Source organism: Cavia porcellus, unplaced genomic scaffold (assembly GCF_034190915.1).
Source record: "Cavia porcellus strain 051 isolate PalLab524CR breed Dunkin Hartley unplaced genomic scaffold, mCavPor4.1 scaffold_12, whole genome shotgun sequence".
NCBI lineage: Eukaryota > Metazoa > Chordata > Mammalia > Rodentia > Caviidae > Cavia > Cavia porcellus.
Genome location: NW_026947495.1, coordinates 51,670,961 through 51,743,049, shown reverse-complemented (window position 1 = coordinate 51,743,049; position 72,089 = coordinate 51,670,961). Strand labels below are relative to the sequence as shown.

Sequence of the window (72,089 nt, the reverse complement as noted above, 5' to 3'; positions counted from 1 at the left end):
CCATCATCCTTCAGTTATCAAACCAATGTGTTCTTGTTGCAAATAAAGCATTACTTATAAAGGTCTCTGATTTAGTGAAAGTATCTGAAGGACAACGAAACATCCTTACAAAATATTGCAACTTAGCTGGCACTTAGCTGTCTTATTTAAGTCATCTTAATATTTGTAGAGATCAACTGTTTCTGGATAGTGAAGTTTATAATATGACCAGTGGTTCCACTATTATGGGTCCAATCTCATATAGTCTTTGCAGTAAAATGAGTCTTTCTGTTGGATGCTATATTGTATGGAAATTAATGCCTGAGACTTAGGCATTACCTAAGCCCATGGATAGTTATGCTAGCCAAGGTTATGAAAGAAAACCATCTCTGTCACTTCCAGAACAGAAAGTTCTCAGTGTAGTTACTTTATACCAAGAGTTCATTTGTTTTCTTTAAGTAATAGTATCATAATAATGGCTCAGTGTTTGCTTGTCATTGATATGCTGGACATTGAGGTACACTGATATGTCATTGATGTGTTGGACATTGAGGTACACCAGGAGCTATATGGGCACTGGGAAACAGATTAGTAATCCACATGTGTTCATTTGTGTATCATGTCAGTTCTAGGATGATCAGTGATGAATCACACCTAATGTCTAGTCATTTGGTGTTCATCATTGTCCTGTGCCTATTATTTAGTAGGTGCTGCTGGTGATGTATGATAGAAAATTATTCATATTGTTCCCACTATTAAATATCCATTTATATGCTTCTACTACAGACTTCATCATTTCAAATCATCTACGCTTATTCTTCCCTGGATGCTAAGATAGCAAGGGCATTAGTCTCACACTAACTTAGGAAACTGCCTTCTATATAAAATGGATGATCAGGTAACTCTTTCCAGTTATAGTTATAAAATATTTTCCTACACTTACACTTTTTGAAGCTGTATAATTTTTGTCACTCTGAGACTCATAGTAAGGGTCTTGTGTGTGGTATGCAAGCATTCTACCACTGAGCTATACCTTCAGGTTCTAGAAATTATACTTGAATGTGGCCAATCATTATTATCAATTATTTATCATCAGTTATTTTAAGCTTGATGATTTATTAGTAAACCAAGATCAAACTCCCTCTTACTTTTTCAACTTGCTCTTTAATACTCATCTCTCTACCTCCAAACAGCCATGGGCATACAGTAAATGTGAGTGCTCATGTGCTTGGTGTATGTTATGGGTGACTGGTCTGTATGCTCATTAACATCCTGGCCCTCCTCAAAATCAGTACCATATGTATCATTTCAATTATGTGGACTGCTCCTGGGTCTTCAGAACATGAGAGATTCAGAATTCATACAGTTTTAGACATATGGCCATCTACTACATGAAATCATGCACTCTATGATCATGCACTATATGATCAACAAACCAGATGGTGTTTCTGAAAAATGTAGCATTATTCCATGGTGAATGGTATAGTTTGTCTATAAAGATCATCAATTTCAAATCAGTTGTACTTCCAGTACATTAATTTCCTTAACTGGAATACAAACATACAAATCAATGAACAATTATTCGTGTCTATTTTACTGAATAATTGTTGAATTAATATATAAAAAATCAATATGGATAAATACGAATTATTATTCTGGCTAAGGTTTTTGTAATCTAACTTTATTTATACTTATCACTTCCAGCTTCTCCCCTCATTGCAGCATTTATTTTATGCCTGCAAGTAGTAAATGATATTTTAGGTAAATACATACGAAGATTCATTATTTACTGAGCTTGTTTTAGATTGTCAGTGATTTCAAATGTTTTCCTTTTTAGGATGCATACTGACAAAGTAAACCAAACCAAAATAAACCAAAATATGTACCATATTTAAAATGTTTTCTTGTCATGGGAAGTATAAAATGTTTTGTATTTCATAGCAAAACAAAACAAAACAAAACAAAACAAACTTCACCAATTTCTTTGGCATGTTTTGGTACCGTAAAATGTATACTTCCCCATGTCAAATATATATATATATATATATATATATATATATATATTCACAAGTACTCAATTTTATTCTTGAAAGTTGATGAGAATGTATTGTTTAGTAAAAATGAGTTTATGTTGTTTATTTTCCAATTTGAATGCAGTAAAGTCATTGTAGATACAGAATGTGAATCCTCCTCAAATGTTATGAAATACTCTGTAGAATCATTGTTTTGATCAAGGATTCTTTGTCACTGTAAGTTCAAACTACCTCTCATTTTGTTGTCTTTAAACTAAGCATCTGTCTACAAGGTTCTTTACTACTTATTATTTCATCATATATAATTTCACTCATCTATGAAAATCTGTTTTTCTTTTGCTGCATTTTTTCTTGAAATAAATTTTCTCTTTTTTCCACAAAATTGTAAATATAATTGAACAGATGCTCTATTGAAGACATATAGGTGGTAATGTATATCAAACTTTCTTCATTGTTATAGAAATTTAATTATTAATGCTATATATTATATATATTCATAATTGAATATATATTGACATTATTATTTATAAAATATTTCATGTACCACAGTATTTTAACTATCTCTGAATATTTGCTTAATAATTTAAACTATTTCATTTTACAGAGAAAGACACTTGCTTAAGAAACAATTTAGACTCCTTAATAAATCTAGTACTGTTGAATTTAAATTCAAGTAACATGGCTAGAGACTTATTACTATATTTTGTGTTGGAGGGAAGATTAGATTTCATTTAGAATTGAGAGCAAATATAATTTTTGAGGGAAGTTTATATATAGTTTTCCATTGCTTTATTTCCCATTTACTCTCCATCCCAACCCATGCTTAACTTTGCCTTTATAATTTAGTTTTATTTTTGTCAATGTCACAAATGTTTTGAAAACTATGGACATTTGCTAGCTTTTATTTTACTCATTGGATTTAGGTTGTCATAACATCATTGAACACTCATTCCTCTTTTATAAATTATGTTGCTATCTTGGCCCTCATGGTGCTACATACATTCTTCTTTTATGTCTCCCTAAACACTGAAATTTGATTTATATTTCTGTTTCATCTAAATATACTGGGAAAAAATAAATATTCTGGAATTTTAAATGAGGCTCAACTTATTTTCGCCTTTCCTGACAATTATATGATCGGCTTTTGCTGCAAAATAAACTACTACGAATATTCAGAACTAAAAGAGTAAGCATATTTTCTATATATCCATTGGGTGGCTGCTGTAACCTCACTGATTTTGGCTGGGCTTCTTTAGGGGGTGAAGAGTCAGCAGCACTTAGCAGACTCAACTGGGCAGTTTGGCTTCAATATGATGGTCTGTCAGTAAGCCATACGGCTCTGTTTCATGTATCTCTCATTCTTCTTGGACTAGTGAGTTGAGCAAGGCATAGCATGGATTTCTCATGAAGACGGCACATATCAAAAAGAACTAGCCAAGGACACACAATGTTTGTAAGGACTATTCAGAATCAGCCTCCTGAGATTTGCATTCATATTCTATTGGTCAGAGAATATTATGTATTTGGGTTCAAAGTGAGAAAGTGTGGAGCTATACTCTTCTTTAGTGCATGAAAATGTTTTATGAAATGACAAATGATGTGAGAGGAAAATGAAGAATTGAGATCAGTACTGAATCGTACATATTGACTGCACCAACTTAACTGGTTGTTTTCAATTCTAAAGATAGTTCTTATAAATTTTTTTCATATATCAAAATTTTTGATATTATAGTCTCTGTTTCTAGAGTATACTGCTTCTGATATTTGTCAGTCTTTAAATGAAGTATATTAACTAGTGATTTCTTACTGTTTATTTTTTTGAAACTCTGTATTATTTGTACCCTTTTACTGTTTTTTTTCTTTCTTTAAATAAAATTAAAAAATAAATAAATAAATGAAGTATATTCTCTATAGTCCTATTCTCTTCTGACAGTATAATCTTCTTATATTGTTTTGTTTGCCTGATGTTTATCTCTTCAGGATTCAAACTGCGTGTAAGTGTAGTGTATGTTTGCTATGTTCACCACATCACCAGCAACTAATGAAAGGTCCTTTGTCTGATTTTAATTAAAATATTTGTTGAATTAATAAAATGAAAAAGATATGAGTGAGCTATTTTTTCTCCCAGAAATTATAGCAAACAAACTAAGATCAGAAGTTTTATGTCTAACTCTTTATTTCCTAGAAATGTACTATTATTTAAAGAGGAAGACGATGACAATTTTTAAGAAAGAAGATGTATTATTGTTTTTATAGCTTAATTGTAATTAAAAAGCATGGTATTGCTAGAGTTTTTCCAGTCTACTGTGATACAGCATCACACAGAGAAAGAATACAGTTATGTTACTTCAATGATGTGGATGAGCTCATGACTCCAAAGGCCTGTTAAAAATAGAAACTAACCAAACTCACTTAATAACTTAGATAATTTACACTGAATAATACTCTGTTCAAGCATATAAAATCATTTTCTGTGAATGAAGTATTAATATCTGCTTCTTTTATGCCTAAGAAACTATCGATCAAAGAAGTTGGAAAACTTCTACAGTGTACAAAATTATCAAAATGTGAAACTATTATGCTATGCACATCCATAGATTCTTGGTGTAGTTGTAAAATTCAAAACTTCTCAAAAAAGAATATTTTCATAACCCATTTTCTGGACATAAAAAGTTGGCATTAGCCTAGAGATAGAAGTCAGTGCTAAAACATTTTGCTAGGATGTTCAAACTCAATGGTTTCATCCAGCATCCCAAAACAAAACAAACACAAGCAAAAACAAACAACTCAGCCACTTTAATATACTTTAATATTAAACTATCCTTTAATATTAAATTATAGAGTTGATCTAGTCCAGGACTCTAAGATCATTAAAGGGATCAGTTTTGTATAGACAAACACAGTTGTAGGCAGCAAGGAAAAAAGAAAATAAAACATAATATTTTATTGCATATATTTATGTATTTATGTTAGCTCCACAACTTAATATGTGACTTAAATTGGATATTCGAATTTGACTATTAATTTAAATCTCATTCTGTGTGTATCTTTCCAAACAACAAAGGCAAACAAATTTCCTTTTACTATTTAAATAAAATTTGAAAAAACTTTTAAATCTTTTATCTCCCTATGTACCTATCTAGCACAATTCCTCACATATTGTTTCCACCACTATTTATTGACTTTCTGGGAAGTGTTCCTGTGTGTGTTTGTGTGTGTGTGTGTGTGTGTGTGTGTGTGTGTGCACGTGCACGTGTATGCAGGTTTTTGTGTGTGTACACGTTGCTAGTTGTTTATCATTATCTACTTTGTCCCAGATTCTGTTTTTGAATGGAATATTTTATAAATTGTTGTTACTGACATTAAAACCCTGTACAAGCAGAAAAGATATTTAAAGATAATTGCCACAAAAAGGTAAACAAGGTGGTAAATTATCTTTGCATTTATTTTTATTTTAAAGAGAAAGAATAAATAACAATAAAATGGAGCTTCAAAACAGGTTGATAGGAGAGTTAAAATAATTCATTGTGTATTGTTGTCTCCTTAGTAGTTATTTAGAGTACAATATATAGGCATGATATCTTGTCCAAAGAATATTAGCACATACCTTTCTTTCCAATGAACTAAGAGAAACTAGCTGCATCAGTATCTTAAATATCTTGTGTGTGATTTTTTTCTTTTACCCTTCCTTCCTTTCCACTTTACCTATCAGTTTGTCTTTTCTTTTGAACACTTTCTTCTCAATTCACAACATCTGTTATACATGTTGGATCTTATTTACTCATTCAGTTTCTCACTTTAGTGAGACAATGAGATGTGTACACATAAGGATCTGATTTATTTCAATTATGAGTATGATGTCAAGTTGCATTCATTTATCTATAAAAGTCTCCAGTTTATCCTTCTTCATGGCTGAGTGGTTCTTGATTATATGTATGTACATATCAATATATATGAAAAAAAAACATTTTTGTCCAGTCATTAATTGATGGATATTTGCATTAATTGATGGGTACTTGGGTTGTTTCCAAGATTTAACTATTGCAAATTGTTCTTTAGTAAACATCAGTTCACATATATCTCTGTGGTATTATGTTTTTAATTCTTATGGGAAGATGCCCAGAAGGGAATTGATGGGCTAAATGGGACTTATAGCTTTTTAATCCTAGCTTTATAAGGAATACCCATGGTAATTTTCACAACAGTTGCACCAGTCTACACTCCTACCAATGGGGAGGGTTTCTTTTCCCCACAATCCCCCCCAACATTTGTTATTGAACAGAGAAAACTGAGTAGGAGTGGTGAAAATGAACATAACTGATCTTTTTCACCACTGCTACTCAAAGTAAATCTGGCAATATTAGCTAGAGCAATTAAACAAGAGAAAAATATAAAAAATAAATATAGGAAAGGAAGAAGTTAAATTATCATTATTTGTAGATGACATGAAAGTCTACATAGAAGACCACAAAAACTCTACCAAGTAACATTTAGAGTTAATATGCAAATATAGTAGTATAGCAAGATACAAAGTCAACTCCCAAAGATCAATAGCACAAGTAACAAATTCACAGAGACAGAATTTAGTACCTTCACAATAGCATCTTAAAAATGAAATACTTAGGAATTAATACAACAAAGGATGTAAAAGAGCTCTACAGTGAAAATTACAGTATCCTAAAAGAGGAGACTGAGAGGATATCAGAAAATGGAAAGAAAGAATCCTTGCTTTGGAATAGGAAGAACCAACATAGTGAAAATGATCACACTCGCCGAATTACTATACAGATTTAATGCATTCTCAATAAAAATACCACTACCATTCCTAGAGAAAACATTCCTAAAATTTATCTGAAACCAGAAAAGACTGAGAATAGCAAAAGCAATTCTAGGCAACAAAGACAAGTAGGAGGACACCACAATCCCAAACATGAAAATATGCTACAAAGCTACTGTAATAAAATCAACTTGATATTTGCAAAACAAAAACGAACAAATATACCAAAAAATACAGACCTGAGGATCAGTAGAGAAGAATAGAAGATGCAGAAGCAACCTCAAACTTTCAGCCACATGATTCTTGACAAAGAAACCAAATATGTTCTCTGGAAAAATGACAGTCTTTTGAATAAATGATGTTGGTAAAGCTGGCTCTCCACATGCCAAAAACTGAAACTAGACCCATGTCTCTCAATCTGCACTAAACTAAGTCAAAATGAATCAAATATCTAAATATGAAAAGAGAAACACTAAATTTACTGGAAGAGAAAACAGGTGGAAATCACAAAGACATATATGTAGGCAGAGACTACATGAACAAAACCCAGGCTGCAAGGGAAATACTACAAAAAATCAGCAAATGCGATCTCACCTTATTTAAATAGCTTTTACACGACAAAAGAAATCAACAACAGAGTGAAAAATCCAAAAAAAAAGTATAGCCAGTTGTGCAAACAGACAAAAGACTAATATGTAGACCATGTAAAGAACTGGAAAAAAAAAAAAAAAAAAAAAACAAAAAACAGAACACCCAAATTCAAATACCCAACCCCAAACTGAGAATCTGAGATGAATACACATCTCATGAAGAAATACAAATTGAAAACAAGTACATGAAAAGATGTTCAACATCACTGATCATTTGAGATATGAAAATTAAAATACTGTGAGATTCCATCTCTCCCCAGAAAGAATAGCTATTGTCTTGGCATTTCTAATCTTCAGAAAAAAGTAAAAGATGTATGAGTTTAGCTTACACAAAATGAATACAGAATGCTTCCTATACTGAAACAGATGTCAGGGAATTGACTCAACTCAGGAATAGCTATGAAATATTCACAAAGTTATTGTGCTGAGAAACCAGAAATAATGTGCCCATGCATATCATATTGTAAAATGATGCTTCGTACACAAATCAGCCAGTGACTCTTTATACTAAAAAGGTCATGTAATTTGAAATGGAAGCCCAAAACTCAGAATTGCTGTTGAGAACTGAAAGTGAAGAAAGCTAAAAATTAAGACTAGAAAGGATTTGCTTTTCATTTGATTTGATAAAAGCAAGCTATGTGAATTTAACTGAACAAAACAAACTTAATGGGAAAGAACTCTTAACCATTCTAAAATGTCTTATAACATTCAAAAACAGTGCTACAAAAACCCCAAACAAACAAATAAAAACAATGCCTCACCACAAGAAGTGGGACACATCTGTAATCCCTGTTGTTCAAAAGGAAAGGCAGGAAGATCTTGAATTCAAAATCAGTCTGAACATCATAGCAAGATATTGTCTGTAAATCAAAACAAAATAAAACTTTAGAAAACAAAGATGAAAAATTTGTGTTCTTAAATCACTCTCCAGTTTGCCTTCAATAATGTTAGTTACAGGTTGAGGTAGTGAAGCCAGTGGTTGATATCGAAATTTCTTTGAGTTATGCTATTTCAGGACAGTGTGTATTAGTAGTGATATTAATGTGACAGGTATTTTAATAGGCAATCATGTATCTAAATTAGTTTTAGTAAAATGACTAATATTTTAGCAAAATTAATCTCCTAAAAAATTCTAAGTTGTTTGCAATATGAAACAAAATATACTAAATTTTTGTCTTGATTCTTAAAGTGGTAAATATGATACATTTAAACTGTTGATGTGCTAAATCTTGCCTGATCTTTCCATAAAACACAGGTATTTATCATATAACTGATGTCATTGTACACACCTATCAAAGACTACCTAGTGTCCATAAAAGCTTTCCAAGATAAAGTTTTCTAGCTTTTTTTTATTGAATAATTTACTTTCTCATGATTTTAATTCAAGGAACAAAATGTAAAGCTATTCACCAAAAACCACAGTGTATTTTTATAAGAAGAAACTATCAGTTCATATAATTTCAGAAAAAGAGAGTAGTGTCTCAGTTAACCTTGCTAAGTATGACCACAGTGATGATCTGTAGCTGCAGTCTTGGCATGAACTGTGTGAAGCAAAGGAGAAATAAGGATGTAACACTGAATTGCAATTTCAGGTTTTGTGCTTTCTACCAGAGAAACTATGGCATTAAGAATTCTGTAATAATGAGTCTAACAGATCTTTCTGATCCCTCATGAATATACCATGCAGATAGACTGTGCTCTAATCAGAATATGTCAGACAAAAACTTGAGAGGTATCTAATTTGTGCCAGATCATGGTTAGAAGCAACAAATCTGTAGATTAGATAACTGTAAGGAGTAAACATGAAGGAGGATGGAATTGCCTTAACTCTAGTAGGTGTAACTTGGAGTATTGACATAGCATTCCCCCCAGCCTGAGTTGCAGAAGCCAGGAAGTTATGAGTTTTGCTTTATCCAGTTCTTCATTCTGTATAACCTACACTGACGACGACCCTGGGAGAAATCCTTGTAAGGAACTAGGTAACTAACTCTTCCTTCTCATTGAGGAGAACATCTGCTCCATCATTTGCATCTTTATCTCATATATCACAGGCACATTTTTTTAGTCTGGCAAGAAACCAAAGTGAAATTAATTTATGCCATGTATAATTCATTTTAACAGATGCTCTGAATGAAATAGTCTTTGTGCTTTACTTTGGCTCACATTTTATTAGGTGTACCTTAATATGTAAAGAATGTGGATTTTAAGTGTGAGGAATTTAATATTTGATATTTGATGTGCCTTTTAAAATCAAAGACTTTCTTTTGCTGCCTACACAGAAAAATCTGTGAAAATTTTTTTTCAACTGAATTGACTAGCTTCAATTGACCATAAAATCAATTACACAGTATGGGAATGCAGATCCAAGCCCCAAATGTACATATGACTCCTCAGCTCTACCTTTTAATTCTGTATTTCTTCCAAAGGTACCCAGATAATTAAGATACCACTTAAAATCAAGCTCTTCTGGTTCATATTCTTTATGTTTAGAAAATATCTTTTATTTAAGGAATATAGACTTTATATCTGGATGTTAATTTTCAAAAATTCTAGCCATTGAACACTTGATCTTAATATGAAAGTATTTAAAAGTAAAAAGAAAATGGATATGTCACATGGAAATAGCATGATGTCTTGGTTATCTTTCTCTCATTGATGAGACAAAAATACCTGCTGCCTGCAATTAATGGAGGAAAGGATTATTTATCACACAGATTATAGAACTTCAGTCCATAGTTTATTGACTCCAAGGCAGGGTGGCACAGCATTAGAGGCAACAGTTCAAAGTAGAGAAAGACAACAAAAACAAGAAGTGCAAAAAGAAGAAAGCAAATCTCTTTCCTCCCTTATATTGGATACAAGCTATCCACATGCACCATCTCCATCCTTTCTTTCACAAAACCAGGGTGTTTACAAAGTGAGAACCCTGGGCCCCTGCTGAGTTACATAGCTAAACCTCTAAATCTCTCAAGTTGACACAATGAATCAACTATTACAATCCACCCTTTGTCAACTTGTCAGTCAGACATATTTTTTTATACTGGTTTTCAGATACAAAGACATGTTTATTTTTGTCATTTCCCAAGTTGGACATTTAACATTGGTTTAATAATCCTTAAGAACTTGTATTAAGTCTATCAACATTGTATTACATTAGAACCATAACATTCCATCTTGAGCCCCTAAAGACTCATGCATATCCCTTTATGCAAGAGACATTTAGTTCATCTCTTAAGAATTGCCAGTTATAACAGTTTCAGTATTGCTGACAAATCCAAACCCCAAAACTCTGAGATTTAAGGTAAACTCTTAGTTGTAAGCCTCTGTACAAATGAAAACAGTGTTAAACGCTTAAAACATTCAATGGCTCAAGATGAACATTTTCATACCAAAAGTCACAAAGAAGGGAATACAAAAGACTTGGACCAAAACAAGTCCAAAATCCAGCAGGGCAAACATTAAGACCCATGTTCTATGTCTAGCATCTGAAGCAGTCTATCACAAATTTTGAGTTACAAAGGCTTGAATGACAGCCTACCCATGGTACTTCTGGTGGTTATATCTTCCACAGATTTTCTCTTAAGCCTCCTTTGCTCCCTTCTGCAGCATTCCTGAGACAATCCACATCCTGACCTTTTTCAAACTTCTGAGGTCTTCACCTTCAGCTTCACACTCACAGCTTTACATACTGCCCCTCATGGGCACACTATCTGATCTCCCAGCCCTTCTGAAGTCAAGGTGTAAGTCTTATTAATCCCTTACCTCTTGCATTTTCCATGCACTTAAAACTAGTGCCAAGGTCTGCTACCAGCTGGAGCAGTAGCCAGGGTTTCCCCTCTCTCACTTGGCTGTGTAGAAGGTGAGTGCCTGAATCACTGGGCACTGTAAATTGAATTCTAAGGAGCAAAGTTTCTATGCTGTCACCTATGTGGAACACAGAGCTCTGAGGTTTTCTTCTCAAAGTCGTCTTTCATTTTTGTAGTTTTGAAGCTACAATGAGTGGAGACTTGCTGCTTCTTGTGGTGCCTTCCGGCTATCTTTTATATTTTCCTGTTCCTTCTCAGCAACCAAGATTTCTTCATCTCTATTTTTGCAGTCCACAGCTTTATTGGAGCTTTCTTTCTGGCCAAACTCACAATATTTTAAATTATTCTGCTGGCCTCTCTGCTCTTGATTTTCAACAGGTATGTGACTAAAAGCCCCCAATAATAGCCATGCCACTGCCTCAACATTAAACTGCCTTGAATTTTTTTTCTACCAGATTAATTAGACTTCCACCATTAATTTCAGTTTCAGGTAAAATTTCTGGACATGAGTGAAATGCAGACATACTTTTTGCTAAGCCATAACACACACTCTCTGGAATCCAGCAGCCTCTGTAGTCCTTTTTCCTAGCAGAAACCTCCTGATCCCAGCAGGAATTATATCAACCTTCTGGTTTTGCAAGCTCTGACAGGAATCTCCCATACAGAATATCCTAATATGTTTGAGCTCTACTCATTCATGCAACATCTTGAAACTTTTTCAAACTTTTCCCACAAGCCATTCTCAAAGGCTTTGGAAATACATGGCTAGGGATAGTCACAGCAAGGATCTCACTTCTCTAGTACCAAATTCTAACTTAATTTTCTCTCATTGCTGAGACAAAATATCTGATGCCCAAATTTAAAGAAGAAAAAGTTTATTTAGCTAACAGTTTGTAGAGGTTTCAGTCCATAATCAGCCTGCTGCAAAGTAGGATGACATATTTCAGGGGCAATAGTTCAAGATGGAAGAGGATAGCAAAAGCAACAAGAGTAGAAAAGGGAGAAACACGCCTCTCTTCCTCCCTTTTATTGTATTCAAGCTATCTACCAACACTATCTCCAAGCCCTCCACAAGCTCAAGACCTTTAGGAAGTGAGAACCCTGGCTCCCTGCTGAGTTACTTCATTAAGCTTCTAAAGTTCTCAAGTTGCCACAGTGTATTACCCATTACACATGGTGAGGGGGAAAACATCCCAATACCTCATTTATTATCATCACAACTAGAAGAGAAGAGTTACATCTTTTGATTAAGGTAACAAAAAGCCATTAACCATTTCTAGATTACAAACAAAAGTTCTTACAAAGTAGTCCATACAATACATCTCTTTGTTTAGTATAAATACATTTACAAATGCTACGTAAAGCCTTTTGATTATCCAGAATAACAGACAAATTTCACAAAGACAAGGAATACTACATATAAAATGCAATCATGACTAAGGCTAGTCACATTCCTTTTATCAAGATAAATTATAACTTACCTAGACTGAGCTATTATTTATAAGAATCATTTTTAGTGGTTTGGGTAAGTTATTTCCAAAGTATTTAAAGTAGAGGAATACATGAACAGTCAAACCTAGTCTTAGTACCTAATCAGATTTCTCAAGAACCCAAGCCTTAAAAATTAAATTCAATTACTTCTTGAACTTTTAACTAAGATCATGGGTAAAAATTAAATTCAGATATTTAGAAAGTCTAATTTCATTTTTAAAGAATTGATACAACATTTACAGTTAACTTTATGCCAAATTTGGAATACCTATTTTTCCAAAGGCATAATTCTTTTTTTATATATTTTTAAAATTTTTTTATTTTAAATATATTAGGACAAAAGAGGACATAACAAAGCAGATCAGAACAAAACAATGTAAGCAGTCCAGTATTTCACTACAAGACAACCTGTAATTAATAGTAACTATCATAATGTCTCTTTCTTTGAAATAGTTGAACATAACTTCATATACAATAGTATCAAGCATAACAAAATAGTATAAAACCATTTCAGAGGGGATAATTCTTTTACATAAACAATTTTTTTTTCCCATACTGAGAATTGAACCCAGGGCCTCTGCAATAAACTACATTTTTAGTTTGAGACAGTCTTGGTGATTGCTAAATTTCCTTGTTTTTAGTTTGAGACAGGCTTGGTGATTGCTAAATTTCCTTGACTGAACTAAAATTTTCAGTCTTTTCTGCTTCTACTTCCAGAGTTCTGGGCTTTCTGACATGAACCAACAGGACTGGCCATACGCAGATATTTTGTTTATTAAATGTCTAACTTCAGCTCTCTTGAGATTACAACTAGCCTATCTGGTGTCTTGGTTCTGAGATAGAAAGGCCAAACTCTGGGCATAAAAGTATCTGCCTTTTACAGATCCACCCATCTTGGCATGCTGCTCAGCGAACAGAGTACTGGTGGTGTTGAATCCCCACTCAGAGCCCCGTTGGCACCTAGGTGCAGTGTCCAATCTGCACAGTGACCTTGAGTTCACCTTCTGCTCTGTAAAGTTTCACAGTGTTCTCACTATTTGAAAACAGTTCTCTTTCTGCTTGGTAATTTCTTAAGAGACACCTGTTAGCTAAAGGATGCCTTCACTTTTTAAATTTAAAACTTTGTTGCTGATATTCTAACTTCCTTAAACATCCAGATATCTAGCAAGAAAACAACAGTAATAAAAAATAAAACTGAACCTCATAGCAGATGACTCTGCAAAACATATTAAAACAAAGTAAAATGCAAAAATCATTAGTGAGATGACAAAACAATTGAGACTTTTAAGTGTTTTACTTTAAATTTAATCCCATGCGAGCACCTATAAAATATTTATATTTTAATGTTCCTAAAGTAGTTTAATCTGATCTGCCAAGTCACAGCTACAGCAAAATATTGTCTCGGGGTCAAGCAATGCACTGAACTCAGCAGGTCGGGCTGGATTTCCACAGCCAATATAAATCCCACAGGCTGGGATTGAAAAGCTTTATTTTAAGTAAATCCATCTATTCCCAACCATAGAGTACCCTGAGAAACAAAAATATCTCCAGATGTTCTCTTTATTAATTGATATAGTTATTTAAGGAGCCAATTTGCTACACACACACATAAAGCCAATGAATCAACCAATCATCCATAATTTTGAAGGAATATTTCTAGTTAAAACTCCAAAGTTATTTTTGAAAATTATACATTATTGATAACTAATCATGAGTTTGTGAAGAGGAAGTATGGTGGCATTAATCTTAATTGGTTTATCTGTTACTCAGAATACCATCATGATAAATACTTATCCCCTCACCCCAATATTTGTACCATTTCGTTTCAGGTGATATTTGTGACGTATTATCAGCATACCCAACTTAAAACCTTGCATATGTTTTTTCCCATCCATATAATCTAATCAAAGGTGCCAACCCTGGAGCTGTACCAGCCCAAATCTTTCTTGTTACTTGTGTGCAGCCTGCATGGTCCATCTGCTTGATGTCACATGACAGATCCTACAGGCCTAGAAGATGAAAGGATGCTCAGGCTACGTGTCTGGGAGTGACAGTTTTCTTTGTGATGAACCACAGAGTCATGGCTTGTTAAATAAACCTGTGACAATGATAAAAGACAAAGCCATCAGTCTGGAGTGGAATATGGCCTATCTGCCTGTGACAAACCATGCTATCTTTTTATTACACATGCTGACATCTCATAAAGCATTCCCACAAGTGGTAACCAGAAATAGTCTCTGAAGACAGCCCCACATGAGAGTAATAGTTTGCTGCTTATCTTTGAATAATTGAATGGAAAAAAACCTCGAGTGTACAATGTAGTTCTTTAAGCCTGAGAGATAAAAGTGACTTTTTACCTAGGACATTTTGTGTGATGGACCTATTTCACATAACATTAAAATCTTGAGCAGTGACATACAAATGACTACAAGATTCCTCTTTCAAAGCATGTCAGTTTTAAACTCTCCTCCTTTTCTTTTTTTAAGTCTGTAGGTCTCCTTTACAAGGTGGTTTCTGTTTGTTCCAGTTATCCTTTAGCCAGTGCTTACAATATGCTAGATATAGTGATAATTGCTATATATAAATCTCAGTTAATCTTTCTAATATGTATATTATCTCAGTGTAACTGGACACATGATTTACTTCAAGAAATGATTTTTTGGGTGGGTATCAGGATTGAACTCATAATCTAGAGCTTGCTAGGCAGGTGTAGGCTATTTAACCCAAGAAATGACTCTGTTACACTCATTTTTAAAGATGAGAAAACTGAAGCTCAGAGAAGTGGTTTGTTCAAGACTACTTAATGGATGAGTTATGGTCTACTATACTATACTATACTATACTATACTATACTATACTATGCTATACTGTAACAGTAACAAATGCAGTACAACATATTATAAAAATGGGCATTTTAGTATGTGAGTTTCATGATTTTCAACTTAAAGTAGGTCGTATCAATTTAATAAGTGATTTGATTATTTATAAAAAGAATCTTGATTTATTTATAAAAAGAATCTTGATTATTTATAAAATAGAAGCAGTTTTGTACTAGAATTTAAGTACTACTTTCTCTGGTTCTCTTTTCATTCCTCCTAGTCTCTTAGGTACCCTCTATCTATCCTACTTTCCAAGACTGTTTCTTTTAACCTAACTTACTGGCAACTTTTTTCTAGGTTCTTTGGAAAGTTGTTCTCTTTTCTTCTCGATGAATTGTTTTATATACACAAGTGCACACATTCTGTCATTACGTTCCATTTAATTTTAGTATTTTTTCACATAGTTACATAATAGTTTTGTGAATTTAAATTTTGGCTCTCCATTTTTCCCAACGCATTTCTTAAGAATGTAAATAGGTCAAACACTTATATAAGACTTTGTAATGTACTGGACAGCTAGGATTGCTTCTCAAATTGAAGTACTTTACTCTGCTAATTGTTTCAGAACCAAAAAGGAGACTAAGTCTCCAATGTTAAAGAACAATAGTGCTTGCCAAATTCAAATTCTGAATGAGCTTCTCAGTAGCAAAAGATGCTTATTTTGAAAAAATGAAAAGGTGACTTTTTCTAGTCTAATAAGTCTACAAAAATATTCATTTAATCCAGTAGTTTTTAATGTTTTGAGGGTAGCTGCTGTATCTCACTGCTATTTAGTTTTGACAGTTACCTTAAGGAGTAATTACAGGCTTTAATAGAATTTATAGACAGATTAGAATTCTACAATTCATAGTGACAAATAAAATTTTAATTTTAAGTCAGAATATTTCAGATTGCAATTGAATTTAAATATCACTAATCAACTGATTCTCAGTTCTGGCTTTACATTTAAATCTTTTGAGAAAAGCATACATAAACAAGCATGTGAACATACCTGCACACTCATGTTCATGCACTGTCTCCACCAGTTATTAAGGTAAAAAGTATATCAAAACATTTCCCAGGTAATTCATGTTTATTTAGGATAAAATAATCCGGTGATCTAATTTAACCACTGATTTGTTCTAGAATATCTTGCCAGAATCAAGCTATTTTAAAAGTAACTTCAGTGATACAGCAGTGTCAAAACACGGCTTTCATGAACTTTTAAAATCCATTGTTTGTAGGCAACAAATGACAATTGACTTCTGATTATAGTATACAAGAGTATGCAGATTTCAAAATTAATACACTTTATAATTCAAAACTGTAAAATGCACATCATAAAATAGGACTTTTAAAGCAATATATTTTTCACTAAAGGCTTTGTGTTCTTGGTGAGAAAAGTGGGGAGAAAATAGCTCAGGAGAGATGGAAAGATTCTCAATGAGAAAATAATAGAAAAAAGGAAAATGAGAGGTTAAACTGGAAAGATGCCAATTATCTAACACTACTTGGGGTGTTCAGCCACAACCTTTCCTTAATTGTGGGCTGCCAGCTTCAAATCACAGAAAAATAATGATGAATATCACATTGTGCACGTACGTATGAGTGTGTTTATCATTCAAAGGAACTCCCAGGCTTGATAGGTAGCATCAAAGTCTATTATCTGATAAAAATAATGAATATGGAATGTCCATTACATAAAAAACATCAGTAAATAAAGGAAAACTGGTCTCTAGAGGCTACAAAAAAATTAACGTATACTTGTTTGAAGTGGACCAGTCAGTTTAAAATGAGAGCACACATAACCGGTAGATAAACATAGAGGTAGAAAATCTCTCAGTGCCTGAAGGGAATGGAGAAAACCATGAGTAACTGTTCCTAATGTGGATATAAGCTTGGCTTCTCACAATAGAAGAGCTCAGTTTAACACAATTATGGAGGTAATCTTCCAAATGACTTGATAATACTGAGTTAATGCCCCAAGTCTTATCTTCTCAACTAACAACTGTATTATAAATTGCAGTATAAAGAAAGGATGGAAAGGATGACACTTCATATGACTTTCACTTACAGTGATCTGAAATTTTAAAGATGTGGAGCCAAGACTGTAGACTATATTAGATATAACTGACGATATTAAGGGATTCTCTTATCTACAACAAACTCACAAAGATATGGAAAAAAATAAATTTTAAGTACAATACTGGAAGAGATGTTACAGGAGTGCAGATTAATTGTAATATTAATTGTTTTAAGAGTCCAACTGTAATACAAACAACTTTCATTTGAAGGAAAACATTGTGAATGGAGATAGGGAGAAGGGGAGAAGTACACTATAGTTCAATACTCAAAGCACAACCTTAACATCACTTTAAGAATAACTTACTTAATAACTGTTTTTTACAATGGTAGACAGTATTCAGTACTTGATCACAGGCTGAGTACTTGATACTTTATTTTAAACAATAATGACCCACTGAAGATCAAAATAGTATTTGTGAAAGATTGACTTATGGTCCACAGAGGAATTTCAAAGACAAAGCAGAAAAGCTAGAGACCCGCTATGAAATCATTTTAATAGAGCAAACGTAAGCCAGTAAGAGCCTACATGGCAGCAAGTACAGGACAAAGGTTCTGTTGTACGAATATTATTAAATAAAGAATAGAGACTATATAGCAACTGTCTCTCATTTACTTTAGGATTCTATCATTCAACTCTGATCTAGTCTCACAAGTGAGTCCACTTGGTAAAACATCAGCTCATTTGGAATGTGTGACAATTTACTACTTAAAAGGTCACACAAGTCAATCTTGAAAGCTTATTTGGATAAAATTACTCAAATACCATTTGAAAGAGCATTTCACTCATAGCCTGCCTACAAAATTTAGCCAGTCTCCTCAATTAGGCCAATTCATCTGTGGAACTTATCCAAGCCAACAATGTTTCTTGGCCTTTGATGGCCTTTCCAAATCATAGCTGACAGGGAAAGAACCTTTGGTCTGCACTGCAGATAGAAAATAACATTAAACTCATTATCATTTAAAAGGATTTTGAAAACACAAAGGTTATGAATTTGACCAAATAAAAGCTTCACTTAGCTTGTTGCACTTGAGGTGATAGTGTACCCAGAGATCAGTTTTGGAGGTGGTAAAAGCAATCTTAACAAAAAACTTCGAAAGTTCTTGGGCATCTAAAGAAAACACTTATTTTACATCTGGAATTTTCATACAATACAATGCATTTTCAAAGTATATTCTGAATAGAGGTAATAGTTGAATAATCTAAACTTTATAATTCAATAATGCATGACTTTGGGGAATATTATCTCCTGAATATTTTTTGAAGATCTATTATTACTTGATAGAGGTAGAGATTTTATTCTTGTCTTTTTCATCCTACATTCTTTGAAAAGCCCCACATTTAATGCACGTAACTCATTCTTTTTTAGTGAATTGCTCTATAATTTGTTCAATGTAAAACAGTTTAGACTTATGCAGACATCTACAGCACATCCTGAGAGGATAATACTTCACAGAATCATGACACCTTAAATTTGGAAAAGACTTTAGAAATTATGTAGCCAACCTCCCACTCAGTATAGAAATACCTCTTCTGACAAGAATCTCCTTGTAGAAAATTATCACCCAGGCTTTCAATGCTCTGTAAGCCTTCTATCGTATATCTTCTACTACAACATGGTTTTTTTCTATATACTTACAGAAGATATTTTTAACAACTGTTGGATGAAGCAAAGCCTAATGCCAGCTCTGCAATACCGCAGATTTATTGGGAGCATCACTATTTTGTGTTTTGCACATTTGAACTCATTTTTCCATATTATACACAATGATGTAAGAAAGGCTAAGACTTCAGTCATTGGATACTAAAAGCCATTTCCAAATGTAAACATAGGTACTCCATTGAGGGCATCCTCATCTACAGGAGGAAACTCGATTAATAGGGGCACAGTTGTTCTGTTTGTCTCCATGAGGCCTTCTAGTCACCAACCACCTTATTTTCAAAGTGCTTGTAAATGTTCTCTTCAATAATTCATTCTGACTGGAATTCTTCCAGGTTTTAATGCTAAATTTTCTAGAATGTATATTTATGGTATAATTCATGGATTCATTTAGTTTGACAAATATTCATTAAGTACATACTATAGATGTATAGTCCTATATTTTGTGGCTGATATGTTACATCTGTTCTTTACATTCCAGGAGATTATGACCTAGTGGAAAAAAAGGAAACATAATTTAAATGTAAGTATACTATTTTAAATAATAGGAAAGGAAAAATAGGGGAATTTTTGTTAGCACATGGAAAGGGCATTTGGTGAGATTAAGTTTTCTAAAAGTTTTTAGATAACAGTTGAGAAGCAGAAGTCAAGTAAAAGCACTAATAATTATGTGAAGGGACAACATGTTTGAAGGTCCCCAAAATAAACTTTTAGCTTCATGAATAAAGTCAGAATATGCAGATAAGGGAGCATATCACTAGACTGGAGAAAATGTGGTAGGAAGGATACAGTAGAAAACGAGACATCAAAAGAAGGGCCGGCAGAGGAGCTATAGCATCCAAAAGGACATGAAAGCTATATAATAAATGTATGTATTGTGTGTGTCCGTGTGTATATATGTGTGTTCTATTAAAATAGAAGTACCAACAGGAAGAGCAGAAGGGAAGAATAACAACCAGGAAAATGTTTTGACATGAATGGCAAAACCAGACTAGTTTCTAAAGAAAAAAATGATTCCATTTTGTGGTAAGTATTTTATGAAAGCAAACAAGGTAATGCAGGGAAGTGTTTATTATATATATCAAAATAGATTTTTAGCAAACAATGTGAAAATCAATGAAGTTAGAAATAATAGATCCAAATTGTTACCAGTTGACTTTATAGGTTGAGGGAAACAAAGTAAAAAATAGTATTTAAGACTACTTTTTGGATAAATTTGTTGTGGATAGGGTGGGTGAACATAATTATGTAACTAGAAGCAAATCTCAAAGAGAAACTTTTAAGGCATGATTATAAGAGAAATTAGAAAATATTTAAATCTAGACCAGGTGTAGAAGAACAGAAAAGTAATTTATAAATCTGAGGTATCTAGAGTGAACATATAGAGTGACAATCAGATGGAGAAATTCAGCACATGCAAGAAAAGAGATAACGAGTTAATCTTTAAAAAGAGGGAACTATAAACTTGGTGACAGCTAAAGGAAATCAAGAAAATACTTAATCCCTTCTGATTTAACTACAACACCAATATCAGAGATGGAGACAGTAATTGAAATCAAATATTTAAGAGTGGAGAGCTGGCAGTTAGGGGGCCTGGAAACTGGGATGACTTGCTTTCCAACTATTGGAAGTGTTAAATTTTCAAAGAATTACGAAAGTGCTATCTCATCACATTTAGAACTCTCTTGGAGATAATCACAAGTTGTAATAACAGCAGTGTTGTTAAATTTATGTATCAGATGGGTGTATATAGGAATCTAAAACAAATAATTGTTGAAAGCATCTCAGAAATATAGGATAAAATGGAAGAAATGTGAGAGTATTAGTATTAATTAAAATATTAAGGAACTGGGCCTTTAGATGGCTTCTCTATGCAAAGACAGAATGGTGGAAAACGTGGTTAAGGTGAAGAATATAAAAACAATATAAAACAAAAAAGTAAAAGAAAAAAATACTAAGATGCATAAAATGAGCTTGAATAGAGATTATTAAATAAATTTTACTGATTTGAAATTTCATAATGGTAAAGATGTTATGGAGGCATGAATATAAGGAAAAATATAAAAATGGTCAATGAGCATTTGAATGAAAAATATGTATCTTCTGTCTTATAAACTACAAATGAAAATGATATAACATCTTTTCCTTTTTAGATTAGCATTTTAAAATTTGTGCCATGTCTCAGTGTGACTAAGAGGAAATTATTACTTTTTTGCTCTAAAAACATATAATCACAAATCAAAAAATCCTTGGTCTCTGTCATAGCAATTATTCACATTCACCTCCACCCTGGCAATTATATTTTGAGAATTTTTTAAAAATAAACAATTACATAAAAACCAAAGATACATTTATAAATATATTTTTTGAAGCCCATCACTTCACAGAGACCATCAATACACATTTAACTGTTTGACAAATGTTCACAAAAAACTCTAAATATGGGCAACTAATAATGATGTGGCATTAAAATGAAATATAGCTTTATTGTTGAGATGAAGAGAGAGTCATAATACATCGACAAATGAAATAAGATAGAGAAGAGAGATACAAAGCACTAAGGTAAAAAATAGATAACAGTGAAGAAATAAGTTGCAGTGTACTCAGACATATTTTAATCCAATCTCAGTTTTGGCATTGACGGACTTTGTGATGTAGAGCAAAGTTACTAAACTCTATTTTCTCATTCTTGAAATGAGATTAAAGTGTCTGTTACTCAGGATTATTGCAAAACTACTGTCATCGTGTACATATAGCACAAAGTTTATTCTTCACATAGAATTAGCAATTGAAAAAAGTCATATGAAAAAACAAATATGTATTGGTTCATATGTTTCATATGAAGGTAATAAATATTTCTGTATATATGTCTATACAGTGCTTCCACAAATTATAGCTTTTATTTTCTGTTAAAATAAATATTTTAAAATTGCAATTTTCTTCTGTGTATGGTACTAACTAGAAAAGTAGTTGTGCTCTGGGTGTTACAGTACAGATCTTTTGCTGTGTGAGTGGAAACATCATTAACACACAATCGTCTGGGGAAAAATGAACTTCTTAACTATTTAATTTTCTCTGCAGCTTCCACAACCTCCCTGTCCCATCATGCGTGCACATGTACATATGCACACACACACACACAATCATGTCCCAGAGAGGTACAATAATTACTTGTTTTTATGTTCCACTATTAAAAATTCATAGTTTTATAAATGATTGCTCCGAATTGCCAGACATACCCTCAAACTTGCATTTCTTTCCAGCACGCCAGATTCATGAACTATTTTAGAGTTGAACTGTATAGAGTCTGACAAAAGTCTGATTGCTTCAGGACAGGTGTATTGTTGCTGCCTCTTCCAAGAGTTCCATTTTTGGGGTTCTTGGCGGAGATGCTTGCCTACTATAGCAGTCTGGAACTATTTGATTGTTCAGACACAAACCTCATTTTACTGCCTTTAAAACTACACTGATACTGAAATCACACATAGCAGTGACACAAGTTGATTATAATGTTCTCGAGTGTCAAACACAGGGAGATGTGAGGGGAAGGCTACCAGAAGGAGAACTTATTTAAACTCTTAAATTCAGCAAAAGTAGGCTGATACTTACTGTTGATATCACTACTGAAGAAGGGATCAACATCTCTACAAACTCCCTAATTTTGTTGTCTTTCTGCAAATTGGTGTATTTTAATCTAGAAATAATATAATACATATGTAAATATCACATCTCTTTTATATTTGCTATAAATAACTAATTAATAGATCATAATCACTTAACACACAAGTAGAAAAAAAACAGAAAAAGTAATTTTGAGATGACGCAAAATGTTCTCAAGTTTTGTTAGACAACCTAGTTTATTTATTAGGAAATTGGATCTATTTAAAATGTCTAAAACTATACCTTCAAACTGCATTGTCTAGGATTAAAATCTTTCTAAATTACTTAGATTCTCTCCAGACTGAAATGTAAGCAACACATTTCTTTATTTTCAGGGCACAGATGGAGTTTCTTTGGGGTTAGTTCTCTAAGTTAGAAACTAGTCTCATGTCCAAGAATTTTTGTCCCTGGCTTGGTGTTGACTTCTTTTCATTGAAAACTCTCTTGGAATTTGGACTTCTAATTATAAATAAAGCTCAAAATACAAGATAGATGATAGGAAGTAAGCAATAGATAATTCTTTTTCAAATGAGAAGAAATCAAGAGTTGGAGAAGGGAGGGGAAAGGAGATAAAAAAGGAATTAAGACTTGTTATGTAATATACCAGCTCCACACAAGGAATGCAAGTGGTATGAACTGCAAACAGGGACTAACAAAATAAAAAACATTGATGACATAAGGAATATAATAGGGTTATTGAGAAAAATCACAGCAGGACATACAGAAATGTCTAGGTCATTTTTGTATCCCTTGAGTCAAGTGGAAGGATGAGAAAAAGAATCATTTTGTATTTTAATAGAATTTTTTTGAGGAGACTCATGCTGTCCCAGCTTTAAAAGCACCAGAATTAGAAGTCTTGAGTGATCTCTAGGAGTTCAAATTTCTCACTTACAGAGATAAAATAAAACCTTAGGATTACATTATTTTGGCATTTCAAGTCTGAGAAAGAACTTGTCATGTTTATATAAGATTTTTCTCTGTCATTTTGGAGTCTCCTCAGTATAGATTGGTGAGTAACAGACAAAAAGTCACTGTGAAAGAGGTCATAGAAAGCCAATCCCCTGGCCTCTACCATGAGGTCACATACTAACCGAAGCACAATGAGAAGCCATTTCTGTGTAGCACAAACATTCACATTTTGAAGCGGCAAATGACTACTCACTGAAGGGCAATAGATAGGAATTGATCTTAAAAATATAGGTGATCTGAAATTTATTCTCTCATTCCCATATATATATGCATATTGAAATTGAATATATTTTGCACATGTATGAGTGATAAATGTACTCAGTAATCAGTAAAGTGAAATATTGTGGATGACAGAGAATTACAGGAGGCAACTGAAAAGGTTTGACTAGCTTTTTCCCACAGTGACTACTTCATAGATGTTTAAAAAGTTGTGTTTTAAATTCAGTAAGGAACAGCAAATATAGAATAAGTGTTCTATGATATTAGTGCTTGTATGTAAGTTCTATATATGCATAGTTAATAAAAGATTGGTTAATAAAGCCTCTTAATAGAACATTTGGATAAACCAATTGAAATAACTTGCATAATTGCATAATGTACATCAAGAGTCAAAATTAAGAGTGGAATCCAGAGATATTCTTCACTATGGATGTTGATCAGGAAGCCAAATGAACTTAATCTCCAAGTGAAATTTTACTAATTGTAAATACACACACACCCCACATACACATACCCGTACATATGGTACACAGAATAATGCCTGTCAAAATGAACACATCATAATCCCTAGAACCTGAAACCTGTGAATATATTTATTTATATTATGCGAAAGACTTTGCAGATGTAATTAAAGTTAAGCAAATTTAGAAGGAAAAAGCATCATGGATTTTTCAGGTGAACAAAATCTAATTTAATCTTTAAAAGTGGAGGACATTTCCTGACTAGTCAGAGAGAAGAAACATTATGACAAGAAAAAGAATATGACCAAAAGAGATTTCTGGACTTAAAGACTGAGGAAGGCTGCTAGGAGTCAAAGAGTGTGGGCTGCATAGAGAAGTAGAAATGGCAGAAAAATGGATTATTATAGTCTCTAAAAAGATATGCAGCTGTGGTGTTTATTTGATTTTACACTTGATGTAGAACTGTAAGACAATATATTGTGATATGTTTGTGATGATTTGTTTTACTTGCTACAAAAAGCCAATAGAGCAGCAATAAATATACTTTTAATGTTTTATATAATATATATTTTTATATATATATTGATGAATTGTTTCAAATTGATCAATGAGTTATTTCAATATTGAATTCATATGTGAAGGCATTGTGACAATTAAGCTTGACTGAATCCACTTGATTGTCTTGGGAGCAGCCCTAGGAATTTCAGTGGTGCCCAGTGCTGGATATGTTTGAGTGGGTTATAGAGTACCGACCCTGGGTACTGTGCATGATCCATCACTTCTTCTCTCTGACATTGTTCCCCCATGCTCTGCTTCCTGTGTACTGTACAGAGTATCTTTACTCTAGCCTGCCCTTTTCCCATCTTAAAGCCAACAAAACATGGACTGAATTCCCTGAAACTGTGAACTAAATTAAACTTCTCCTGTTTTGAATTCTGGGTGTGCAGTATTGCATCCTAGCTAGCTACAGAAAAGCTAATACAAGCACTCATCTGAGAAAATCTCAGAGATCACAAGCACTCCAAGACTTCCTACATTGCTGCAGTCCAGTCTTCACCCTATAGCCCTAGATAACCGTCATTCTAACATATATCAGCAAATATCAGTTGTGCCTGTTTTGATCTTGATATACTCAGGTAGTGTGTATTGTTTTGCATCTGTCTTAATCCACATTGTATTTCTTAGATTCATCTACATTATGTTTATGAATGTCATTCATTTCTTCTCTCTGTTTCATAAAATTTGCTTTGTGAATATGCTAGCAATTAATTTATTCCATTAACATGTGTACATGTCAGTAATTTTCCTTTTGCAACTATTACAAATAGTGCTGCCTTAGATATTATGTGTAAACATTCAGAGAACATGTATCCATATTTTTGTGTTGCGTATACCTAGAAATAACATTGCTGAGTCATAGATTTTGTGTAAATTCAACTTTAGCTCAGAATACCAGGTTTTCAATGTTTTTAAACTCATTTTAACTTTTACCAGCAATGTATGGGATTTCCCAATGCAGTGCATCCTCTCTCAATTATTATTTTTTGTCTTTTAAATTTGTCAGTCTTATAGAAGGAAATATTATATCCCTATTTTAATTTTTAAATAATTTAATGTTTTTAAGATGAATAAGTGTTGTATTTTGCCCAAGTATTCTTATGTGTCTATTTAGATAATTATATATTTTCCTTTACTCTTTTATTATGGTGAAAAAATACTTGAGATAGTCAAATGATAAGGAAGAAAGGATTATTTTGCCTCAGAATTTCAATGGCTTGGGGTCATGGTCACTTGGATCCATTTTCTCAAGGCCTATGGCAGGACCAATACATTATGTGGAGTCGCTGACTCTGAAACTGTGAATTTGTCTAATAAACTCTGTTGTATAATTATATCTATACCTTAGATTAATTTTGTTCCTCTTGAGAAACCTAAGGAATACATATAGAGTTATTAAAGTTATAATATCTGGATGATTTATACTGATAGTATAGACCCTTAAATTATAATCAACCTCACATATGAACAATCTGGATTACAATAAAAATTTTGGTTTAGTTTGCTACCAGTCTTGAATTACAACCTGAATGCTGGCCAATTGTGCAGTTATAAACAAAGACTCATGATGCAAGAAAAATATATAAAAGCATATGTAAGTGTGAGTCTGATCTCAGATGCACCTGTTTATGGACATGATTTAGATAGTGCTTTTTATGATCACTCTGATAACTGCTATAAAAATGGCTGCTAAAAAGCTAGAATAGAAGCTAAGGGAGGAAAGCAAGGTAAATAAAACAATCACAATAAAAAGAAGGAAATTGTGGAGAAATATGTGAGTAACATTTGTATGATCGTGCTAATATGCACAGCATGTTGAAATCCACCATCTCTGTGTCTTACAGAGAACAGATATGTAACGGAGGCTAGTGTTGCTAAAGATGCTATTCATTCCAGTAAGGAGTGATTTCACCATTTTATGGTGAAAACTGGGATTCATAGTGTAACTATACATGGTAAAGTACCAAATTCTCATAAAAGGGCTGCTGCAAATTATATACACCACTTCCAAACAATGACACAGAGAAATAACTTTGTTTTTCATTAAGTTTTTAACTGCAATGAATTGACCTTTTTCTGGGAAAAAAAAAAAAAAAAACACTCAGGTGAGCATACATTACCTAGGAAGAGAAAAAAAGTGCCAGGCTACAAGCCTATAAGGGATAGGTTAAACTTATTGGTATGTGTCAATGTGAGTGATGAGCTCAAGAAAAAGTGTCTCTTAGTTTATTAATCAGAGACCCTGAAGTATTCAGGAAGCATAAAGTCATGAGGAATAGCCTAGGGTTCAACGGGAGATCTAACACAAACACCCCTGTAACAAGACTACTTTTTCTAGAGTGGAACAGGCGGGCTTTCTTTCCTACTGTTAAGAAATATTTAGAGGACAAAGGTTTGATGGAGAGCACTATGAAGCAGCTATGAGCACGGTTTAAAATTAACCAGTTGGCTTTGCACCTTTACTTGGGAGTCTGTCCAAAGTCTGGGCTCCTGTCTAGAGATGGGCAGCAGACTGACAATAAGTGAAATTCTATGAGTCAGTGGTCCCAGCTGAGGCCTGTGGTGTCCTCTTGTGATGTAATGCCCCAAAGGACAGGATAGGGTCGCAGCTGAGGACAGCTGACTCCCACCCCAATTAACTAAATAAAGACTAACTGCAGGCATTTTACTTCCATAGTGAAAGTCAACTAGAAGACTCTTTCCTAAGATAATTCTCCTAATATACTTCTCCTAAATTAACATAGTCTGTTACTTGGAGAAGGCCCTGAACCACTCCCACGATCCTTCTCAGTATCCCGAGTTTTCCACTCTCATTCCCTCCTCGCTTGAAAACTAAATAAATATGAGCCACCCAGAGAAGTTCCTTGTTTAAGCCGCAAGAGAATCTCAAACTCTGCAAGAGGGTTTTATCTTCCTGCATCTGCTGTAGGGGAATGAAACTCCCAACCTACTAGATGTCTGGTATGAATTCATGTTCTCTAAAATTGAAGAATGAATTTTAGGAACAATGGAAGTTAAGTTTTTGAGAGAAAAAAAGCTTCTGAAAGAGAGACAGAAAGGGTCCTGAGTGGATTGGTGAAGACTTTGTCTTTCCTAGGGATGTTTATAAAATAAAGTCATGGGGTGAGATGGGTCCAACATGGGGAAAATCTGGGAACTCTCAAGGCAGACGGATAAGAGATGGGACCGAATTATGGTCAACCCGTAAGATTAACTGATCAGGTAAAATTGATTAAATGGGGACAAGTGGGGAAACAAGTCAGGTAGCAAGTGGGCATGTTTAAAAAGCGGTAACTTTTCCAGGAGAGGGTTGGGATGGTGACTCCTGATCCATACCTATTTAGCATATCAGTCCCTGATGTTTATACTTAGGGTGTGCTTGCATTTGTTCTGCATTTTGTATTGAGATCTGGTCCATAGTGGGAGGTATCTATCTCCTCCAATGTCACAAGACATCTGATCCTCTGTACTACCTCCTTGGAGGGCCCAGCCTTGTCTGAATGCCTACAATATTTTTTTTTTCTTTTGAAGGCAGTAAAAATAAAACAGAACAAGACAATGCAGTGAAACTGGTACAGAACTTCACAGCAGGATATCAAGATAATAGTAATGGGTACCATAGTATATCTCATTATCTTCACAATAGTTGTCTAGTCAGTTAGGTATAGCAAAATCAAATAAAAAACTGAACATTATAAAACCATTTGAAAGAGAATATTACTAGTGTAATACAATTGATTGTAATGAAACAAAACAGTGAAAAAAAACTTGCCTTCAAACAGAAGGTGGGAGGAAATCCCCCATATTTGCTATGTTGCATACCGTTATCCTCTCAAGTAATGATTAGACTTATGTCCCCAGTTGCTAAGAGGGGCAGGGGGTTGGGATGTTTGATTTCCAGCAGGTAGGCTCACAGGAGCTGCTTTCTGGATGTTCCCTTGCTTGCACCCGAGGGAGGCGCTTACCACAAAGGGGGCCAAGTTGCCTTCTTCTGCAGCTACCTGGGTTCCACTATGGCCGGTCCTCAGCAGCTGCTGACTGGATCTTGCCTGTAATATTTCTAAGTAACTCGGTTACCTGTAATGATACCACTTGTCTCATTTATTTAAGCCTTCATTATCCAATCCTTTGGGAGGTTGTGGGCCTGATTAGTACGCAATAAAGGTTTACCACTCAAGAATCTCCTCATCCTGAACAATTCTCCAAATGACCCATGAGACTTAGAAGATTTGGCTGATGAATTCCCATGGTCCTCAGTCAAGTTCCTCCCACCTAATACAACTCCTCTACCTTTCCCTGTGGATCAGCAGGTCATAGCTAACTGTAAGAAAGTTTACACCAAGGAACTGGTCTAAAGTGCTTCAGATGGTCCCAGATACAAATCTAACCCTTAAAAGAGTTTTAGAGGGAACATTATTATAACATCCTTTCCTGGGTAGAGTTAATTGATAAATCTGGGACAAACGTCTCTTTAAGAACATTGAAATCTGCCTGGAAAAAAAGTGTGGCCTCAAACTACACAGGAGAGACACTTTGAAAGCTTTGTAGAGTAGCCTGAGCCTTCAGTTGACCATGCGATTGGTGATACTGTACCATAGCAAGGCCCAAGGCTTGCAGGTAGACAGTAGAGGCATTGATGGAGCAACACTCAGAGGAACTGTCTGCAGAAGAACCCCCATAACTTGTGGCTGGGCAACAGAGAATGGCAGCTGAGGGGGTGAATATCAACAGTCAGTACAACAAACTTTTTATTCTGAAATAAAGGAAATTCTGAAAAAATGTACAGAGCAACAAATATTTGCTAGGAAGACCTAGCCAGATGGAGAAAAAGCCAATCGCTTTCTTAATGACAATGTCATGCTGTACTACAGAAGAGTGTTAAACAAAAGAGGAAACAGACAACCTGAGACTAATTTTTATTTCTGAAAAGGTTGAGATCTAGGGAGCCCGAGTAGGTATTACTAGGCTAAAGACTCTCCCCAAGGAGAGAAAAGATACCAGAGAGCCAGATTGCTTTTGTTCTTATGGAAGGGGGCTCTCCTTCCAAATAAGAGCCACCTTCCATTTCATCCACTCTTCTTGTGAGCAAGCCAAAGATATCAAGTTGAATGGTGAGAACTGTATGAAATTTTATTCTGGTAAACTGGCACATTTTAAAAAAAGTTTTGGTGAATACCTAGGAAAATTGTTAGTGTTTCTGGTAAGTTATGTATATTGTACAATTCTTTTTATTATGAAAAAGTTAGGTAAGAGGGCTTTTAGAAGATCAAAATGGATTATGGAAATTTCTATTATTTCTTAAGGGAAAAATATCTTGACTTACAACCAACTTGAGTCACAACCAGTGCTAACAAATGAATATATTTACTTTTTTTTCTTTTTAAAAAAAGATTAAAATAAAAGAGGACATAATGAAACAGGTCAGAACAGAACAATTTTAGCAACATAGTTTTCACCACAAGACAACCCGACATAACATTAGCTACCATAGTGTCTCTTTCCTTAAAATATTTGAGTATACTTTCATACAATATAGTATCAAACATAACAAGACAGTGTAAAACCATTCAAGACAATGAAAGTATTACAGGGTATTCAGAACAAACTAACAGAAAATGAACAATGGTTACTATATTATCTCCTTGTCCATAAAAAATTTTATTTCTGCTATCTCATATAATAAAATCTAGTAACATACATCATGATAAAACTGATGGAGACAGAAGAATAAAAGCTTGATGGGACTTCAAAACAAGATTATATTAAATCAGCACTAGCTATTATAAATTTTGTTTTCTTCAAAATAGCTGTTCACACCATCACAGATAATAAAATCAAACAACCCAGAATAAAATCATTCCATCCAACAAACGTAAACATTATAAGACTTCAAAGCAATATAATGTGGAATCATGATTACCGCATACTTTTATGTATGCTTATTATTTCTTACACTAGGGAAAGTATTCGGTATTTGTACATGTGAGTTTGATTTATTTTGCTTCTGAGTATGGTCTCAAGCTGTGTCCATTTATTTATAAATATCTCAATGTGATCATTCTTTATAGCTGAGTAGTACTCGATTATATAAAAATACCACATCTTTTTTGTCCATTCCTCAGTTGATGGATACTTACGCTGTTTCCAAGATTTAGCTATTAAAAATTGTGCTGCTATAAACATAGGTGCGCATACATCACTGTGGTATGATGTTTTCAGTTCTTCTGGGAATATATGCCTAGAAGTGGAATAGCTAGAACAAATAGGACATCAAATCCCAGCTTTATGAGAAATCTCCAGACTGACCTCCGCAATGGTTGCATCAGTCTACACTCCCACCAACAGTGCAGGAGAGTTCCTTTTTCCCCACAGCCTCTCCAGCATTTGTTGGTGGTAGTTTTCTTGATCCTGGCCATTCTTCTGGAGTGAGATAGAATCCTAGTGTAGTTTTAATTTGCATTTCTCTAATGAGTAATGATGATGAACATTTTTTCATGTATTTATTTGCTATTTGCATTTCTTCATCTGAGAATTGTGTACTCATCTCCGGTGCCCATTTTTGGATTGGATTTTTGAATTTTGGGTTTCTGATTTTTTTTTAATTTTTTGTGTGTTTTAGACAAAAGTCCTTTGTCTGAGGGACAGTTCACTAAGAGTTTTTTCCCAGTTTGAGAGTTTTCTGCAGAAACATTTTTATTAAGACATGATCCCAGTTATCAATTCTGGGAATTATTTCCCGTGCGGTTTGATTCCTATTCATGAATTCTCTGCCTACCCCTATGTCTTCAAGGTTTTTACCCAATTTATTTTCCAAAAGATTTAGTGTTTCTGTTTTAATATTCAGATTTTTGATCCATTTAAATTTTAATTTAGTACATGGTGATAGGCATAGGTCTAGTTTTAATTTTCGGCATATGGAGAGCCAGTTTTTCCAACACCATTTATTAAAGAGACTGTCATTCTCCCAGTGAACACGTTTGGCCCCTTTATCAAAAAGGAGGTAGTTGAGAGTGTTTGTAGTTGTGGTTGTATCTTCTAATCTATTCCATTGATCTTTAGCTCTGTTTTGATTCCAGTACCATGTTGATTTTACTACAGTCGCTTTGTAGTATAACTTCAAGTCAGGGATTGTGATGCCTCCTGCCTTGCTTTTGCTGCTTAGAACTGCCTTTGCTCTTCTAGGTCTCTTCTGGTTCCAGATGAATTTCAGAAGTGATTTCTCTATATCTATGAGGTATTTTGATGGTATTTTTATTAGAATTGTATTGAATCTGTATAAGAGTTTTGGGAGAATAGCCATTTTCACAATATTTATTCTTCCTATCCATGAACAAGATATGTCTTTCCATTTTCTGAGATCCTCTTCAATTTCTTTTTCAGTGTATTATAATTTTTCATATATATATATATATATATACATATATATATATATATATATATCTTTCACTCTTTCCTGAGAGTAATTTCTAAATATTTCATTTTTTGGTTGCTAGTGTGTTTAGGGTGTGGCTTCTCTTATTTCTCTTTCTGTGATTTTGTTGTTAGTGTATAGGAATGTTATTGATTTTTGAATATTGATTTTGAATACAGATACATTGCTGAATTTATTAATATATGCAGGAGTCTTTCAATGGAGTTTTTGGGATCTTCTATGTAGAATATCATGTCACCTGCAAATAATGATAATTTAACTTCCTCTTCTCCTATCTTTATCCCTTTTATTTCTCTCTCTTGTCTTATTGCTGTGGCTAGTATTTCCAGTACTATATTAAATAGAAGCAGTGATAAGGGACATCCTTGTCTTGTGCCTGATTTTAAGGTAAAGTCTTTCAGTTTCTGGCCATTTAGTATGATACTGGCTGTTGGTTTGTCATAGATGGCCCTTACCATATTGAGGTAAAGACCATCTATTCCAATTTTATTTAAGGTTCTTATCTTGAATGAATGTTGAACCTTATCAAAAGCTTTTTCTGCATCTATAAAAATGATCATGTGATTCTTACTTTTGGCTTTATTGATAAGGTGGATTACATTTATTGATTTACATATGCTGAACCATCCCTGCGTTCCTGGAATGAATCCCACTTGGTCATGATGTGTAATATTCTTGATGATTTGCTGCATCCTATTCACCAATATTTATTGAGGATTTTTGCATCTGTGTTCATTAAGGAGATTGGCCTGTAGTTCTCTTTATAGTTTGGTCTTTCTCAGGTTTTGGTACTAGAGTAATATTTGCTTCCAGGAATGACTTAGGAAGGATTACTTCTCTTTGAATTTCATTGAAGTGTTTGAGGAGTGTTGGCATTAAGTCTTCTTTATATTTCCTGTAGAATTCTGCAGTGAATCCATCTGGGCCTGGGCTCTTCTTTGTAGGGGAGGACTTAATTACATTTTCAATTTCATTAATAGAAATTGGGTTATTCAGCAGTTTTACATCTTCTTGACCTAGCTTTGGTACTTCATATGTTTCTAGGAATCTGTCTATTTCTTCTGTGTTATCAAACCTATGAGAGTATTGATTTTTGAAATAGATGTTGATAATCTTCTGTATTTCTACAGAGTCTGTAGTGTTTTCAACTTTTACATTACTTATTGCATGTATTTGAGCTTTTTCTTCCCTTTGTTAATAAGGTTGGCTAGGGGCTTATCAATTTTATTTATTCTTCCAAAGAACCAACTCTTGGATTCATTGATTCTTTGGATTGTTTTCTTAATCTCTATTGCATTAATTTCTGCTCTGATTTTTATTTCTTCCCTTCTTTTGGCTTTTGGCTTGACTTGCTGTTATTTTTCTAGATGTTTGAGGTGTAACATTAGGTTGTTTATTTGTATTTGTTCTGTTTTCCTGATGTAGGAACTCAGTGCAATATATTTTCCTCTAAGGATAGCTTTCATAGCATCCCACAGATTCTGGTAAGTTGTATTTGTGTTTTCATTTGCTTGTAGGTATTGTTCAATTTCCTCTTTAATTTCCTCTGTGACCCACTGATTGCTCAAGAGTGTGTTATTTCAACTTCCATGTTTTTGTGGAATTTTTACAGTTTCATTTATCATTAATTTCTCATTTCATGGTGCTATGAGCTGATAACATGCATGCAATAATTACAATTCTTGTATTTATTTAAATATGTTCTGTGGGCTAGTATATAGTAGCTAGTATATACTTCTGAATGTGTATTCCAATCTTGTTGGATGGAGCACTCTGTATATATCTGTCAAATGCATTTGTTCACAGGTGTGATTCAGTTCTGTTATTTCTTTGCTGATTTTCTGTCTTGCTGATCTGTCCCTTGGTGTCAATGGTGTGTTAAGGTCTCCTGTTATAATTATGTTACTGCTAATTTGGTTTTTCATTTCTATTAATACTTGCTTTATATAACTGGGGGCGCTGGAATTTGATGCATATATATATTTAAGATTGTTATCTCATCCTCTTGAAGTTTTCCCCTAACCAGTATGTGGTGACCTTCTTTATCTCTTCTGATCATTCTTGGTTATTGTCTGCAAACAAAATAGCAACTCCACTTTTTTTTCAGTTCCTGTTGCATGAAGTATTGTTATCCATCCTTTGACACTCAGTCCTTGAGTATCCTTTAGGGTTAGATGGGTTTCCTGTAGACAGGATATGGTTGGATGTTATTTCTTGATCCATTCTGCCAGTCTGTTTCTTTTAATTGGTGAATTGAGACCATTTACATTAATGGTTATAACTGTTATATATTGTTTTATTGTTGACATGTTATCTTTCTGCTGTTGCATCTTTATCCTTCCATTATGTTTAATTGTCTGCTTTGCTTTTTTTCCCTAAGTGTGGTTTTTTTCCCTAAGTGTATCTAAACTGTTTTTCAGTATTCTTTGCTGGGTTGGCTTGGTGATCATGAAGTACTTCAGCTGTTGTTTGTCATGGAAGTATCTTATTTCTCCATCCATTTTGAAGGAGTTTTCCAGGGTACATCAGTCTAGGTTGGAAATCATTTTCCTTTAGGATCTGAAATGCTTCACTCCATGCTCTTCTTGACTTTATTGTTTGTGTTGAGAAGTCTGCTGTGATTCTGATAGGTTTTCCTTTATAAGTGATCTGTCTTTTCTCTCTGACAGCTTTTAATAGTATATTCTTATGTTGGATTTCTGGGATGGTGATTATTATATGTCTAGTTTTATTTTGGTTATGGCTATATGGAGTTCTATATGCTTCACTGATCCTGATGTCAGTTTCCATTATCATGTTTGGGAAATTTTCAACTTACTTCTCTAAATATCCTCTTGATGTTGTCCCCTTTTTTTTCATTTACCCATGTCAATCTTATGTTGTTTTTCTTTGCATCATCTTGTAGCTGTTGAATTGTTATTTCTTGACTCCTTGTTATTTTTCAAAGAATTTTCCTTTCCTGTTTCTAGCTGCAATCTTGTCTTTGAAGTCTGAAATTCTCACTTCACTTTCATTGAGGCAGCTTTGACAACTTTCAGTGGAATTTTTGATTTATTGTATATCTCTTTGAATCTGCTTCATGTATTCTGTTTGTTTCTTATATTGTTCATCCAAGGATTCTTTTTGTTATGTTCCTCTAATTTTTTATCTATATCTTCTTTAGATATGTTCAGCATCTCTTTCATTTCTTTTATCATTTCTTCTTTTACTTGGGAGATTATTTCTAGTTTGAATTCCTTTAAAGCTTCTCAGAGTTGCTTCTTTATTTCAGTTGCTATTATTTCAGGTATTTTAGGTGTATGGCATATATTTTCTTCTATGTACATAGCTCATAAGGTTTCTTGGAATGGGCTAGAGGTTTGAGATTGTATTTTAGTCTTTCATTTTGTCATTTTCCTATATTTCTGTGTTTCAAGTGCTATTCCATGGCTTACCCTGGGCCTGTTAGAAATCCTCTTCTATGCCCTAGCTCCTGGGACTCTGGCTGCCCAGTTCCCCAGATTGAGAGAAGGTCACTGTGGGTGAAGCAGGCAGGCCCAAGACTTGTGGAGCCAGTCCAGTATGGTAGGAAGCTGTGAAGTTCCTTGGCAGGTGGGAGCAATGATCTTAAGCTCCCAGGGCTTGGGATGGTGCAGGGACACCCACCTCCAGCCACCCCATTTCCAGAATTGAGAATGCAGTCATGCCAAGACTCCTGGAGCAGAATTGAGAATGCAGGCAAGCCCAAGATCCCCAGAGCTGGCTTGAATTGATTTTCTAAGTCAAGGGTCTCTAATATTCCTTTCATACTGTAGATGTTTTCTATTTTTTTCTTTTCATTATTCCTAATCTTACTTGGAATTTTCCAATGTTATTATAATTTTTAAAAACAAGTTTGTGCAACTTTTTCTGCTGTGTGTTTATTTATTATTTCATTAATTCACAATTGGCATTAGTCAAGTATGTGTTATTATAAAGCAATAGCTCAGATAATTAGCTTACAAAGGCAAAAATAAGTGTTATTTTGCCTTACCAGATATAGAGGTTCCACTTTAAGACTGAATCATTAGCCATTTTTCAGTGGTAAGGAATCTGTATTGAAGCAAACTATGTACCTCATAATCAAGAAAGCAAAAGAAGAAAAAGAAATGGGAACTCATAATCTTAAAGGTCATGCTTCTTACTAGGCTTCACCTTTTAAAGTTTCAACCTCCTCTCTTGAGTACTATTCAAGGACCCACACCTTTAAAACATGCAGTGATGTGGAACAATTAACTCAGTTGCTCATGAGAATTGACTTCCTGAGGTTTTTTGGTCATTTGCAGAGATAAATTCCTCAATTATTAAAATTTTAGTCTTTCCTATTACGCATATTTTCCACATTTATTTTGAAGCATTGTATTAGATTCACCCCAGACTTTTTATCCTAGATTTTCCATGCCATATCTTCATTACATAGTGAGTTGTAACACTGGGTAATGTTCATTGTGATTTCTTTTGGAAAGTAAAGATATTTGGAAAATATATGTGCATGATGTGATTATAGTGTCATTTTTACTATTCAATTTTAGTTTTATTTCACTATAATGAGATAAATATTTTCAAATCATTTGGTAACTGTTGGGATTTTTTTGCTTTAATTTATGATAAATTTGCTGAATGCTTTTATGCAATTCAAAATATAAATTATACTATTTTTTGCAAGATTCCATCTGGGTATATTTCTCCAGTTTGCTATTTGTGTAATTGAGATTATTTTTATTTATTTAAAAGGAAAAAGAGAAAAAAAAACAGAACAAAACAAAACAGTGTAAGGGTACAAGTAATATAGAACTATAAAAAAAAAAGAAGAACAGTAAGATATCACCAGTTAATAGATTACACACTATCATCTTTGAAATGGTGATTCAGGTCACAGGATCAAAGCATACAAAGTGAACATTCAAACAGTGAGACTGCAAATAGTTGTGTTCAATGATCCAATCAAAAATATTAATATGGTCATCTATTTAACACACCTAAACACACTTGCTGTTGTATCCTTTAGGGCACTTTTTTTTCCTCTCTTTATTACAACAAAATTTACACATTTTGGGTTTTATTGCTCCCTTAGATCTTATTACTTTTTTTGTAAGAGAATAAAATCAAACATGATAAAACAAAGCTGTCAGTCAAAACCAAGGATAGACATAGCACATGATGTAAAAACAGAGTACAAGGTCATCAACAATGGTTACCATAATGCCTCTTGCTTCCTTAAGAAGAATTATCTATCTCATTAGGTATTATAAAGTTGAGCAAAACACTAGAGAACAAGGCCAATAAAACCTAAACATTGTAAACCTTACAGAACTTCAAAAGAGGATAATAGTCAAACCAGAATGGGCATCAAAGTGAATCTTATTGCCTTCAAAGTAGTTGCCTATACTCTGATACTTAATACTATCATACAGAGCGGAACAGAGTCTAATCAGTCAAAACAAGATAGTGGAAGTATTACAGGACTTCAAATCAAGTTAATAGGAAATCAAAAAAGTTACTATAATATATCCTGTTAGTTTTTTCCCCTTTAGTTTAAAAAAGAAATATTTTTTAATGAATAAGGGAGAGGTTGAGATAAAAGAGGGCATAACAACATAACAATACAGGTCAAAGCGTGATAGTTTCAGCAAACTAGTGCTTCACCACCAAATAACCAGACTTAATAGTAGTTACCATAGTGTCTTTTTCCTTGAAATATTTGAATATAACTTCATATGCTATAGCATCAAACATATCAAGACAGTGTAACACCATTCAAGTGGATGAAAGCATTGTATTTAGAACCAGCTGACAAAAATATGAACAATGGCTTCTATATTGTCTCTTTGCCCATAATAATTTTTGTTTATACTACCACATATGATAAAATACAGCAAGATACAACACGATAAAACCAATGGAGACAGAATAGACATAATTTGGTGGGGCTTTAAAACAAGATGGTATTAAATCAGCACTAGCTATTATAATGTCTTGTTTTCTTTAAAATAGCTGTTCATTGCATCATGGGCCATAATATCAAACAGCCCAGCATAAAGCCATTCCAATTAATGAGTGAAAAATTTATAAGGCTTCAAGGCCACGTAATGGGGAATCATGGTTACCACATACTTTTATATATTTGAATCATTTCCTACACTAAGAAAACTATTTGGCATTCACAGATGTGAGTTTGATTTATTACACTTATGCGTATGGTTTCAAGCAGCGCCCATTTATTGATAAATATCTCAATGTGATCCTTCTTGATAGCTGAGTAGTACTCCATTGTATAGAAATACCACATCTTTTTTATCCATTCCTCAGTTGATGGACACATGGGTTGTTTCCAAGATCTGGCAATTTAAAATTGTGCTGCTATAAACATAGGTGCGCATACATCACTGTGGTATGATGCTTTCAGTTCTTCTGGGAATATGCCTAGAAGTGGAATAGCTGGAACAAATGGGACTTCCAATCCCAGCTTTTTGAGAAATCTCCAGACTGACCTCCACAAAGGTTGTACCAGTCTACACTCCCACCAACAGTGCAGAAGATTTCCTTTTTCCCCACAGCCTGTCCAGCACTTGTTGTTGGTTTGCTTGATCCTAGCCATTCTTTCAGGAGTGAGATGGAATATCAGTGTGGTTTTAATTTGCATTTCCCTAATGACCAATGATGATAAACATTTTTTCATGTATTTATTTGCCATTTGTATTTCTTCATCTGAGAAGTGTGTATTCATCTCAGATGCCCATTTTTGGATTGGGTCTTTAAATTTTGGGGGTCTGAGGTTTTTTTAATTCTTTCTCTGTTTTGGACAAAAGTCCCTTGTCTGAGGGGGAGTTCACTAAGATCTTTTCCCAGTTTGTGGGTTTTCTATTCACTATGCTGGAGATTTTTTTTGACTTTCAGAAACTTTCTATTAAGAGGTGGTCCCAGTTATTGATTCCTGGAAGTATTTCCCCATGCAGTTTGAGTCCTGTTCATGAATTCTCTACCTACCCCTATGTCTTCAAGGTTTCTACCTAATTTGTCTTCCAATAGATTTAGTGTTTCTGTTTTAATATTCAGATCTTTGATCCATTTAGATTTTAATTTAGTACATGGTGATAGGCTTGGCTCCAGTTTTAGTTTTTCAGCAAATGGAGAGCCAGTGTTTCCAACACCATTTATTAAAGAGACTGTCGTTCTTCCAGTGAACCTGCTTGGCTCCTTTATCAAAGATAAGGTGGTTGAGTGTGTTTGTAGTTGTGGTTGTATCTTCTAATCTATTCCATTGATTTTCAGCTCTGTTTTGATTCCAGTGCCATGCTGATTTTACTACTGTTGCTTAGTAGTATAACTTCAAGTCAGGGATTGTGATGCCTCCTGCCTTGCCTTTGCTGCTTAGAATTGCCTTTGCTATTCCAGGTCTCTTCTGGTTCCAGATGAATTTTAGGAGTGATTTCTCTAAGTCTATAAGGTATGTTGATGGTATTTTTATTAGGATTGCACTGAATCTGTATAAGAGTTTTGGGAGAATAGCCATTTTCACAATGTTTGTTCTTCCTATCCATGAGCATGGGATGTCTTTCCATTTTCTGAGATCATCTTCAATTTCTTCTTTCAGAGTATTATAATTTTCCCTGTATAGGTCTTTCACTTCTTTTGTAAGAGTAATTCCTAAATACTTCATTTTTTTGCTCCCTAGTGTGAAGAGTGTGGTTTCTCTTATTTCCCTCTCTGCGATTTTGTTGTTAGTGTATAGGAATGCTATTGATTTCTGAGTATTGATTTTGTATCCAGCTACATTACTGAATTTATTTATTATATCTAAGAGTCTTTCAATGGAGTTTAGGGGGTCTTCTATGTAGAGTATCATGTCATCTGCAAACAATGACAATTTAACTTCTTCTTTTCCTATCTTTACCCCTTTTATTTTTCTCTCTTGTCTAATTGCTCTGGCTAGTACTTCCAGTAGCATATTAAATAGAAGTGATGATAAAGGACATCCTTTTCTTGTTCCTGATTTTAAGTAAAGGCTTTCAATTTTTGGCCATTTAGTATGATACTGGCTGTTGGTTTGTTGTAGATGGCCTTTATTACATTGAGGCAAAGACCATCTATTCCAATTTTCTGTAAAGTTCTTATCATGAATGAATGTTGGACCCTATTGAATGCTTTTTCTGCATCTATAGAAATGATCATATGATTCTTACTTTTGGCTTTATTGATATGGTGGATTACATTTATTGATTTACATATGTGAACCATCCCTGCATGCTTGGAATGAATCCCACTTGGTCATGGTGTATAATCTTCTTGATGATTTGCTGCATCCTATTTGCCAATATTTTATTGAGGATTTTTGCATCTGTGTTCATTAGGGAGATTGGTCCGTAGTTCTCTTTTTCAGTTGGGTCTTTCTCAGGTTTTGGTACCTTAGTAATATTTGCTTCCAGGAATGACTTAGGAAGAATTGCTTCCCTTTCAATTTCATTGAAGAGTTTGAGGAGTGTCGGCATTAGATCTTCTTTGTATTTCTTGTAGAATTCTGCAATGAATCTGTCTGGCCCTGGGCTCTTTTTTGTAGGTAAGGTATTAATTACATGTTCAATTTCATTGATAGAGATTAGGTTATTCCGCAGTTTTACATCCTCTTGATCTAGCTTTGGTGCTTTATATGTTTCTAAGAATCTGTCTATTTCTTCAGTGTTATCAAACCTTTGAGAGTAGAGGTTTTTGAAATAGGTGTTGATGATCTTCTGTATTTCTATAGAGTCTGTAGTGATTTCACCTTTTTCATTTCTTATTGCATGAATTTGAGCTTTTTCTTCCCTTTTTAAAATAAGGTTGGCTAGAGGCTTATCGATTTTATTTATTTTTTCAAAGAACCAACTTTTTGATTGGTTAATTCTTTGTTTTCTTAGTCTCTATTGGGTTGATTTCTGCTCTGATTTTTATAATTTCCTCTCTTCTTTGTCTCTGGGCTTGACTTGCTCTTCTTTTTCTAGCTGTTTGATGTGTAGCATCAGGTTGTTTATTTGTATTTGTTCTGTTTTCCTGATGTGTGAATTCAGTGCAATAAATTTTCCTCTGAGGATGACTTTCATTGCATCCCACAGATTCTGGTAAGTTGTATGTGTATTTTCATTTTCTTGTAGGTATTGCTTAATTTCTTCTTTAATTTCCTCTGTGATTACTCAAGAGTCTGTTATTCAGTTTCCATGTATTTGTGGGATTTTTGCAGTATATTTTATCATTAATTACTAATTTCATAGTGCTATGTTCGGATAGCATGCAAGGGGTAATTTCAACTCTTTGCATTTATTTAAATATGTTCTGTGAGTTAATATATGGTCTATTTTAGAGAATGCCCCATGTACTGTTGAGAAGAATGTGTATTCTGTTGTTGTTGGGTGAAATACTCTGTATATGTCTATTAAGTCCTTTTGTTCACAGATGCGATTCAGTTCTTTTATTTCTTCATTGATTTTATGCCTGGTTGATCTGTCCATTGGTGTCAATGGTGTGTTAAGATCTCCTGTTAGAATTGTGTTACTGCTGATTTGGTTTTTCATTTCTGTTAGTACTTGTTTTATATAACTGGGTGCTCTGGAGTTTGGTGCATAGATATTTAAGATAGTTAGCTCTTCCCCTTGGAGTTTTCCCCTAACCAGTATATAGTGACCTTCTTTATCCCTTCTGTTCATTATTGGCTTGAAGTTCACTTTGTCTGCAAACAGAATGCCTACCCCTGCTTTTTTTTTTTTTTGGGGGGGGGGTTCCTGTTGCATGAAGTATTGTTTTTCATCCTTCGACGTTCAGTCTGTGAGTATCCTCTTGGGTTAGATGGGTTTCTTATAGACAGCATATGGTTGGATTTTGTTTCTTGATCCATTCTGCCAGTCTGTTTCTTTTAACTGGTGTATTGAAACTATTTACATTAATAGTTAGAACTGTTATATATTGGTTTATTGTTGTAGCATGTTTATCTTTCTGCTATGTTTAATTGTCTGCTTTGTTTAGTGGTTTTTTCCTAAATGTATCTAGACTGTCTTTCAGTATTCTTTGCAGGATTGGCTTGGTGATCATAAAGTTTTTCAGCTGATCTTTGTCATGGAAGTATCGTATTCCATTGATTTTGAAGGACTGTTTTGTAGGGTATATCAGCCTAGGTTGGAAATCATTTTCCTTTAGGATCTGAAATACTTCGCTCCATGCTCTTCTTGACTTTATTGTTTGTGCTGAGAAGTCTACTGTGATTCTGATAGGTTTTCCTTTTTAGGTCATCTGTCTTTTCTCTCTGACAGCCTTTAATATTTTATTCTTTTGTTTGATTTCTGGGATATTCATTATTATATATTGGGTGTAGATTTATTTTGGTTATGGCTATTTGGAGTTCTATATGCTTCATTGATCTTGATATCAGTTTCCAATCTCGGATTTGGGAAATTTTCAGCTATTACTTCTCTAAGTATCCTCTTGACATCCTTTATGTTGTCTCCTTCTTTTTCATTTATCCCTATCAACCTTATGTTGTTTCTCTTTGCGTCATCTTGCAGGTGTTGAATTGTTATTTCCTGATTTCTTGTTATTTTTAAAAGATATTTTTTTTCCTGTTCACTGGCTACAATCTTGTCTTTGAAGTCTGAGATTCTATCTTCACATTCATTGAGGCAATTTTTACAACTTTCAATGGAGCTTTTGATTTCCTGTATGTCTCTTTGCATCTGTTTTATGTATTCTGTTTGTTTCTTATATTGTTCATCCAGGGATTCTATCTTTTTGTTTAGTTCCTCCATTTTTTTTTTTTGTCTTTTTCCTTTTATCAGTACTAGGGATCGAACTCACAACTGCCTGCTTGCAAGGATGGCAGGCACTTATGATGCTGAGCTAAATCCCCAGCTCCAGTTCCTCCAATTTTTTAACCACGTCTTCTTTAGCTATGGTTAGCATCTGCTTCATTTCTTTTATCATTTCTTCTTTTACCTGAGAGATTATTTCTAGTTTGAATTCATTTAAGGCTTCCCAGAGTTGCTTTTTTATTTCAGTTACTATTATTTCAGATATTTCAGTTATGTGGCATGTGTTTTCTTCTATGTACACGGCTCCTAGGCTTTCTTGGGATGGCCTGGATGTTTGAAATTGCATTTTGGTCTTTCGTTTTGTCATCTTCCTGTATTTTTGAGCTTCAAGTGTTGTTCCAGGTGTGGGAGAGAGTTCTGCCAGCCTGGGATGGGGTGCCCTGCGGTGGTCCCACTCACTGGACCCGGCATGGAATCACGGCCTCGTCCCCAGGCCAGGAATAGAGTTCCCTCAGGCTGGGGGGGATTCCCAGCTGCTGCTGCTCCACTCACCCCGGTTGGTAGGGAGCCTGCCTGGTCCCCAGGTCAGGAAGAGAGTTCCCTCAGGTTGGGCAGAATTCCCAACCACTGCTGCTCCACTCATCAGTCCGGCAGGGACTGGCCTGGTCCCCAGGTCAGGAAGAAAGTTTGTAATTGAGATCTTTTTCACCTGCTTTTTCTATTGGTCAATGAGACCCTTCTGGTAAAATTAAAGAATTATCTTCTGTTTTACTAACTTCTTTTTTTATTCATCTTTATCTGGAGATACAGGCACATACTTATATACACACATATACATATGTAAAAGATGTACATATACATATAGAAAATGTGTGCATACATTAAATATATGTACATACATAAAAAACAAATTTATTTATTAATATATATTTAGGACTGTGACTTTTTGTTGAAATGAAACCTTCATGATTATATAGTGACCCTCTCTTTTTAATACTGTTTCTTTCCTTATGCATTCTCTATGAGTATAAGTACATGAATACTCTCTTATATTCCAGCTTCATTGTGTTAGGATTAACAAATACAAGTTTTACACATCCATGTGTCCCTTAACAATAGATGAGGTTACTTTTCTGAGAATTGCATCACTAGGCAATTTTACATCTGAGTGAGCATCATGAATGCACTCACACAAACCTTAATTGTATGTCCCACTACATACCAAGGATATAGTGTATAACCTATTACATAAGTGTACAGTGTGTTTCTATATGAACATTGTAGGGAAATATTACATATTGGTAAGAACTTTTATATTTGAAAATATCTGATGTTATAGTCAGGGTTTGTACACAGAGAACAACTAGGATTAGTACATGGAGTTTATAATATTTTTATAATGGTCACCAGAAGTTAACACAGGAAAATGCAGGAAATCTGTCTGCAACACCAAAGACATAGTATTTATACTACTGATCAGTGCATGCTGCATACATGTTGTTATGGATTAAGAACTAGTGGTCAACTTAACGCTAGCTGGATTACATCAGCATGGCACTGAGTGAATATGCTCCACCTGAGTAAAGTTGCCAGGATAAATAGGTGGAGAAGAAGGGAGGTGTTAGAGGGTTGAGACGTTAAGGAGGCATTGTGGGTTCTCCTACGAGTTGCTGTCTGAGCTGTTGGTTCTCCTGGAGAAGCTTTGGTCCTCACATCAAGCATTACTTCCTGGCTCAGGAGGAGAAGAGGTGTGCTGCTTGGTCTCCAGGATGAACTAGTAATGCTGCTTCCTGGCACGAACCCGACTGTGCTTGTCATCGGAGGAGTTTGGGTCTCAAGCTGTGTTGCTGAGGATGGCTGTGATGCCTTTCAGGACAGCCATGGTTTTTGTTGTGAGTGTGACTTCTCAGTTGCAGCATAGAACCCTCCACCCACTAGCAAAGCTCCTTCATCCTGCTAGACTGCTTGTCATTTTGACGGACTAGGGTGCTGTAATTTCCCAATAACTTTAATGATAGGGCATGGTAATACTAAAAGGCGCCCTAAGGAATCTCCTGCACTTCATGTATATTCTTCCTTTCCTCCATTGTGGAGTAGCAGTCCAACTTTCCCTTGGTAGTCTGGGTCAATCACCTCTGACAACACTGTGACTCCTTTTTTAGCTTGTTTCCTCAGAGACATGAGGAGACCAAATGACCTTAGCTTCCAGTTCAATGGTACTATTGTCGTGCTTCCTGATATAAGCCTTCCCCCCTCTGGAACCGAAACTTCTAGGCCAGCAGAACATGAAGTCATGGAAACAGGAAGCAGAAATTTTGCTAGTGGATCACTAAGGGTAATGGTGAGTGGCACCATTCCTACTTCCACCCTTTGATTCCTGTACCCATAAATCCTGGCTATGGGAGACACAGTGCCATATAATGGACATTGATTCAAAGCATATACAGCCTGTTGAAGTACTTTATCCCAGCCTTGCAAACTATTGCCACCTAGCTGGCATTGTAACTGTGTCTTTAAAAGGCCATTCCATCTTTCTATTAATCTTTCTGTCAATCAACTGCTTCTGGATGGTGAGGGACATGGTAGGACCAGAGATTTCCATGAGCACATGCCCACTGTCTCACTTCTTTAGCTGTGAAGTGTGTTCCTTGGTCAAAGGCAATGCTATGTGGAATTCCATGATGGTGGATAAGGCATTCTGTGAGTCCACGGATGGTAGCCTTGGCAGAAGCATTATGTGCAGCAAAGGCAAAGCCATATCCAGAATATGTATCTATGCCAGTGAGGACAAAGCACAGTGCCTTCCATGATGAAAGTGATCTAATATAATCAACCTGCTACCAAGTTGCAGGTTGATCACCTTGGGGAATGCTGCCATATCGGGGGAATCTGTTGGCCTCTACTGCTGGCATACTGGGCATTCAGCAGTGACTGTAGCCAGATCAGCCTTGGTCAGTGGGAGTCCATGTTGCTGAGCCCATGCATACCTTCCATCCCTGCCACCATGGCCACTGTGTTCATGGGCTCATTGGGCAATGACTGGGGTGGCTGAAGAAGGAGGTTGGCTACTTTCAAGAGAATGAGTCATCTTATCCACTTGATTATTAGAGTTGTCTCCTGCTGATGTTACCTTTTGGTGAGCATTTACGTGGGAAACAAATATTTTCATATCCTTTGCCCATAATCAGAGGTATATATCCACATACCTCTTCCCCAAATATCTTTGTCACCAATTTTCCAATTATGTTCCTTCCAAGTTTCTTACCATCTGGCTAGACCATTGGCTACAGCCCATGAATCACTATACAGTCTCACATCTGGCCATTTCTTCTTCCAGGCAAAATGTACTACCAAGTGCACTGCTCGAAGTTCTGCCCACTGTGATGATTTCCCTTCACCGCTGTCTTTTAAGGATGTCCCAGAAAGAGGCTGTAGGCTGCAGCTGTCCACTTTCGGGTGGTACCTGCATAATGTGCAGAGCCATCTGTAAACCAGGCCCTAGTCTTCTTGTCCTCTGATAACTGATCATATGGTACACCCTACAAGGCTATAGGTGCATGCTGGGAAACTGAAGGCAACATAGCGGGGATAGGAGCCACAGGTATTTGGGCAACTTCCTCATGTAATTTACTTGTACCTTCTGGGCCTGCTCTGGCTCAATCATGAATATACCACTTCCATTTAATGCTAGACTGTTGCTGGGCATGTCTAACTTTATGACTTGGTGGGTCAGATAATATCTAGGCCATGATAGGCAACTCAGGTCGCATGGTGACCTGGTGTCCCATAGTCAAGTGTTCAGTTTCCACTAGGGCCCAGTAGCAGGCCAACAGCTGTTTCTCAAAGGGAGAGTAGTTGTCTGTAGATGATGGCAGAGCCTTACTCCAAAATCCTAAAGGCCTCGCTGTAATTCACCAATGGGGGCCTACCAGAGACTCCAAACAGTATCTTTGTTTGTTACCAATACCTCGAGCACCATTGGATCTGTTGGATCATACGGCCCCAGTGGAAGAGCAGCCTGAATAGCAGCCTTGACTTGTTGCAAAGCCTTTTCCTGTTCTGGGCCCCACTCAAAATGAGCAGCTTTCCGAGTCACTTGGTAAATGGAGCGGAGTAAGACACCTAAATGAGGAATGTGTTGCCTCCAAAATCCAAACAGGCCCACTAAGCGTTGTGCCTCCATTTTTAGTTGTAGGAGAATCCAGATGCAACAATTTATCTTTTACCTTAGAAAGGATATCTCTACATGCTCCACACCACTGGACTCCTAGAAATTTCACTGAGGTAGAAGGACCTTGAATTTTTGTTGGATTTATTTTCCATCCTCTGGCTCTCAAATGCCTTACTAACAAATCCAGTGTGGTTGCTACCTCCTGCTCACTAGGTCCAATCAGCATAACATCATCAATGTAATGGACCAGTGTGATATCCTGTGGCAGAGAAAAGCAATCAAGATCCCTTCGAACCAAATTGTGACATAAGGTTGGCGAGTTAATATACCCCTGAGGTAAGACTGTGAAGGTATATTGCTGGCCTTTCCAGCTAAAAGCAAATTGTTTCTGATGATCCTTATGGATAGGTATGGAGAAAAAGGCATTTGCCAAATCGATAGCTGCATACCAAGTACCAGGAGATGTGTTAATCAGCTCAAGCAAGGAAACCACATCTGGTACTGCAGCTGCAATTGGAGTTAACACCTGATTCGGTTTATGGTAATCCACAGTCATTCTCCAAGACCCATCTGTCTTCTGCACAGGCCAAATGGAGGAATTAAATGGAGATGTGGTGGGCATCACCACCCCTACATCCTTTAAGTCCTTGATGGTGGCAGCAATCTCTTGGATCCCTCCAGGAACGTGATACTATTTTACTAGGCAAAGGCAACTCTAGTGGCTTCCATTTGGCCTTCCCAACCATGATAGCCCTCACATTACAGGTTAGGGAACCAATGTGAGGATTCTGCCAGGTACTAAGTACATCAATCCCAATTATACTTTTTGGAACAGGGGAAATAACTACAGAGTGAATCTGAGGACCTATTGGACCCACTGTAAGTTGGACCTTTGCTAAAACTCCATTGATTGCCTGGCCTCCATAGGCCCCTACTCTTACTGGAGGGCCACAGTGACATTTTGGATCCCCTGGAATCAGTGTTAGTTCAGAACCAGTGTCCAGTAATCCCGGAAATGTCTGATCATTCCCTTTCTCCCAGTAGACAGTCACTCGGGCAAAAGGCCTTAGGTCCCTCTGGGGAAGAATGGGACAAAGATTAATAGTGTAAATTTTTGGTGCATCAGAGTCCTTCTTCAAGGGGACCTGGCCTCCCCATCATTTGAGGGGTTCTGAGTCTTTAAACTGGCTCAAATCTGGGAACTGGTTGAGGGGCTGTGATTCCCTGTTACCATAATTTGATGTAAGGTTCTGTTCATTTGCCTGTAATTTTTTTCGAGTGTATAAATCTAGTAAAAATTTTGTAGGCTTCCTATCTATTTCACTTCTAGGAACGCCATGGCTAATCAGCCAACGCCAGAGGTCTGCACGTGTTAGATTATTCTGGTCATTGTTCCTCCTTTGCTGCCCATTACAGTAAGTACGTGGACCCTGCTTTTGGTGATTAAGTGCTGCCACTTGACCTCTGCCACTGCAGGGACCCAATCAAGCCCACTGCCCTTAAGTGTCCTAATTGGGTAACTGTGGTCCCCACTCTAAGGTCTGACATGCAAAGAAGAGCAATAACAAGGCCCTTCAGGGATGCTGGTGCTCCCCTCACAAATCAGTTTCTCAAGGTGCTGGTAAAGGGTATGTTTTCTGGATCATCCCAATGTGGAGGATTATGTTTAACTTGACAGATCCACTCCAGCATTCCCATTTCCCTGAGCCTCTGAATCCCTTCATCAATAGTAAACCGGGAATATCAGGCATCTCTAACTCATTCACAGTGGGCCATCTTTTGATCCGTATCTCTACCAACCATCCAAATAAACTATTAACACCTTTCTTCACTCCATGAGCTATGACATTAAATTCAGAATCCCTACTTAATAGGACCATATCAACAAATTCATCCTGATCCAGATGTATGTTTTTGCCACCATTATCCCACACTTGTAAAATCAAGTCCCATGCTTGCTCATCAGGCCTCTGCCTATAAGAGCTGGAAAACTCAAGAAGCTCTTTGGGAGTATAGCGAACCTGTTCATGGGTCACACTATGTATCTCACCGTTAGGAGCTTTTTGTGATTTGGGCCTGGAGGCAAAAATGGGTGTTAAGGGTGGGTCCTGAGGAGCAGCAGCACAATCCTGTTTAGTCAACATAGCATTAGCTTCCCTAAGTATGCTAGGAGATTCCAACACAGTAGGGGGTGGAGGTGGTGTTGCTTCTGCCACTTCAGGTGGGGAAATCTCTCCCTCAGGCAAAATAACTTCATTAGCATCCAGAAATTCAGTATCTTCACTTTCCTCAGAATCCTCCCATACATCTCCATCCCAATTCATGGGATCCCACTTTTTTCCAACCAGTGCCCTCATCTTTGCTTCTGATACCCTTCGAGGCTGAGCATTAAATTTACGTTGTAGTTCTGCCAATCGAATTATGAAGGATTGTGTCTGGGTTTCTGCAATCTCAGCCTTGCAGCTAAAAGAGAGGAGATATTCACTCATGACACACTGAGAAACTTTTAAATTTCTTATCTGTTTCTGGAGTTGCAATTTTTCCTTCATTAATTTGTCCAAAGAGGCTAAGACCAACCATCCAGCATCATTATATTGTCCACTCTGCCAAAGATATTCAAAATTGTTTTGTACACAGTCACTGAATTTCTGACATCTCACAATTGGTGAATTAGGATAATCAAATGGATCTATGAGACATATTAGCTTAAACAGTTCATGCCAAGGATTATCAGTATATTCCACAGAAGTAGAAGCAGACACCGTGGTGTCTTCAGGTCTCACCAAATTGCAGAGCCAACTCCAGGAAGCTCTAACACCATTAAAGAATGCCATTGTTATAATTCTGTTTCTCTAGGACCACTCCAGGTACCAAAATCTGTATTGGTCAGGGTTTTACTAGAGAGAACAGATATAACCCAGGATATACAGAAACAACAAGATTGGCTTACAATAGTCAGTCACAGAGTCTGATGAAGAAGCGTGCAGAGGGTGTCTATGCACTGGAGGCTGAAGGATTCAACCCAAGGTCTGGAGTTCACCCTAGGGTCTTGTGCCAGTCTACACCAGCAGGCTGATGGGTCTGCAACAGAAGGCCAAAGGCTCTCTGATGAAAGGCTGAAGAGTCTACGCTGGAAAGCTGAAGAGTCTATACTGGAAGCCAGGAGGCAAGGTCCAAACCAAAGGCAAAGACTGGAGCTTCTCCAAAGGATGGAATGGATTCATCCTTCCTCCTCCCCTTTTATACCTGGAGGTGATCACCCACCCTAGGGTGGTCTTTTTCTACATCCTTGGGTGTAGAATTGCTAAACCCATTTAGTTAGCTTCTAACTGTCTCAAGTTGACACAATCAATCAACCACTACATCTGAATATAAGAAAGTTAAAGTAAAATTAATATAGGTATTTCTCAGCTTCTTTATAATCTTACATTATCATCTATGCTGTCTCTCACTGATAGAAATATCAACAGGTGATGCATGATTCTGCATTCAAAATGCCCATCATGATGATTTTGGATGTGTATGCATTTTGCAATGATTACCAAAATCAGGCTGCCATATCCATAACATCACATAAACTGTCTTTTGTGTGGTAAGACAAATTATGATCCACTGCATTTGCAAATGCAAATCACTATCATATTTAAGTATAAAATACATTTACTATTGTTACATTAGATCTCCAAAAAGTGTTTATCTTCCCTCACTGACACTTTGTAAATTTTAAGCAATATTTTCTTATTATGGTCATCCATAACTTTTTGTTTTTAATTCTATTTTTTTTTCATCTACAGTTTCTTGTAACCAGCATTCTACTTTTGGTTTCTACGAGTTCTGTTTTTCTAGATTTCACACATATGTGAAACCATGCAGAATGCCTTTCTATCATATTTTACTCATCACCATGTCTTCCAGATTCATCTATGCCATTTGTTATACCAGGATTTTACAGCTGTTGTTTAAGGCTAGATAATATTACATTCTAAATATTAACAACTTGTTCTCTATTCATCAATCACTAGGCACATAAGTTGTTATTTTATTTTGGCTATCTTGAATGATGCTGCAGTGAATATGGGAAAACAATTTCCTCGTCAAGATAGTTTTAATTTTCTTTAAATTTTTTTCCAGAAATGAGAATGAACATATGGTGGATCTATTTTTTTAATATTTTGAGACATGTCATATTCTGTTTCCAAAATAATTTTATTAATTTACCTCCCCACTTGCAGTGTATCCACATTCTCACTAACAGTTGTTATTTATTGATTACTTGACAATGGCTTTCTTAGTAGATGTGAGGTTATATCTTATTATTATTCTGTTTGGATGTCTCTAATGATAATCATTAAGCATTTTTTATATGTAACTGTTGGGCTCTTATGCTTCTTTGAAAAAACATCATTGTAGGTTTTTGACCAATTTTCAGTGTGGTTATTTGTTGCTTTGCTTATGATTTATTTTTTATGATATTTACATATTAACCCATTGTTATACATATTATTGCAAATATTTCCATTTTGGTTTTGTATTGGCTATAAAGAAACTTTAAAGTTGATATATTTTCATTTGTTCATTTTTGTTGCCTGTGTTTTCTATGTTGTATCAAAAAGTAATCATTGCTAAGACTAATGACAAAGAAATTTTTCTTCTTTGTTTTTTCTAAGAGGTTTTTGACATCAATGTTTATTTGTAATTCAGTAATCCATCTTTTTTTCTGCTACCAGGGATTGAACTCACGACCTCATGCTTGGTAAGCAGGTGCTTATACCACTGAGATAAATTCCTGGCCCCCCGTAATCCATTTTAAGTTATTTTTTTCTAACAGTAGAAGACAAGAGCGCACCTGCATTATTCTGTATCTCACTATCCTGTTTTTCCAACATCATTTATTGAAGAAGCTATCTTTTCTTCAGAGTGTAACTTTAGCACTCAAGTTTGCCATAAACCTGAGAGTTCACTTTGGGTCTTTTTATTTTGTCTCATTGGGCTGTGTGCCTGATTTTATGCCAACACCATATTGTTTTAAACACTGTAGCTTGTTAATATAATTTTTTTTATTGGTACTGGGCATCGAACTCACGACCGCCTACTTGCAAGGCTGGTGCTTATGCCACTGAGCTAAATTCCCAGCCCCTTGTTAATATAATTTGAAATAAAAAAGTGTGATGGTTTCAGCATGTTGTTCTTCAGAATTGTATTAGATATTTAGGACACTTTATGGTTTTTACATAAATCTAAATGTGGTTTCTCTTTCTGTGAAACAATTCCATTGGGAACATGATAAAGACTGCACTGAGTAAATTACATTAAATAGTAGGGACAATTTAATAACATAGTATTTACAGTTTTCTGCAGTCCAATATGACAAGACAAGTAGTTAATGCCTGAAATCAAGGATTCTATAACAGCTTAGGTTCAATCCTGATACTCAGAAGGTGGGAAATTAAAAATATACAAACTATTTCTGGAATTTTCTACTTGATATTTTTGGACTATGACTGATCATGGATAACTGAAATTTCGGAAGACAAAATTTTGCACAAAAGGGAATTCTGTTGTAATTTTTTTACATAACTATATGATTTTAATCAACTTTTATAGAATTCTCTATTATTCTTTAGGTAATCTAACAGGCATAATATGTTAATTAAATTATGTAACACATTTTTACCTTTAATGTAATTAGTTACAAAGTTTGACTTAAACAGGTATTTTTTTCCCAATTTTCTTATTTTTCCTTTTTCAGGATCTTCTTTATTCCTTCTCTTCCTTTTTTCAGTTTTCTTTGAACTTTTACTTTTATTATTAAGATTTCCTTTACCTTGTAAATTATGCATTCCTTTATGATACTGTTAGTGCTTACCAATAAAAAATTTATTCATGACATTGCAGTTCACATTATTAATAATTTCACATCCATTTAATACTAGCAACTACAGAATGCTTTCAAGAACCCATTTTCCATGCTTGTATTATAGCTTTGATAGATTATTAGGTCTATACTTATATATTCCATAAGACATCACAGTTATTGTTTTGTACAGTCAATACACTTATATTGACCCAAACATTTACAATTTTCAGTAGTCCTTACTTTGTGAATTCTATATATTTGCCTAAAATTTTCCCCCTAAGATGTCATATTGAATATATTGTAATATCTATGGGCCATGTACTCTTAGCTTTTATTTACTGAAAACATATTCATTTCCTGTATGTTTTTCAAAAATATTTGTCACCTATAGAAATCTAGAATGAAAATACATTATTTTAAAACTTGAAAATTTCACTTTACTGGCCTCTAATCTCTCATTTCTGACGAGAAGCCATGTGTTGAGTGCTATTTTGTTCTCCCAAACATAATAGCTTTCTTTGTTGTGTTTTAAAGAGATAAATGTTAATGAAGAAACAGAATTTCAAAACAACTAAGCAGGACAGTGACAATGTCTAATACATTGGGTATTGTTATCTAGTAGTTGTTTGGAGTATGGGCATGATATCCTGGTGGAACAATGTTAGCACAAATCTTTCTTTTCAATGAACTAATAGAAATATCTGTATAACTGTCTTACCTATCTCATATATACATATTTTTTTTCTTTTTCACTTTCTTTCCCCATTCCTCCATCACAGTTTTTTTTTCTTTTGAACAGTTTTTTTCCCCAAATTCACAATATCTATTACATTTTGGATCTCATTTATCCATTAAGTTTCTCATACTAGTGAGACAATACCATGTTTACACATATGTATTTCATTTGTCTAACTTATACGTATGGTCTTGAGTTGCATTCATTTACCTATAAAAGTCTCAGTTCTCCTTCTTTGTGGTTGAGTAGTACTCTATTGTATAAGAGATACCTTTTTTATCTACTCTTCAGTTGATGGACATTTGAGATGTTTCCAAGATTTAACCATGACAAATTGTACTGCTGTAAACACAGATGTACATATATCATTGTGGTACAATGTTCTACTGGGAAGATATCCAGAAGGGGAACAGCTGGGTCAAATGGGACCTCTAATCCTAGTTTTATAAGGAATCTCCACACTGATTTCCACAGTAGTTGCAGCAGTCTATACTCCCATATACAGTGGAAATTTCCTTTTTCCCCGCAGCCCAGCCAGCATTTGTTATCAGTTGATTTTTTGATAATAGTCATTTTTTTCTAGAGTGAGATGGAATATCAGTGTTGCTTTAATTTGCATCCCTCAAATGATCAGTGATATTGCACATTTTTTCATGTGCTTATTTGTCATTTGTATTTCTTCATTAGAAGTGTGTATTCATCTCAGATGTCCAATTTTGGATTGGTTATTTCAATTTGAGGAGTTTGATTTTTTCAACTCTTTTATATGTTCCAGATTAGTCTTTTGTCTGTTTGTACAACTGGCTATAATTTTTGCCCACCTTGTGAGTTGTCTTTTCACTCTGTTGATAATTTATTTTGCTGTGCAAAAGCTTTTTAATAAAGTGAAATCCTGTTTGTTGATTCTTTGTAGTATTTCCCTTGCAGTCTGGGTTTGGTTCATGAAGTCTCTGCCTACACCTATGTCTTTCAGATTTCTACCTGTTTTCTCATTAGTAACTTTAATATTTCTATTTTAATATTTAGATATTTGATCCATTTTGACTTTAGTGCATGCTGATAGCCATTGGTTTAGTTTCTCTCTTTGGCCTGTGGAAAGCCAGTTTTTTTTTTTTTCCAGCACCATTTATGCAAAGGACTGTCTTGCTTCCAATGAACATATTTAACTTCTTTGTCAAAATTCAGGTGACTAAGTGTGTTTGGGGTTGTATATGCATCTTCTATTCTGGTCCATTTATCCTTAGGGTTTTTTTGTTTGTTTGTTTGTTTGTTTGTTTGTTTGCTTTTGTTTTTTTTTGTCAGTACCAAATTGAGTTTATCACAGTAGCTTTGTGGTATAATTTCAGATCTTTGATTGTGATGCCCCCTAACCTTACTTTGTTGCTCAGAATTGTTTTTGCTATTCTAAATCTTTTCTGGTTCCAGATGAATTTTAGGAATATTTTCTCTAGATCTGTGAGGTATGCTAATGGTATTTTGCTTGGGATTGTATTAAATCTGTATGGCAACTTTGGGAGTATGACCATTTTCACTACATTCTTTCATTCTATTCAAGTACAAGGGATATATTTCCATTTTCTGATATTCTCTTTGCTCTCTGTTCTTAGGATGCTGCAATTTTCCCTGTACAGATACTTTACATCCCTTGTTAGATTGATTCTTTAGTATTTCAGTTTTAAAAATGCTATTATGAAATACGTGCTGTCATGGTGTATGTTGGTGGCCCTCAGGCCTCATGCATTTGCATTGTGCATTTGTGATTGGTTCATTGTCTAGTGCTTGGATTGGGGGTGTGACTGCTACACTGGCCTAGGGGTGGAGCCAGGATGTGATGTAATGGCAGGAAGAAAGTGTGTCTTGCTCTTTTGCTGATTCCTGCTTGCTGTTTGCAGCTGCTATGAACTGCAGTCCAGCCATATCTGCCTGCCTTGGATCCAACTGAGGGTGGACTGAAACCTCCAAAAACTGTAAGAAATAAACCTTTCCTTTCCCAACTTGGGCTTCAGGTATTTCATCTCAGCAACGAGTAAAAAGTAACTAAGACATGTGCTTTCTCTAATTTCCCTCTCTGCGTTTTTTGCTTGTGTCTATAGGGATGCTACTGACTTTTGATTGTTGACTTTCTATGCCACTAGACTACTGAATTTGTATATTAAATCTACTAGTTTTTTGGTGAAGTGTTTGGGATCTTCTTTGTAGTAGAGCAACCTGTAATCGGCAAATAATGATAATTTAATATCTTTATTCCTATCTTTATTTCTTTTATTTTTCTGTTTCTTATCTAATTGCTCTGGCTAATGTTTCCAGAACTGTGTTAAATGAGAGGGTGATAATGGACATCTTTGTGTTGTTTCTGATTATAGAGTGAAAGCTTTTAGTTTCTGACTATTTAATATGACACTGGTTTGTCATGGATGGTTTTTATAAGATTGAGATAAAAAAATCTATTTCAATTTTTGTAGGGTTTTTTATCTTGAATGAATGTTGGACTTTGTTAAATGCTTGTTCTGCGTCTTTTGAGTTGATCATGTGATTTTTGTCTTTGTTCTGTTTATGTGGTGCATTTTATTTATTCATTTGCATATGTTGAAGCATACCTGCATCCTGGGATGAATCCTACTTGGTCATGTTGTATAATCTTCTTGATGATTTGCTGCAATTCTGTTTCCCAGCATCTAATTCAGGTTTTTTGCATCTATGTTCATTAGGGAGATTGGCCTGAGATCTTCTTTTTTCATTGGGTTCTTCTCTGGTTTTGTAATCTGGGTTATACTTGCTTCCAGGAATGATTTTAGAGGCAATATTTCACTTTCAGTTTCTTTACAGACTTTTAGAATTAGCAGCATTAGTTCTTCTCTCAATTTCTGATAAAATTCAACAGTGAACCCATCTGGGACTAGGCCTTTTTTGTTCATAAATTTTTAGTTACATTTTCTATTTCTTTGGATGATATCAGGTTGTTTAGAATTTTTATATCTTCTTAATTTATTTTTGGCAACTTTATTGTGTCTAGGAGTCTATCCATTTCTTCTGTGTTTCTTATCTTATTAAAAGATGGGTTTTCTTGGTAGGTCTTAGTGATTTTCTGGAAGTTTGTGGAGTCCCTTGTGATTCATTCATGTTCATTCCTAATTGCTTGAATTAGTGTTTTTTTTATTCTCCTATTTTTGGTGAGGTTGACTAATTTGTCAGTTTTATTTATATTTCACTGAATTCACTGTTGGATGCATTGATTCTTGGCATTGTTTTCTTAATCTCTATTGCATTAATTTCAGCTCTTATCCCTATAATTTCCTCCTTTGTATGAGGTTTGGGTTTTGTTTATTATTGGGATTTGTTATTATTTTTCTAGAAGTTTGAGGTTCAATATTTGTTTATTTCAATTCATTCTGTTTTCCTGATATGTGAGTTTATCTGCATACATTTTCCCTGTCGCACTGCTTTTTTTGCATCTCACAAGTGTTAGTATGTTATATCTGTATTATCATTTAATTATATATACTGTTTAATGTCAATTAGATTTCCTATGCAACCCAGTTATTTTTCAGAAGCAAGTTGTTTGATTTGCATGTGTTAATATAGCTTTTGTGATTTCCTTTGTTGTTGATTTCAACATTTATTTAAACAGTTTTTTAAGTTAATATATGGTCTATTTTGGAGAAAGTTCCACGTGCAACTGAGAAGAATCTGGATTCTGATATTTTGAAGTAGAACGTTTCTACCAAGTTTATTTGTTCACAGGCTTGGTTTAATTCTAGTATTTCTTTGTTGATATTTTTGGCTAGTTGATTTATCTATTTGAGACAGTGGAGTATTAAGGTACCCCACTAAAATTATGTTAGTGCTTACTTGGTTTTTCATGACATTAATATATGTTTTATGTATTTGAGTGAACTGGTGTTTGGTGCATAAATATTTATGATTATTATCTCTTCTTCTTGGAGTTTTCCCTTAACAAGTATGTAGTGGCCTTATTTGTCTCCTTGGGTCACTTTTGGCTTAAAGTTTGCAATGTCTACAAATAGAATCACTACCCCTGCTTTTTTCTGAGTTCCTGTGAATGGATAATTACTTTTAACCCTTTGACTTTTTTAGTTTATGTATTTTGTTTTGCGTTAAAAATGTTTCTTGAATGCAGTGTATTGTTGGGTCTTGATGCTTGATCCATTCTGCCATTCTGTTTATTTTGATTGGTGATTGAGACCATTTTCTTTGATGGATATTACTGGTATGTATTGACATTTCTTTCCTTTTTTTTCCTTTTGTATGTTGTTTTCCTGTTGACTGTTGAGTTATAACTGATATGCATTGACTTTTTTTTTGCATGTTGTTTTCCTGTTGCTTGTTGCAATTCTTTCTACTCTGACTTTTTTTCCTTCCTAGCAGCTTCTTTCTGTTGATTTTCATGTGTTTGAGATCTTCATTATCTCTTTCTAATATGTCTTTCAGAGCATTCTGTAGAGCTGGTTTAATGAATTTCTTTAGTTGTCCTTTGTCATGTAAATATCTTATTTCTCTGTCAATTTTGATAGTTTTGCATAGTACATCAATCTGGGTTGAAGATTGTTTTCCTTAGGACTTGGAGTGCTTCACTCAAAGCCCTCCTTAATTTGAGGGTTTGTGTTAAGATGTCTGCTATGATTCTGATGGACTTTCCTTTATAAGTGATGTTTCTTTTCTTTAGCTGCTTTTAATATTTTGCTCCTGGGCTGGAATCTTGATTAATATATGCCTTGGTGTAGATTTATTTTTCTCACTGTTATTTGGAGCTCTCTATGCTTCATATATTTGTAAGTCAAACTCTTTGTCAGTGTTTAGGAATTTTTTTGCCATTATTTCTGTGAAGATGTTTTTACTGTTTTTGGGCTATCTCCATCTTCCTCGCTGATTGTAATCAATCTTATGTTCTTCATTGCTTCATCCTGTAGTTGTCAGACTTGATTTTCATGGATCTTGCAATTTTTAAGGTATCATTTGTTTCCTGGTTTCCAGTTGCATTCCTGTCTTCTGTATCTGATATTTTATACTTGCCTTCATTCAATCTCCTGTGTGTACTTTCAATGGAATTTCAAATCTCCTGCATTTCTGTTTGGGTCTGTTTCATTGATTCCATTTCTTATCTATGTTTAGCATTCATGATTTCCATCATTTTCCTGAGCACTTGTCTATCTTTATCTGTATCTGCTTGAATGTCTTTTATTGTGATAATCATTACTTCTTGCACTTCAGAAATTGTTTTTTTTCTTTTGCATGTTCTATTTGTTTTTTCACTTCTGCTTCTATCATTTCAGAGGGTTCCATTTGTTAGGTTCCATGTTCTTCTCTTTCTGTTGTTGACTTGTGTTGGGTGTTTGTGATTGTATTTTACTTCTTCATCATGTCATTTTCTGTTTCCGTTTATTTTTTTTTCTGTGTCAGTGCTTGTATATATGTTAGATAACCTTATCATTGATGTTGAGGCTTTTCTATGGGATGTCTGTTCCTCCAGATATCTTCTAGATATTTGTAGTTCTTGGTCTTTATGTCTAAGTCTAGAATATACCTTCTCAATATATTAGGACTGAAGAGTTGTTATCTATTTGACTTTGGGCCCATTCCTTTGGTACTGGATTATGATGATGGTATGACCTCTTATAATCACAATGTTGTCTTTCAGTGGTAAAATTAATTATAGCATATATGATATCCTGATTAAAGTAGTTCAGTTGGCACTAATAATAGACTCAAGCAAATCCTGGCTATGACAAACTGTGGTAACCATTAGCCTGATACCTATAAGCAAAGGAAGAAAGTCTACAGAAATGTAATATAATCCCACTAATAGTATGCACTGACTTTCCACATAGAGTGATTTTCCCCTATTGTGGGGAACAGGACTCAGGAGATTAGGGGCACAGTGGAGATATGAGTGAGGTTAAATATAGTAGGAGCAAGGTTGGAGGACACAGGATGATCATCCAGTTTGAGTAATTGTAGGACCCAGGAGGGAAGGATTGGAAGAGAAAGCCTAGAAACTTTGAAGTGAACCAAAATGAGGAAACACTGTTAACTAGCATAAAAGTATCGTAAAGTCAAGCAGGATAGTTGACAAAAAAGAAAAAGATGATGAGTAAAATAAAACCAAACCAAACCAAAAAGGTTAGGAGTCACCAGTTGACTTATATTAAGGTTGCATGGGATATTTCCACACCTCTAGTTTGTCCATCGTGTGCTCCTTAGCCATAGGCGTACTGTGTCACTGAAATTCCTACAGGTCTCTAGGCCATAAGGCCCACCAATGGGGTAAGCAGGGGTAGATCTAAGGCTTGTTTCACCAGCCATGTGGTCCTGGGTCAACAGAGGGAAGGAGGAGCTGAGCTCACATTCCTTTCACCAGCAGTGCCATCCCCAGTATCTTTCTATTGTCAGCCACTTTTCAGATTTTCTCTCTGTCTTTAGTAACCAGCAAGTCAACTATAATGATATATAGATAGATAGATAGATAGATAGATAGATAGATAGATATAGATATAGATATAGATATAGATATAGATATAGATATAGACATAGATATAGATATAGATTCTTGTTTCCTGGACTTCTTTTACCTGTGTATTGTTCATACATATATGATTTTAAAATCTCTTAGTTGACATTTCTGTAAAAGCATTTCTTTTTTTCCATTTTTATGCATGTATGTTAGTTTCTCTCATGCTTGTTAATCTCTTTATAAAAAGTTATCTTTCCTGTGTTCTTCCATTTGGATATTACTTACTGACATGTCATCTACCCATCCAAACTTTTGCAAAAACATTGGTTGATTTCTTAATTGCACATGTTATATTTTTCTTTCCATTGAATTTATTTTATCATTATCACATATCAAATATCTATATGATACAAAATTTTCTGGTTTTTCCTCTAGCTCCTGAATATATTAAACACAGTTTTCTTTAAATCATTGTCTTCGGATTCTACTGTCAGGATTACTTGAAAGTTTAACTCTATGGTTCTTTTTTAAAATGACTGATCATATGTTTTTATCTCTCTGCATGGCAAATAATTGCTTATGTACTAATGAACATTATATATAAAAACAATATAAGTTAATATGATGGACACTATCTTCCTGAAGGAGCTAAAGAGATCATATTGCAGTGATATAAATATGTCCATGTTTATAACAAAAGGAATTATAATAGTAAATGTTGGAAATAAGCTATATGTCCATCAGTAGATAAAGGTAAATGAAAATATGGCATTTGAACACAATAGAGTCCTAGTTTTCTATGAAGAAGGATAATCTTGAGTCATTTGTAGGAAATTGATTTACTATGAGACAACAGTGTTAAGTGAAATAAATTCTACACATAAGTGTAAATATTGAATGTTTTCTCCTATATGAAAAAGCCAAAGTATAAATAATTTAAAGTTCAAAATGAAAGAAAATTAATAGGAAGCAAAGTGATAAATCTTTTGCAAAGTGGAAGGGAGCCAAGTGATAAAGGGAAGGGTCGGAATGTGGAGGACAGAGAAAAAAGAAGGAAAGAGGAATAAAATACAAGATGTATAATATGCAAGTATCAAGTCCCCACAACAACTGTAATCATTGCATGGTTTAAAATTATACTAATAAAAATTAATCATTTTGAAAAGAAAAAATTATAGATACTTTCTTTCGCAAAAGAAATGCTAGGTAAATGAAACAGGAGTCACTATCTTAATCCAATCAGAAATAAAACCAGGTGAAAACCACCTTGATGCTTGTTAGAATTAATTTTTGTCTCTATCATTCAAGTGTTTCACATAAAGAACTTTTATTTTAGGGTCTGGTAAGCAAGTAGCTCACTGCTAGGAGTGTAGGATTTGCATTCTGCTTCTGCAGATTTTCAATTTAATCTTCATCTGTGCAGTTTTTGAAAGCTAAATACCATGCGAAGAAGTCTGGTTGTTTGCTAGCCAAAGTGCTAGTCTTTGCTTTTACTTCCTCAAACTCTCCATTAACTGTATGCAAAGTACCTGGAACACAAAAATCCCTGGAAGAAAAGCTAATGCTAAATTTGCAGTATTAATTCATCACTCTCTAGATTCTTCAAAAATCATGTCATCATTACAATTTTTTCTAGCAATGAGACTTCTGCATCTCTACCCTTGTTTGTAAAATTTGCAGTTTAGTTCCTCCATCATCCACTCTGCCTCCTATAAATTAAATTATATTCTTAGGAGAGAAACCTGTCATGGTTTTTAAGCAACTTAAATCCATGACCTTGACTCATAAAATTTTTTGACTTAACTGTCCTATAGCATTGGTTCTTCCTGAGAAGTAAACCCAGATCATCAGAATTTGTGACTTACTCAAAATTATATCATATTTCCAGGAAAAGTATGACTACAAATCCTAAGCTCACCATTGAATACTTTCCTGAAATTTACACTTAAAATTTTGTCTCTGCAGTCTTCCGTGCACAGAAACTCCTTAATACATTTAAAAATATGGCTTCTATATTTTTTCTGATATTTCTAAGTGTTTATATTTTCAGAATTAGCTTCCTGTGAAGTGCTTCATCCTATGTATAAAACTAGATGTCTGTAAATGTAGTTCTTCATTTTTACTTTGAATGTCATCATGGAAGCTGTCTTAGTTACTTTTTGCTCATCGCTGAGACAAAATACCTGAAGCCCAAGTTGGGAAAGGAAAGGTTTATTTCTTACAGTTTTTGGAGGCTTTAGCCCACACTCAGTTGACTCCAAGGCAGGCGGGCATGGCTGGGCCGCCTTTCATGGCAGCCGTCAACAGCAAACAGGAACCAGCAAAGAGCAAGACACACCTTCTTCCTGCCATTACATCACATCCTGGCTCCACCCCTATGTGGGTGGAGCACTGACACCATCAACCCAAGCACTAGACAATGAACCAATCACAAATACACAATGCAAACTCATGAGGCCTGGGGGACACAGACATAAACCATGACAGAAGCAATTTTTTAGTTAGCCAAAATTTTCACTTATGCCTATTGTATAGTACATACATTCCTTTACCCTGTAGATGTTTGGGAAGCCAATGATAAAAGAAACATAAGATAGGAAAAGTTGGAATGCACATTCTTGCCTATTCTTAATATTATACAAAAAGCAAATTTTCACCATTAAGCCTAGTATCAAATTTGGGAATTTTAAAAATAGATTATTGTTCTGTACTTAAATATGTTTTTTCTCTCACTTACCCAAACTTGATTCTTCTGGGATACTACTTTCAATAAATTCCTTTGTATTATTTCCTATGAAATCTTCCTCAACAAGTATTTACAAATAGTTCATATGCTTCAAAATAAAAGAACATTCCTGTTGTCTAAGACATTTTAGATAAGAGTAGAGGGTCAGGGTATAATGGGTTTGATGATTACTATTCCTTTCACCCTTATCACTGAAAAGTAATGTTAAAAGACTTTGAATGTTTCAGATGGCATGAGCTAAAAGCTAATAATGCTTTAAACAAGCAGCTCTTTGACTATTTTGGAAAAATATATTTCATATACCTCACTAATGCTTTTTTTTATAACTAAAGAAATCATGAAAAAAAAAACATAGTAGTGTATACAGAAGTCATTTAGCAAAAAAATTATCCCACTGAATTTGACTGGTAAGTTGTTCAGCTGAAAAGACAGCTTCTGGCTAAACTTGAAATCCTTCAGGCTTCTGAGTTGAGTGAAAAAGCCCGCTATTCTACTAATCAACTTCATTTTTCCAGTGCAGGTAACATATCTCTTTGGGTCTCAAAGGAAAATAGCAAGTAACCTGAAGTCTATAATGTAGGTACATAGTTATAAATGTTGATAAGATGATAAATTTTTTTTAAAAATAGCATAAGGCAGTGCTTATATTCCTGCCATGGCATTTGAGAAGTCAGATACAATACCTTGACATTAAATGTTTATACATTTATGAGTGTACCGCCACGTGATATATTTGTAACACTCATTCAATGTTTTCCAGCATTGATCTCAAGACTGTTTTTAGCTCTATAATGAAAACTCTAGATCTTAAAATCTTGATCAAATGTCATCACCACAACAAATCAGAATACAAATCATAAGACTTAAAGTAAGGAGAACATTTTTGAGTTTACATCTTAAAAACTTTGACCATAAATCATATTAAAATGAATGGAGGTGGCACTTCAGTAATTGAGACTTGCTGCTGTGCTTCTCTGAGCAGTATACACTAAAGTCATCCTCCTCCATGATCTGTCCTGCATATGCAGGAGACAACAATAAACTTTGGAGTAATAGTAAGAGAAAATTTGTAACTAAAGTGGGACTTTTTGAAAATGACATGATGGAAAGTCTTAAAAAATTCTATTTAATTTGAGACTAATTTAAAATCACAAATAGCCTTGAGATAATAGAAGTGAAAGGCCCACTAGAGTGTCCTATTATCCATTTTTAAATGCTTTGGAAAAAGCTAACTCCAGTTGAATAATATCACCACTTCTAATGTGATAGACTCTGAGGCATAATGGTGATATTTTGCTAAAACAAGAGTAAAAACAAAAGTCTTCCAAGAAGATTTCTGAAAATATTTCTGATTAAACTCTTCTGGGAAAACATCTTGTGAATAAAATTCAGCATCATCTCAGGTGTTTGGCTGTGTTGGGATTGGCAAGGAACAGACAAGTCCCACACTTTGCTTTTGAAACACTACAAATATATCTACTTTTTAAATTTCCTTGTTGTAACTAAAAATCTCTATCACGTGCTTAAAACATGAGTTACCAATAAATAAAAATTTAATAAATTAATGTCAATTTGGATATGGGTATCTATAACAAGTACTTATAAACATCTAAAATATCAAATGTGAGGACAATCAAGATTAAGCAAGATGAAATGAAATTATTACAAAAATAATCTCTACATATAAATATTCACAAAAAGTGACAGACTATCTGTCATGTAACAAAACATAATCTCTGAATTAATTCCCAAGATATGACAATATGTTCACTGAGGAAATACAATTTAACATGTCTAAATTCTATTTCATTGGATAATATTTTATTTAGAATTGTACTTTTATGGAATTGCATCAGTCAAAGTTAAACTGAAGAAACAGAATCAGTAGGAGATATAATTTAAAGATTTACTGTACAGACCTCTTTTATACCATTTGGAAGACTGATTAGCGTGTGTGACATTTTTAGATTGAGCCAAAAGGAGGAGTGTGCTACAGTTCTCAGGCACAGAAGAGGCTGCTGTCAATAACATTTCTTCTTAATTAGGAAGGCTGCAGCACCTTCTAGCCCTTACATGATTGAATCAGGCTCACCTGGGTACTCGAGTACAATCTTCATTTTTTCAAGTCGAAAGATTATGAATTTTAATCACATCTGTAGTATATCTTCACAACAACTGTATGTTTCATATTTGGTCGAATAACTTGGTGCTATAAATAATCAAAACATCAAAGAGATGATCACAGTAATAAATAGAAGTTGAAAATTCAAGTATGGTTTGATTTCCCTAAATTCTAAAGAGGATTGAAGATTTCCCAGTTGAAATTCAAATTCCACTCTCTCCAAGGACCAGGGAATCAAATTAAGTTAGAGAAACTTCAAATCTGTATTATAATAATTTTTCCCAGTTCTTATAAGTACATAAAATGGTGAAAAGAAGTACTTCTACATAGTTCCCTATAACACAATTCAATGTTTCTCTTCTAAATATTGAACATTAGAAAGGATAATTTCATATATATATATATATATATATATATATATATATACACTAACTACAGTTGTCAGTAATGCTGATATTGGTATACTGATATATTAACAGAGAACTAAAGTTTTTTTTGACAATACATGATCCATGTCATAGAAATCTTGACTTTATAGGAAAATAGAAAAGATTCCAGTTGTAGAAGATAGAACATTGGACAATTACAACATTCTAGAATACATGGAACAACTTAATTGTTGTTTTTTTTTTCTACTTTGGGATTAGCATTGTATAAACTTACGTAGTTCATTTTAACTGACAATGTAGAAGAAAGGCAACTAAAACTTGTGCTAAAAGATTTTTATTATTTTTTAAAAATACATAAAATTTTCTCAAATTTAATGAGGTTTGTGATGTAGGTTTATGTAATCACTACTATAGTCAGGATAAATATCATCATTCATCAAAAATAAACAACTTGATATTTATGATCAAACTATTTCTCTAAGCCTAATCTTAGGAAATCATGTATTTGATCCCTATCTTTAAAGCTTTGAATTTTTGGAATTTCACATTAATGAAACTCTTAGAGACTGTCTTCTCTGGTTCTGCATAACATTTTTGACATTTCATGTTAGTGTGTCAGTAGTCAATAGGTTTCTTCCCTTTGTGTTGAGAGTAGGTAATTATGTGGGATGAATCCCAATTGTTTAGTCACAACAAAAGGGAATTTTGATTGTTTAAAGCTCTTAGCAACTGTAAATAAAGGTACGGTAAGCATTTGTGTTTATACATTAATGTAAACATGTTTAAATGTCTTTATGAAAAATAACTAGAAGAGGGATTGTAAGAGTAATCACATAAATCTTCCCGAGTAATGTACACACATTGCCTTGCACTGGCACTGAATGGAAGTTCTACTTACCCCTAAGTGTCATTTATATTGTCACTGGTTTAGCTTTTCTTATTGCTGCATAGTGATGGCTCATTGTGAATTTCTCAACATCTAATAGATTAAGTGTATTTTTGTACATTTATTTGCCAACTTCGCTTCTTCAGTAAAATATTCAGAATTGATTTTTTTCTATTTTGTCTTAATTATTAGTTGAATTGTTTTTGAGTTTTTATGATTTGTGAAAATTTCTGCCTGTGATTTGTCATCATTTTATTAACATTTTCTTTCACATGATTAAAATTTAACATTTTTATACTTTTATACAAAAGCTATTATCAATATTGCTTTTGATGTTACTTTCAAGAATCCTTTGTTATAGTTTAATTTCATTCTAGAAGTGGGATAGTTATCATATTTTACATCTAATTCTATGATCCATTTTGAGTTAATATTTTTTTAAGGTGTGAGATCAATTTCTTTCTTTTTTAACAAAAGTATGTTTAATCTTTCAGGTACCATTTTTAAAAGATTATTGCACTTCATTTACATGTATGTATTTGTCAAAATCAATCAGTCGTATTTCTTTCAGTCCTTTTCTGGAAATGCTAGTGCATTTCTTTGATCCATGTTTATTCATTTGCCCCTGCCACACGGTGCAGATTACTGAAGCCTTATAGTAACTTTTAAGGTAATATGAGTGCTAGATTTCTTTGCTCTCAAAAACTGTCTAAGCTCTTCTACATACTTTGACAATTTACTTAAATTTTAGAATTTTCTTTGCTCCATAATAAAAACAAAGTCCTGTAAGGATTTTCATGGTAAAACATGCAAATTTGAGAATGGCTGACATCTGAACATTTCTGTCATTTTAAAACTTCTGTTGAGTCTTCTGGTCTTTGTACATTATATATGATGTTTCTGATTTTTTTTTCAGTGCTTTGTAATTTTTAGTATACTGGAACTTTAGTTCAAGAACACTTTTGTTTGCAAATTATTTGGGTTTCAAACAGAACTATTCAGCAAAATCTCAATTTTGTTTGAAAACGCTGCATTGGGTGACGAACAGGACAGCAGCCATCTTTCCCACAAGAGCTTGAGAATTGCCACTCTTTCTAGAGTTATGGAATAAATTAAATTCATAGACTTAGATACCACTGTATCTGCTACTCAAAATATGCTGCTACATGTTTTTCTGATCCATTGTAAATGCTTTTTAAAATATAAAAACCAGTTTCTAGTTGTTCATTGACAGGCAAATGTATGATTGAATTTCATACTATCACGTTGTGTCCTTTGATCTACTTATTAGTTCTTCAATCTATCTTTTTAAAATTTCTTTTTCTTTCTTTCTTTCTTTTTTTTTTTTTTTTTTTTGTACCAGGGATTGAACTCACTACCTTGTGCTTGCCAGACAGGTGCTTTTGTTGATGAGCTAGGTCCTTGGCTTAAAATTCTTTTGATTCTTTCAGTACATTACTTCTATACTATTTTTTAATTTCATTACTAGGCATAGAATATCTAGGACTACATAAGATGTCAGTGAGTAGCATACAATTCTTGCCTGATTCATGATCTTATATAAAAATCATTGAATTTTTTCACCATTAAGCATGATATCATTTAATAGATTATTGTTATCAGTTAAAAGACATTCATCATTATTCCAAATGGCTTTGAATTTTGATCTTGAATGAATAACTGCATTTTCCCAAAAATATCTGTACCAATTGAAAATATCATCTACTTGGTCTTTAATATTTAATAGTGAGCCAACCTTGCATTACTGATGTGATATGCTTCCTATCACCTCTGTGATGCTTTTCTCTTAGTTTACTTAGTTCCATTTCTCTGCCTGGAAATTTAGGGCTTTGTATTTCCCACTCCTTTGCACACTTCAGTGACTGACTGCCTTTGAAACCAAGTGATGAAAGTATATAGAAAAAACAAGGACCACAAATAAAATAAAACAAAGAAGATTCTTTTCCATGATTTTGGAACCAATGAATTCCTCTGAATGGTAAGAAGAGTTCATCTACCTTCGTGTTTTATGTGGTTCATTAGACAGTTGGTGCCATGCTTTCCTACTGACAAGAGAAAGCATGGGGCCAGAACTGGAAAGAACAAATGACATATAGGATGTTTCATTAACTCTGTTTCTTACTCTTGGGTCTTTCTTTCAGAGTACCCTGATGAGAAAGTGAGTCATTCCTTTGCTGCTTTTTTTTCTGTGCAAAATCAGGAATTATGAGTCCCAGGATTCCTGTGAGTCAAGTCTGAGAGCTACCAGAAGAAAATTGATACAGGAAACTCACCTCCACTTTGGTAGTATATCAAATTTTGGTTTCCTTCTTCAATCCATCTGCTTCCATTTATTTTCCATAGTTCTCTGATGTCTTCTCCATCCTTTCTATCCAAAAAGTTTAAGTGGAATGCGCTGATTCTAGCTTGGCTAAGACTTGAACTGATAGATATTTTTAGGCAAACATAGTTCAAAAAAATATCCTTCTTACCTTGCATAGAACATACATACAGATGATACTTTACAATTAAATTTAATATTCATCATTCAGATGAGCATTCTCATGTTCACTTGAGTTATACAGATTTAAAATTTGTCCACAGGAATTACAGTAGACAAATGCATATAGTAGCTTTTTGAATAGTCATATAGAACCAGAACTAGAGTAAATACACAGCAAAAAGTTAATTGTTTTATAGTTTAAAAATTGAAAATAAAGCATTTCCTTGTATTCGTATTTGACATTAGATACAGTTTGATGAGTCTGTCATCAGATGTAGCTCATTATGTGGCCTTGAATTAATATTATCCACAGTTACTAACTCTAATTTATTCTTACCTGGGTTGGAATTTTTGCATTGTTCTCATCGAAGTGTTTCATGTAGCTATTGTAGGATGATCGAGGGAAAAAATAATATATTTAATGTGTGAGCAAACACACAGACTTGAATTTTCTCCTGCAAAGCAGTTATTTTTCATCTGGCACCTTTTTACCAAAAATATTAGAAGCTTGTTTTGACTGTTACCTTTTTTGTTGAACCCTAAGTAAAGAAAAAAAGAAAAACTTGTTATCTGTAAAGTTGATAGTTTCTAGATTCATGAAAAATAAATATTACATGACAAATTATATGTCATGCCTTTTCTAAGTTGTCTAGGATCTATAGAATGCCTATGGGTAGGATTTTCTAGATACCAGGATGCACAAACAGCTTGAGATGGAAAAGTCAGTGTGCTTGGGTATTTGAAAGAGTTTTTCCTCTAAGACGTTGTGGGTGAGAGCTTTCTAACAGTTGACTCTCCTTTATCTCATCACGTCTGCCCAACCTATGTATTATTTTCCCATTTCAGTGGTGAGAAACAGATGCTTGAAATCAGTAAGATCATTACTCTTTATTAACTGTAGATTTTTTTCTGGTCTGATATGTTGCTGGGAGGTAGTTTCTTGATCTTCAAAATTAAAGAGTTTTTTACTCAGAGTTTTCTCAGGTCTTTTTAAGTATGTCATTTCACATTTACACAATTCAAATGCCAATTAACAATAATCAGCTACTTCCTAAGCCACTTCTTAAAAAAGGCTCTTTTATAGTTTCTCAATTTACAAGTGTCTGAGATCTATAACTGAAATATAAATCACTCCTTCTAATCACACTCTACTACATAAGTGCTGGCTGAGGATAATAGCAGCATATGTCTTAGTATAGTTGAATAACATATGATTTCTCATTGTGTTTGTAGAATTATTTAATTTGAAAATTATAAACTATTTTAAGATCTATTATATTTTGTGGGTTGCAACCATTCATCTGAATCTTACCATGATTGTTTGTCTCATTAATGTAAACAGCTAATAGAAAGGAAAATAATGTGGATAGAAAATTCATGAAAGAGGAGCTAGACAAAATAGATGATAGACACAAAGATATTCAGTCTCACTAATGACCAAATAAATATAAATTTAAATAATAGGACATGAGTTTGCACATATCAAACCAGAAAAATTATAAAGGAATAATAGTGAGGAAACATGGAAATGGGAAGCTTCATATGCTGCATTACATGAATTAATATTGTTAAGCCTTTTATATGATGTCTGGCATGTAGGAAGCACTTAAAGTTGCTTGTTAAAAAATCAATCAAACAATTTAATACATAATTCAATGGTTATAGCAAGTGTGAATTGCCTCAAGCCTTTTAGAGAGTAATCTGGAAATATCTATAAATATTAAATATTAAAAATGTTTTAACTTTTTTACTTTTAGTACTAGGGATTGAACTCATGACCTCACACTTGTCAGGAAGGCACTTGTGCTACTGAGCTATATCCCTGGCTTAAAACTGTATTAAGTTTTGAATGAATGTTCATGTTTTTTGACAAACATTTTAGGGAAATTAAAGCACCAGCGCTTAAGAATGTATGTAAAATGATGTAAATTTCAGCAAAAGTACTGAAAACAAACTGAAACTGAATGATAATCAGCAGGGTAACGCTGAATAATTTTTATCATCCAAAGTCTTAAAAAAGCAGAGATTTCATAATTTGAAGAAGGTTTATCTACTAACAGAATTTTTAGAAATATATTGAGAATGTAAGTAAACCTTTGAAGCATTTAAATAACCAAATTTAAAAAGCAATGAATTTGTTATTCTTCCTCACAGATTTTTCTGCAATCAAAGCTCACATCGAGAAAGTAGAGAAGACTCACTTTAAAAAGAAATAGTCATCACTTCAGAGACACAGTTGCTGAGTTGCTGAGTTGTTGAGTTGCTGAGTTGCTGAGTCAAAATTGCTTAAAGGGAACCATAGACTAAATGCCCTCTCTGTATAATCTACTGTTAGGGCATCCTATTTGTCATTACCAGAAACCAGATGTCAAGGCAAACCAAGGGAGTCTTCCATCTTAGGCAGGGTAGAAATGGGTGGAGAGAATTCCTGAAAGTTCAAGCTGAAGATATCTGACACAACACTCATGTCAATACACAGGGTGGTATGAAATAAGACAGTGATTGAAAAGATGTATGAAAATATGCATGGTCACATCTGATACTTATTAAGTAAAAGATGGACTTGAACATTTTGAATGTAAATCAACTTTTAAAATAATAGCCTGTAAGTTTGTGTGTGAGTACATATAAATGTGTGGCATGAGTGCTGCACCCACCCATGGTGAGGAGCCAGCTTACAGTAGAAGAGAGGGTGGGAGGTGTGTTAGACTCCCTTTGCTCTTTCGCTCTTGTCACTTGAGGCTTCCATGAATGGTTGCCCCGTAGCCTTGGAGCCAGCTGAGT

At 34.5% G+C, this 72,089-nt stretch overlaps 1 pseudogene; it reads right to left on the bottom strand.

Annotated features, from left to right (window-relative positions):
• Positions 1-45,394: 45,394 nt before the first annotated feature.
• On the bottom strand, positions 45,395-50,431 carry LOC106025403 (uncharacterized; annotated as a pseudogene).
• Between the last annotated feature and the right edge of the window lie 21,658 nt (positions 50,432-72,089).